The sequence below is a fragment of the Pelodiscus sinensis genome, chromosome 14 (genome assembly GCF_052426305.1).
Source record: "Pelodiscus sinensis isolate ZL-2025 chromosome 14, ASM5242630v1, whole genome shotgun sequence".
Taxonomy (NCBI): Eukaryota; Metazoa; Chordata; order Testudines; family Trionychidae; genus Pelodiscus; species Pelodiscus sinensis.
Window position 1 is genome coordinate 25,804,453 of NC_143065.1, and position 72,089 is coordinate 25,876,541.

The following is a 72,089-nucleotide window of genomic DNA, read 5'->3' on the forward strand; positions in this document are numbered from 1 at the left end:
CATACAGGAGAGCAGCAATGTAGGGGCCATTCTTGATAGGGGTACCAGCAGAGGTAAGGAAACCCCGAGCTTGCCAGAGGGTGCCAAAGTCATGTACAACCCCAAAAGCATATCGAGAATCAGTATAAATGGTGGTGGAGCGTCCCTCAGCCAGAAAGCAAGCGCGAGCTAGGGCAACTAGTTCAGCAACTTGTGCTGAAGTCACAGAAGGTAAAGGCACAGCTTCTAGGGTTTCAGAGAGTGATACCACAGCGTATCCTGCGAGGAGACGACCTTGGCTATCTCTAAAGCAGGAACCGTCAGTGAATAACACAAGGTCGGAGTTAGAGACAGGGACATCAGAAAGGTCGGGGCATGGGACGGTGACAGCAGAGACACTTGCAAGGCAGTCGTGGGGTTCACCGTCATTAGACAGAGGAAGGAGAGTGGCAGGGTTCAACTGAGAACAGCACTTTATGGTGATATGCGAAGCCGAAAGCAGTAAAAGTGAGGCGGGCGGAGGAAAGGTGAGCTGTATTACATTGTAGCAGGAGAGTATCTATAGAGTGAGGGACCATGAGAGAAACAGGAGAGCGGAGGACAAGGGACTCAGACATTTTAATTAGGCGTGCCGCGGCAGCCACAGCACGCAGACAGGGGGGTAGACCTTGGGCAACAGGATCCAAGGTGGCAGAGAAATAAGCTACTGGACGATTTTTTTTGCCACCATGCTCCTGAGTAAAAACCCCAAGTGCACAACCAGATTGCTCGTGGCAGAAAAGGGTAAAGGGCTTACAGTAGACAGGTAACCCTAAGGTGGGGGGGGCAGTGAGAAGCACTAAAGAGTCAGTTTCTGAGGCAGATAATGAAGGGGAACAGAGGAGTAGATCATTTACACATTGGACCAGTGTGGACCCAGAGGGGAAGACCAGGTTAACAAGGTCTTTGGCTAATGCTTGGGAAAAGTAAGACGGGGCTTTCTGTGTACCCCTTGGGAAGCATACTGCTGCTCCTTGTAAGAAAAGGCAAAAAGATACTGGGACTTAGGGTGAACCGGGACAGAAAAGAAAGCAGAACACAGATCAACATCAGTAAAATGAGTTGCATCTGGCAGGATAGAAGCCAGATTAGTTGCTGGGTTAGGGATTACAGGAAAGGTGGGTACAACAATGCAGTTAATAGCTTGAAGATCCTGAACAAACCGCCATGATTTCCCATCAGCCTTTCGAACTGGGAGGAGGATAGGGGTGTTACAGGGGCTGGAACAGGGGACAATAATGCCTTGTTCCCACAGGGTGGATATGACCGGAGCTGAAACCTCTAAATCCCAAAAACCCGGTGCCACGACCCCTTCTGTGACCTTATCCCCATTCTTGGTACCCTCCCCATTCCCAGTACTGTCTGCCCTGCCCTGAATAATGCTGTATTTGCAGAGCTATCAACCTTTGTGAGGACTGCTTCGCTTTCCTTTTAGAGTGCAGTGGCAATGCTCTGCCACTGCTTGCAATTTGTCCATGGTCTTGGCCTCCCATCCAACACTTATTTGCTTTAACATACTGCTAATAGCAGATAAGAGGCTATTAACAAACGCATGCGCCAGGACGCCCTGTCCATTTTTACCTGGTTGCTGTACCCCCAAAAAATCCAAAAAAACCAACCAACCAAACAAAAACCATCAGTCAGTCTGTGTGATAGTTGCCCGGGTTTTTTTCTTTGTTGCTGTTTACGGGGTTATAAGTAGCTTACACAGTTGCAGGAGGTCTGCTTCAGAGGGTTCATAGGCATTGCACACTAGCAAAATTCCTCTGCAAATTTGGTAGGGTTTTCCTGGGGCTTTGGAAAACCTTTTAAAATCGAGTGGAGCTCCGTGTGGGTCCAGGGTTTATAGCTTCAAGTGGAACCGGTCTGAGTTTTCTTGGAGGACGGGGTAAAGGGAAGCGCTTGGTCTGGTGGTGGGAGAGGAGGTTTCCAATAAAGCTTTTTTTCTTATAATTAGAATTTTTAAGGGAGGCGAGCTTCGATTCAGTTCATTTAAGATTTGCCTCGTCCCACCACTGCATGAAGCAATCTACCTCTCCTCTAGCCAATTTAGTTTTTGGGAAGGCCAAGTTTGTCTTTTAAGACATCCACTTGGTCTTTGTTCCAAGATCCTAACAGTGGCCACTGAGTTTTGGGATCCCCCCAGAGTTAATCTAGATCATTTTTCCAGAAATTTACAGGAGTCCGGACCCTTTCTAAAATATATAAACTGAGCCAGGGTCCCTTTAGGGAACTATCCCTGCTTAGACGTCTGCTTACCCATACAGGAGGACTTCATACACCAATCACACCAGGAGGAAATTCGGGTTCGTCAGAGCGGTGCCCGGTGCAACACACAAAAGAAGCCCACAGGCTACTGCCTCAATCGCCCTTGCGTTCACTCCAAGGATTTTATCCAAGGTGCGGTGCGGCTGCGATTGTGCAGATTCCAGTCACACAGACCGCGGGGACAGGAGCCCCTTGGTCGGCCAGTCCCTGGACAGGGATGGCTCCCAGACTCACTCACACCACAGGGAAGACGGATAGACACAGAGACAAGACAGTCCTCAGTCCGGACAAAATAATTACCTGACCAGAGTCCTGATGTTAGATCCCGGGATCCCTACCAGAACAGAGCAGGAACCAACAGGTTCAATGGCGTAGACTTCGCTGTGGCTGTGCACCTTTCCGTTCTGGCGGAGGACCGCTCGGGCTAAATGCCCAGGTGCCGGCTGCCACGGTCATCCTGCAAGACAGTCAGGGATCTCACAGCCTCAGCGAAGACGGTTGCCATCTCGGTAGAACCTCCAAATTGTCAAAGTCAGACAGGACTCACAGATTTGGCAGACTGCTCTGTTTATTTCAGCAAAGCTTTGCTAAAATGCATGGAGAAAATGTGAGTACCCTACAAGGTTCAAACCCCTTGATTTTATACAGTCAAAAGGAAGCCAAAATTAACAGGATTAAAAGGGGGGCAAAACTTCACATAATTAGTGTGAGGCTACTCAAGTACTCTTCATTTCAATATTAAGCACACAGCAATCTCCTGGCTATATCTCCCTGATTATCTGGAATTGTTTCCTAACACTTAATGTTTCTTTTCCTGTTAAACTCAGGCCCAAATTGGCTAGCACCTTGATCTGCATACCTACAATCAACATTAACATACTTTTCTTCTTTCTCTTAAAAGACAAACAGAATTCCTTTAACTTATTCAATTATTACAGCACAATTCATCTTTTTCTTACAGTATAATTCTTTCTACTTTCACACCACAATTGCCTGGGTCTTCTCTTACCCAGGCTGGCCTCCAACTTCCAGCCTGGCTGCAGGGAAGGGTCTCAGGGAGGGTGAGAGGGGTAGGAGGCTGAGGGGTAGGAGCCCCAAAAGTGGGAAGACTGTGGCTTCTTGGCCCCTTGTTTCAGTGCCCCCAATGCTAGAGAAAAGGTAGGCTAGATAATATGTGATATTAGATCAACTTCTGTTGGTAAGAGAGACAATGTTTGAGCTACATAGGACTCTTTATGTTTGGGAAAGTTATTCCTAGTATCACAATAAAATACAGAGTGGAAAGATAATTTAGCATAGTTAGTACATATTGTAAAGCACTATTGAAGGTAGAGTGGCCCATTAATGCCTCTGCAGCCTCTGTCTTTTTTGATTTGGGGTATGCTTTATAGTGTCACCTTCTGGCTGACACATTGAAACAGCACTAATGAGCTCTAGAAAGACAAGCAACTGGCCCTCTCCTCAGAACAAGTGTGAACAAAACATAAAATATTTGAAATTGATGGAGTAAAATAGAATAGAATTCATTGGAGTTGTAAGATAAGTGTGGACTCTGCAGGCAGGAAATGTGCAAGTCTGACTGTGGTGTAGTGGTCTGAGCATAATATACTTAGCCATGACCCTCAAATTCTGTCCCCACATCTGTCAGTAGGAAAACTCACTTATTTTTTCTGTAACATAGTTCCCTATCTGTAAAATGGGGATTTTAAACTGACTTCTTTCACAGAAGCATAGTGGCATTTAATTCATTAATATTTCTGAGGTGATTTCAAATTTTTTGATGATGTTGATAATTTGTACTTTCTGCTGACGTGTGTAAAGCAATTTATAGTACAAAAAAAGGCTGCTTTAAAAAATATTACTTTAAGTCCAATAAAATGATATTTTAACAAAAGAAATCTAATTATTAATGACTACAGAAATAACAAAATTTCATAAAATTACCATTCTGTAGCTGACCTCTCAGACCACTACACTGCAGATCTATATTGGTATAACTGTCAGTTGGGGGTAAGTAAAACCCACATTCCTAAGCAATGTAGGTATACCAACCAAACTCCCTGCTGTGCCAATAGGAGAGCTGCTCCTGTCAACATAATCTGCCTCCCTGAGAGGAGGAAGCTAACTACATTGACAAGAGAAACTCTCCTGTCAGCATAGGAGCATCTTCACTTACGTGCAAGAGGTACAACTGCATCTGTGCGGATGTAGGGTTTTAAGCATAGGCCTACTCTCAGGTACTCATCTTTACAGAAAACTAGGAATGTACAATCCTGTTTGAAAATGTTAACTGGTTAAACTATATGTAGTAAACCCATTGTGTAGTGGACCCATCCATACTGGTTCAGCTGGGTGCCAGTTAACCAGTCACCCCAGAAAGCATGCTGGTAAGGCAGTGCTTACCAGGAAACCAGTTGCCCCTTTACATCCTAAAGGAAATTGACACAAACATCTTCAAATGGTGAGCCTGAGCGTTTAAGTTCATAACTTTTCTGGACAGTGTAAATCAGGGACTTCATAAAGACTTATTACATAGGACAAGAATGGCTTATGAGTGACTACCAAGATTTTAATGTGACACTTCATCTTGAATGGTCTTTTATGTGTTAACTCTTTACACTTAAATATCTGTTCCACCCTTTATTTTGCTGTGACACTGTAAGTGCCTTTGATCCAGAGCTGCGCATTCTGTTTTCTTTCACCAGCAGAAGTTGGTCCAATAAAAATATTACTCACCCCATCTCAAAAAAAGCAACATAAGCGATAGCCTTTCCTGGTGGCTGTGGGGACCAAGAACTGGAGCAACTGTGGTAGCAGGGACTCAAGGCTCTGAGTAGTTGGGGGAGGAAGGCTTGGAACACGTGGGGGAGTGGAAGGCAGGGGATTTGAGTGGGAGCGGCTGGGGCAGCGGTGAAGCGGGCAGAGTCCAGGACAGGAGGGCAGGGCTGCACTGGCTCATTCCGGGGGTGCGAATTTACAGCCAGCCAGAGAGCGAACCCACCCGCACGCAAGGCCCCGCAGCTTGGCTTTGCCGCACAGGGTCAGGGCAAACCCCTCGGGGGGCTCAGCGCCGATTAACAGCTGCTAACCACACGAAGCCCGAACTACCTGCGCCCGGTCGGCGGGGACACGCTGCAGGCTAGCGCCCGGGGCTGGCAGCGCTGACCCCGCCTTCGCAGCTCCGTGGGCGGCGACGCGCTCAGCCCGCCAAGCTCGCAGGGAATCTTCCTGGTGGCCGTGCTTATACGAGGGAGGGGTTTGCTGTCACCGCATGGCGGAGGCCTGCTGAGCCCAAACTGTCACCCAGGACTGCGGCCCCCTCCCCCTACCGGCGGGAAACAACGCAGGCACGGAACATGGCCCCCACCCCCGTCCGCTCGTTCCGATCTCTGCGCATGCGTTGTAGAGTGCACCGAGGCCGTATCCCTCCGCCAAGCCCCCTTTTGTCAGGGATATTTGTGTAATAAGATAATCCCCGCACCCCAATGGTAAGTGTCATGCGCCCCTCAAAGCGCTACCCCCTCGTCAGGCCGGGGTCCCCCTGCTTAAGCGCAGAGGGGGAGCTTTGCGCTGGCCTGAGCCGTCTCTCCCCTCCCGCCCGCTGTGTCCCTCCGCCAGGCGCAGCAGCAGGGACTTTTGTGTGGGGCTTTTGGGCGCCGTTGAGAGGCGGCCTTTGGCGCCCGTGGTTGTTGTTGTGGACGGCGGTGACGGCCGGGCAGGCAGCACGGTAAGGCCCCAGCGCCGTGTCCCGTCTCTCCCGCACCCCCCCGGGCCGGCCAAGCTTTTCCAGGTCAGTCTGTGCCTTTGTAGGGCCCTGTTACCGGATGTGGAAGTTGATCTCTTCGCTGGTAAAAAATAATTCCACTTCCCCCGGAACCCGGCGCCGCGGCTCCCTCCGCAGCGCCCAGCCCAGCCAGGATTTCCTGTTGGGGAGAGCGGGCGGGCCGGCCGGCCTTCCGGGGACCCCGCCGCACGGGGGGGCGCCCGCAGGGCTGGGCGCGGGAAGGGCTTGGCGGGGTGGCTGTACGCCGGAGGGGCGTGGGTGTAGGTGTGGGGAGGCTGCGACGTGCGAATGGATGGGGGAGGGGGTCTCGCTGAGCTCGGGGGGACGGGTCTGTATGGCGGGGTTTGAGGTGCGCTGTGGGGGGCGGGAGGGAGGCTGTGGCGTGGGAGGGCTGAGGCTCTCGCTGAGCTCTGGGGGGGACAGGGCGTGTATGGTGGGGTGCCTGTTGGATGTTTGCGTGAGGGGATGGGCGTGATTGAGCTCTGGGGGGGCAGGCGTCTGTATGATGGGGGGCATGTTGCATATGCTGAGAGGCTCGGGAGGCTGTGGTGGGTGAGGAAATGGGGGTTTGCTGAGCACTGGGCAGGTTGAGGGACTGGTGGGCTGGATGTTGGCTATGGGGTGGGGAGGCCAGTAGGATGAGTGGATGGGAGCTTTCTGAGCACTGAGGGATAACTTGTGTGTGGTGGTATGCAAATTGAATGTGCTGCGTGTGTTCAGGATGCTCTGGTAATGTCAAGAAATGGAGGAGCTTGCTGAGCTCTAGGGGGATGGGTCTGTGTGGTGGGTCAGATGTAAGTTGTGGAATTGTGGTGGGTGAGGCGCTAGGAAGCTTGCAGAAATAAAGCAGTTTCATTGTAGGGGAAAAAGGGTATGTGTAGTGGGGTGCATGATGTATGTGTGGCAAGCGGAGGGGAGGCTGTAGTGTTAGGGTATGTGGGGGTTTGCACAGCACTGTGGGTGCTTGGGAGTTTCCAGGAACTAAAAATATGTAATTGACAAGTATGTCATATGCTGAAACCTCCAGGAATATGTCCGTCCAAAGTTGGCAGCCTTGGGGAATGGGAGGTAAGGGTTCTGTGTGGTGGGATTCAGGTTGTATGCCATGAGAATTGGGAGGCTGTGGTGTGGGGAAGGATGACCAAGCTTTCTGAGTGCAAGGAAGGGAAAGATGTGTGTGGCAGGATGCATGTTATATGTATGTTTAAGTGATGGGGGGTGTCTGCATTACCTTCTTCTCAAACTAGGGCCAGCTTGGTTAATATTCGTGACTTGTGGTCCCAGCAACTGCAGTGCACATAAGTTGTTTCTGAAGCCCAATTGTGTGTGTGCTGCTGAGGCCCTGTCTATTCGTCCTGTCCAGTGTTATAGTGAGAAACAGATTAGTGACTAGATGAGAAGCCTTCTCCAGTATCTCAGCAATGTACTTTCTCAAAGGGATTCTGTCTCCAGGGTCTCAGCATTGCTCCACTCTTGCCTCCACTGTGCCAATCTGACCTTGCATTTCCTGCCTTGCTTTAGCCTGGAGTGCACCTTACTGTTGATATCCATTGTAGCGTCTTTGGAAATATTTTCAGCTCAGAAGGGCTTGTTTTTGACTCAAGATGAATTAGCCCATTTTGGAATTAAATATATAATATACATGTAAAGTTATTCTCATAAGGCACCTTTGTTTGAACAGTTGTATTGTCAGTCGCTTCTAAGAATCTAATTGTTTTACATGCTACTAGACCCCTGAAAGTAGCTCTTTTTAAATATAGGGCTGTTAACTACAAACCCAGAGAAGGATTCTAATAATTTACCTCTTAAATCAGTTTTAAATATTTTTATGCCCTCTGCTAAAGTGTGTTTTGCTTGATCTAATTGGGTGAAATCTGGAGTAAACAGTAAGTATTAGTACTAAATTTGTGTGTAGCCATGTAAAATGAACTTTGAAATAGTTATGTCCTGTATATAAAATTGAATGTATTTATTAGGGATTTCAATTAGGATAAAAGCTGGTTTGAATAAGATATGTGATTAAAAAAAAAATTCATATAAACTGAAACTGCGTTCTTTTCTTCAGAATGTTAAGCATATGTGAAATACAGGTTCAGTACCCAATATACTTCAAGAATCCGGTTTGCCTAATGAACTGTAACAAGCACAAATCCAAAAGTAAGGGGTCAGAAACAATTCTCAATTAGTAGCACAAATAAAGAATGTTCTTTCTGAAAACAGGTTTTGGGCCTATCCAAATAATAACAACTGTCCTCGCTATAGAGGTCTACATTAAGAAACTGTTTTAATCTTTCGTGAGGCCAACATGTATACCCTCAGATCTGTTCCATTCAAAGCTTAGTACAGTTGAGGGGCATAGTTAAAACACAACTGGATCTTGGCTGTCAATACAAGATAGCATTTATTAGGGGAATAACATTTGTAAAATATGTAAGTGTATGCTTTCTGGCTCAATGAAAAGTTTTCTATCATTCTGAATTGTACAGTTGCATTTTACTGATACACAGACATATTTTAAATTATAGGGGTGTGAGAAGAAAATTGTACTGACATAATTGAATATCTTGACCTACCTCTACATGACAGAAAGTTTTTACTATTCATTTTGCCTGTTCTCTGAGAGCAGACTTTTTTTCTGAACATATATCATGTTGAATTTTTGGTTATATTTTCTAGAAACTGGTTAGCAATAGGGATACTTACCAGTTAACCCGTGGGTTCCCCTCCCCATGACAGTGCAGCTGGTATCACCCTGGCCGCAACATACTGCAGGGTCAGAGCAGCAGCAGCCCCTGCAACTATGGAGGGACTGGGCCAGAGCAGCCAGCAGTCCCCAATGCTTAGTGAGCTGGTGCTACAGCAGCCCCCTGTGGCAGGGCAGGGCTGGGTTGGAGCAATGCCTGCAGCCAGTGGTTAACGACTGGTTAAACACAAAATTGCTTCATTGTTAGATTAAACGGTTGGCATGATAAAACAAAAAATTTGAAGCTTTGCTTCTGACAAACTGCATATTAAATAATAAAATTTTAAGTCTGTACTCTAGCTCAGATTTTTAATATCAACCTGCATACTTATGTTGATCCGTGATGATGTGTGGGAGTTACAGAATAAACAACTATGATTATTTACAAGGAAATGATTCAAGAACATGACGAATTTTTATTTCCTTAGACATTATTAGATGCAGCCTGATAGATAATATATATTGTGAAAATAAATTTAATGCATTGGAAGTGGTATTGAGAAGCATTATCATATGGAAACAAATACTTTAGGCTCTATGCAGGTACAGTACTAATAACATCATTTTGAGTTCAAATGAAAGAGGGTTATCTTTTGGTGGTGTGATGGAAAAAGTACCTTGTTCTGAATTCAAACATTGTGGTATTGTGTTAATACTTGGAAAATCAGAAACAAGTTGGTATTCGTGATGATATTTTAACACTGATTCAATCAGTGGTTCTCAAACTGTGGGTCAGGAACTCAAAAGTAGGTCACAACCCCATTTAAATGGGGTCACCAGGGCTGGCTTAGATTTGTTGTGGTGCAGGGCTGAAGCCTGAGCCCGAGCCCCACTGCTTGGGCTAAAATTGAAGCTTATGGAGTTCAGTCTTCAGTCCTGCTTCCCAGCAAATCTGCTTGAGTCTGAAACTCTTGGACCTCTGCTCCCTTCCCAATACCTACACCTCTCTGGGGTAGAGGAGTTTGGGCTTTAGCTTACCCACCTAGGACAATTTTGGGCGGGCGAAGGCCTCGATCCACCCTCTTGGGGTTGTGTAGTAATGTTTATTGTCAGAAAGGGGTTGTAGTTCAGTGATGTTTAACTCCCGTATTAGATAATGAAATATAAAATGAGATGTTTATATTTTATTTCATGAATTAGTTTTTGCTAACACACATATATCAATGTTAGGCATTTTCAGTGTTTTTTCTTTGACGTCTAGGGCATGTATACAAAATCTAATAGAAAGAAAAGTAGGCCGATTTTTTTTCAAAGATTGTGAATAAGTTTCCATTTACTTGAGTGGGAGTTGCAAGTGCTCAGCACCCTGAAAACCAGGTCAGTGACCATGGAGGAAGATTAGCTTGGAAGCAGCAAAAAGAAAAGAACTTTCTGAAGAATAAATACCAAGTGGCTATGAGAAATGACAGGTCTTACCATATTCTAAAGCACAGGTTTCTTAGTCTTGGGTAGCATATTCTTTTTCCCTTGGGCTTTGTTTACCTTGGGTTTTCAGGCATCCATAAAGCTACACTTGTGCAAATCCCTAGCATAGATACTGTGTATTGCTGGCACAGTTTACCCTGCAGTAAACTGCATTGGTGCAGATCACACTGTTCTAGTGTAACTAAGACTTGGTATGTGCTACTAACTTGTGGTATAATTATATTGCGCAGGGGTGTGGAAAATCCACATCCCTGGATAACAGTTATATTGGCCTAATTCCTCTTCACTTTGATACAGCTTCACTAGTGGCTGAAATCTAAGTAATCCTTGAGAAAGTTCTGCTACCAGCTGCCTTCTTTCTTATCTCCCTAACTGGTGTCTTGTACTGTTGCATAGGGGAAGAGAAATGGACTCTCTGATACCTAAGATCCAACCCATTTAGAGCTTTACACATCAAATTTAACAATGTGAAGTGTCAAATTTAACAATTTGAAGTTGTTAAACAACTTCAGAGCAGATGTATTATGTTGATGGAATCTCACAGGTGTGCATTTGAATTTTGTTTCAACTCTGGCGTCTACGTGATTTTCAAGGTAACCATGTGAAGTATATGGAAGTAACTGAGTATAAAATTCCAAAAATCAAGGATTGCTGTGAAGAACCTCAAGTACAAATGAGAGCATCCCAATTGCTTAATTAGTCATAGGCAAAACACTGCTGCTTGCCACTGACATGGTATGTAGGGCAGGAGCTATTAGGGGTGCAAGAGTACCCTCCACTAAGGTCTGGTTTACGCTTAAAAGCTTTGCTCATAGAGCTATGTCAGGAATGTGAGAAAATTCACATCCCTAACTGACATAGCTATGCTGGAAAAAGCTCTAGTGTAGAGACAGTTAAATCCTCATAGTCCCTTTGTCAGTATAACTATTTTATTTTTCTATAAACTATACCAGCAAAATAACTCTTGCGGTATAAGCCGTGTGTTCACTAAGTGTGTACGCTAGGGTTGTAAAATCCCATTTATTTTGCTAACTGATTAAACATATAATTTAATCAGTGAACTGACTAAAGAGAGTCAAATGGGAGGGCTGCTCCAGCTCGATTGGAGTGTCCCCCTGCCTGCTGCTGGACTGGAACACCGCAGGCAGAGGCTATTCCTGCATCCTGCTTGGAGCAGCCCCTGACTGTGGCACACCCTGGCTCGCTGTGGACAGAGGCTGCTCCAGTGGGCCAGGGTACCCTGCAGGCAGGGACTGCTTCGGTGTCCCAGTCGAAGCAGCCCCTGCTTGTGGGGTGACTGGGCCAACTGCAGGCAGGGAGCTGCTCCAGCCCCACCGGTTAAATGGTTAAACTGTCACCCTGCACTGCTGCCTCTGATACAGAGGTGGCAGCAGCCCCTATCCACAGGGAGCTCAGACTACCATGGAGAGGATCTGCTGCTGTGTAGCAGCCTCTGTCCAAAGTGGGTATGGGCTGTCTGGACAGAGGCTGCTTCACAACAAACTCCCTTGCCCCCACGTGGCTGCCTCTAATAGCTGGCTCCCCCAGGACTGGCTCTTGCTTCCTCTCCCTGCCTCTGTAGGAGACAGCAAGGAGGGAGGGACAGAACGGTCTGTGGGGAGTTCTCTGACAACATCCGGTCAGTGTGTAGTGATAGTCAAAGAAGCTAACAGGATCTTAAAAACCATTAGAAAAGTAATAGATAAAACAGAAATTTCAGGTTGGACCTCTCTGGTCCAGCATCAGTGGGACCTGACCAGTCCTGAACAAGAGAATTTTCTGGACCAGGGAATGTCTCCTACCTCTGGCTTGCAAGCCTATCACCTGCTGCTGGCAGGTTGCCACAGCAAGAAACCCTGCCTAGCCCTCTTTCCCACTCCATCTCCAACCTGAGCTGCTTGCCCAGTTACTGCTGGTTCCCTGGGCAGCACAGGCTTTGGCTCCTGCCATGGGGCTCTGTTCCTGTGCAGGTGGGAGCAGATGTGGGGCCTATAACCCCATCCCCGCTCAGCCCTAGTCCTGGCCTTGAACAGCTAGAGGAAGCTGCAGGGCTCTGACCCTGGCCCTGTGTTCCTGGAGACTTCTGGAGAGCTCCGGCTCTGGTCCCATGCTACCCCCAGCTGGGCTGGCGACTCTGATGTCCCACCCGGCTGGCTCTCCTCCTCTTAGGTTCCCAGGCTGTCTGGTTTGGGAGCATCTGTAGTCCAGTGTTACTGGACCAGAGTACCAGATTTTGTAGGTACAACCTGTATCATAATGCTTCTATATAAATCCATTGTATGCTTACATCTTGAATACTGTGTGCGGTTTGCTCAACTCATATATATGCGCACACACACATACACAGGGTTTGCAGCTCTTGCACATGAGCATTGCGGGGCTGGCGAGCAGCTTTCGCTGCCGTTTGTCAAGCCCTCTGTGTGTACGCAGAAACAAGCTACTAAAATTATTAGGGAAATGAAGTCGGAGAGATTAAAATGACTGGGACTTTTCATCTTGAAAAAGACAACTACATGGGGATATGATAGAGGTCTATACAATCTTAACTAGTGTGAAGAAGGTGGATAAGAAAATGTTGTTTAATCCTTCATATAACAGAAGAACTAAGGCAGGGGTGTCCAAACTTTTTTCAAAGAGGGCCAGATTTGATGAAGTGAACATGCGTGAGGGCCGACCATTTTGCCTGACATTCTTTGAACCATTAAAATTAAATGCAAATTAACTATTTTATGCAAAGTTTATTGCAAAAAGCATACTTTTCATTTCGTCACATGGATGACAAATCTAAACAGGTGTTACATCACTCTGCCTTTCATATCTGAAGGCCAGATGAAAAAAAAATCCAGGAAGCTGAAATATATGTCAGGAACATTGTAAAGTACATTACATTGTTGGTAATAAAGGTTGTCTGTCAACTTTTCAGTTCAAAAAATATGAACAGGAACATAACACCAAGTATACATGTAGTGTCCAAATATATTTATAACTGATTTAGACCAACTGACATTAACTGAGATTTTACAATGTATTCATCTCAATTGAAAAAAAAACTTGCCTGCACTAATGTGAAGGGTGAAACTGAGATCTGGACTGCAGCACATAGGCTAGGTCTTTTTCAAAGGCAGTGGTTTTGATGCGCAAAATGTCACGCAGGTGAGAGTCACTTAGTCTTGTCCTTACGCGGTTCTTGTTAAAGTTCATAGCAGAGAATGTCTTCTCACACATATATGTTGAGCCAAACAAGCTCAGCATTTTCTTAGCCAATGTTCGAATCTCTTGAAACCGGCTCTTATCCAGTTGGCGGTAAAAGTTCACAAGAGAGAGCTGTTGGTGCCGACTGCGTAACTTGCTGTCACAATGCAGCTCAATGAGCTCGAGCTGCAGCTGATCTGGAGCATCATCGGGGTCAACAGAGAATGGAGAGGAGAAAAGGCTGATCTCCTTTTCAATAGCTGAAAAATCCTGGAAGCGCCATTTAAACTCCCCAGCCAGAGATGCGATGTCTGCTGCATACCTGCTCGTTTGCGCACTGATATTGTCCTGTGGAAAACTGTTCATTATTTCCTGCAACTCTGAAAAATGTATGGTATTGGGCTGTGTTTGTGACAACAGCCTTATGAAAAGTTGCAGCTTTGTTCCAAAGGCTTTGAGGTGTGAATAAAGCTGGTTCACCGTTGCATCTTTCCCCTTGCCTTTGTGGCTGTGTGTGGTGAAGAGTCTAAGGATGAGCTTGGGCCCGCCAGGAAGCTGACAGCGCGCAGCGCCAATCACAGGTACTGAGACATTTCCCGATCTCTGCAGCTGCGGACCGGGAAAATGTCTCTCTACCTGTGATTAGCGCTGCACGCTGTCAGCTTCCCGGCGGGTTCGGGTACGTGCAGCTGCGAACACGCCCGAGCTCATCCTTAGTCCTGAGCGGCGCTCGGGGATTCATTGGGGGCCATAAAAGATAGATACCGTATTTTCCGGCGTATAAGGCGACTGGGCGTATAAGACGACCCCCTAATTTTCCAGGTAAAACATAGGTTTTGGCCTATACTCGCCGTATAAGACTACCCCCCTATACAGAACGTCCCTGTGCTGATACTGTATGTACCGCGCTGAGCCAATCCCGGCAAGCAGTGTATTCTATTAATGCATACAAAGCCTGCTCAGATTGGCAAAGGTTGTAATAGCCCGCCACCCCCTTTCCCCCCCCAAACCCGTGTGGGGACGGGTCCTCGCGTTGACTGCACGGAGGGCCCACTCCCTAGCTTTGCTCTAGGCTTGCTTGCAAACGGGGGTTTAGGCTGCGGTCTATGCCCATTTATCTGGGAGAGACCAACCTACCGCCCAACAAGCCGTCCGCTTCCCCGGTTGGGGGAGAGTCCCCGTAATCTGGGATGGGGAGGACCCGGCGCCCGTCAGGGGGGCTACTCACGGCCCCTCTGAGTCTGTTGGAAGTGTCGCTCCAAGGGCCAGCGTCTCGGGCCGCCTCGCCTCCGGGTTCAGTGCACGTCCGGGGGTCTGGAACTCTCTTCCCCTCGCGTCACCATCCTCCACCACCTCGTGACCTCTCGGGCCACCTCTGCCGCCTTGGCACCCCGGGTCTCCCTGCCGCGGTGCCTGCCTCTCGTGCCAGCTCCGTGCTCCCCGCTTGCCCCCGCCGCCGCTGCCCAGGGTTTCTGCCGGCCTCCTCCCTCGGCCGGCGTCCGCAGTCGTCCCCGGAGGCCCCCTGGCTGCCTCTCTGCTCCCAGCCGTGCCCGCCGCGATCCTCCTCCAGCCGGCGTCTGCGGTCGCTCCCTGGGACGCCCCGGCTGGCCCCACGCTCTCCGCTGCTTCCGCCCCGATCAGCTGGTCCGGCCACCTTTTAAACGCGGCGGGCAGACTCGGGCGCACGCGCCGCACTGCCGGGGGAGCGAGCCAGCTCCTGCTCTCCTCCCCCCGCTTCCGGGGTTGTCCGCGGGCGCACCCAGGGACCCGGCGTATAAGATGACCCCTGATTTTTGGGGGATGTTTTTTAGTATAAAAAGTCATCTTATACGCCGGAAAATACGGTATTGCCAAATTACCTTTGGGGCCGTATTAAACCGGAACACGGGCCGCAATTGGCCTGCGGGCCGGACTTTGGACATGCCTGAACTAAGGGTAACCCAATGAAATCAATAAGCAGCAGATTTTAAAAAAACTAAATATTTTTCACACAACATACGGTGGAACTCTTTGCTGTGAAGGCTAAAGCTATAACAGGGTTAAAAAAAGAACTAGGGTATGTCTACACTTCATTCCTCTCTCTCTCTCGAGAGGAATGCAAATACAGAAACCTGAAATTGCAAATGGCGCTACTTCAAAATAGTGCTTTTTCGAAAGAAAAAACGTGGTTATTTCGAAATAAATCCCTTCCCTCGAAATAACCCTCTCGAAATAACCTTGTTTTTTCTCTTGAAATAGCACTATTTCGAAATAGCGTCATAATGTGATTACGCAAATGAAGCACGGGATATTTAAATCCCCGCTTCATTTTCAATTTCAGGTGTCTGCATTTGCATTCCTCTCTCTTGAGAGGAATGAAGTGTAGCCATACCCCTAGATTAATTCCTGGAAGACAGGTACATCAGTAGCTATTAATCAGGGATGTAACCCCATGTTCCAAGTGTCCCTAGCCTTTGTGAAAAGTTGAGACTGGAAGACTGGGAATGGATCACTTGATCATTACTAGTTCTTTTAATTCCTTCCTTGAATTGCCTACTATAGGAAAACAGGATACTGGGCTTGATGGACCATTTGTCTGGCCCAGTATGACCATGCTTATGTAAAAATTAATTATTATAATAAAAATGATTAATACAGAAACTCCCCAAGATAATGAGCTCCCAGGATAGCAACGATGTGAGGAGATGACTTTGGCAAATAATGCAGTTAAAAATCTTGGCCTAGTAGGAAACATATTTGTAGGTTTCCCAGTCACAAATCTATCATTCTGGAGCAAAGTCACTAAAACATAGTCAATCAAATATAGTCTATAGTTGCTGTAATGTGCCTTCACTTTTCCTTCCAGCACACCTCACTTATTGTTGTCCTTGATTGGGGGGAAGAGGAGGGGAGAGAATGCAGAAGTCAGAGTTGCTTTCACATGAATTCATCTCCCAGGTGAGGGGGACGGGGAGAGAAGGCACTTCACCTGCTCCTCCAACCACTCACTCTGGCCACTGTGGTTTATTATACCACTGTTGACTCCATCGCTCTTGCTGGTGGCTTTGCACCATCATTTTTTGCTGCCATCTGCCAATGTGACCTTTGCAAGTTGGTCTCTTGAGGTTCCAGTTCACAGCTTTCAGCTCTCAATGAGCTCACTAAGAGTGCAGGATGGGCTGTCTTTGACAAAATCATTGTCTCAGAGCAAATCTAAGCATTTCAGCTCTAAAGTGATCACAACAAATAAAGACTCTTTATGGAACCTAATGAGCTTTGTCTTTAGACTTTGGAGAGGGTCAGGTATTTGTGAATATTACACAGACCATCAAGTAAAAAGCCTGTCCCTTCCCTCTCCACTGGAGGGATAGGCTAAATACAGTTCTGCTGCCTTTTTTACTCATATAACAAGAATTACAACACTTCGTTATTCTCGCATTCAAGTGATTTGTATCCCAACATCACCCAAAATTGGGCAATACAGTGATGTAACTTTTTGACAAGTGGGGGTAGGAAAATTTGGGGGAAGGACACTACTGGGAGGTAATCCCTAGTATAAGAGCATGCACAGTTGCATTAGGAATGAACTTGATGCTGCTGAGAATTGTGCATACATTTTTTAACTCCTAAGGACAGCTCTGAATTCCTAAAGCTACTAATATGCTGAGAAATCTACAATAGCTTTTCCAGAGAAGCTGCAAAATCTTATAATGTAAGGTTCAATGTGGTTATGCACAAATTTATTTTACAAACATATTTTTCTGTGCAGGCCATATTTTGCATGCTATGGGTAAAGACTGCATTTGTTTCTATTGACAAGAAAGTCATCAGCAAGTTAGACGTTTATTTAAAAAAATTGAATTTATGTAAGTAGAGCAAACAAACAGCACTCCAAAAGCAATATTAGATTCATGTTTTCACAGGTCATTCATAAATTAAAAACAAACTTTAGCTGAGTGGTCATGAGACATATCTTTAGTGATACCTTTTGTCTGTTTTTCTAATTACTGTACACAGAACATGTTATAGTGAAAGGACTAGTTGATTCTTAACTGTAGTATAACTGATGTACATTATATAATTTGATATTATTTTGTAACTTGACAATGTCAATTTTGTTAGGGTTATTTTTACTCTTGTCTCCACAAGATGGCTCTCTGAACATTTATTTGGGTACCATAAGAAAAATAAAATTAGCTATTGGTTGGTCACTGACTATTAGATGAGTTTATGAATGTAGAATTTCAGTATGTAAACATCTGCAAAAGAATACTTTAAATCTAACTTTTAACCTGCCTTGTAATAAACATACTACAGATAAATGACATTACAAAAACCTTATTTTCTTTCATTTAATGTTATATAATTTCCTTTGCCTTGGTTTGGACACAACTTAGTAAGTATAGTACAGTTCAGTTAAACATCATGAACATATCAAAATCAAATAAAAAAACAAAATAAAATAAAGTAGTAACATTTGAAAGCCAATCCTACAGCAGTGGTTCAAATGAATAAAACAACCCACTGAGAAAGTGTCTTCAGATATCTTTGAGTGTGTGGACTGAAACAACTAATGAGAGAAACCCCACAAGGCAATATAGCAAAAATTTATTACTTGCTGTAAAAGCAGGTTCCATCAGAGTTCAGACACTCCATGTTCTCTCACACACACGCACACAGACAGACAGACAGACAGTGAGTGAGTGAGTGAGTTGGCCAAAACTTGGAATTTGGTCTGCTTTCAATGTAATTTGAATTCTGACCTTTCCGAATTGTAACATCTGAAATTCTGTGTGAAACTTAACATCTGTGAAACTTAACAAACTTATCAAAGGTTAAACCATTTTATTTCAAGTTTATCTATTAATATAATGGTTCAGTTTTCCTCTTCAAAACTATTTTCACAACTATACTGTAGCTTTCAGTAATATACTCTTTGCTTTTCTCCTGTTCAGACTAGAGATGTTAAATTTCAGTTAATTGAATAGTCAATTAACCCCATAATTCTTATTAGTTACTTGACTATTCTATAGTCCCTGAAGGTGGGGCCAGCAGCCACTGAGCTCTGGCCCCACTCCCAAGGAGCCCCCAACCACTCCACACTGCTGTTTCTGTATCAGAGGCAGCAGCGTGGGGTACCAGGCAGGAGCTGGTCTGTGAGGGGAGCTAGTTTAAAAACCAGCTCCCCTCACGAGCTGGCTGCCTGTTGCCCTGCACTGCTGCCTCTGATACAGAGGTAGTAGCGCAGGGTGGCAACAACCCCTGTCTAGGGAGATGGGGGGAGGGAGAACCGGCAGGGAGCAGGGCTGGCCAGTAGGAGGTTGGAGGGAGAACTGGCTGGTGGGGAGGAGGTCAGGGGGAGCGAGGCTGGCTGAGGGGGAAGAATGGGAGGGAACCGGCTGGCGGGAAACAGGGCTGGCCCAGGCGCACAGTCCTGGCAGACCGCACGGGCGAGTTCAGCCCCAGGGATTCCATCCTGCCCCGCCCTGCCCCCCCTCCCACTGCATAGTTGCATACTGTCTGACTGGTAGATACGCTCACGCAGTGTGAGCATGTCTACCAGCTAGGCAGTATGCAACTACGTACTGATACGCATGATAATAATAAAACTTATTTAATTAGAAAATACCGGACATTTATATGTTCGGTATTTTCTCAATTTGTTTCCCAGACACACAGTTCAAATACCGGACTGTCTGGTTCAAAACCAGACATCTGGCAGCCCTATCCATATTCATCAGGTTTGGACCTGGAAGGTGAGAACAGTTAACATGCAAGGTACTGTAGCCCAGGGCCTGGTTTAAATGTGGGCGAATTGCTGAGTTCCACCCCAAGATAGATAAAGCCGTGATGAAATGCACTCAAAGAGACCAAATCAGAAGAGCAGCTAGACGTGAAATCATGAGCATTGGTAAATTACTCCATACAGAAACATAACCCACATTCCTCATAAACTATGACTAATATAATATGGTCTGAACTCATTATTGAGCATGACTCACAGTTGGTAAAACCCATTCTCATTCTTAGTATCTTTGCAGATAGAAAGCATAGGTAAAAGAATGAAAAGTTAGTTATATATTTTGGCTAGTAGTTTAAACTATATTTTAAATTTTGGACTCTAATTCCTTAATTGTTAATGTTGGGTCAGTGATTTTGCAAAGATGTTGTTCCAGCATAGGGTTCCCAGGTGTCCGGTTTGAACAGGACAGTCCAGTATTTAACCTTTGTGTTCAGGAAACAAGTTGAGAAAATATAAATAGGATGTAATGTAGATTGTGGTGTAATGTCAAGTGTGTCCAGTATTTTTGTTGAAACCATCTGGCAACCCTAGCTTCTGGAGAGTTGTAGAGTAAACATATTTAGAGATATTTTGCCACATAAGTTTACTGTCCGCAACCTGTAAGATCTGCATATTTACAATTGTACAAGTGTCAGTAATTTAACATTTTTCAACTATGAAAAAATTGTTATAGTCATTGTTTTGGGACAGTGATTAGCCAGAGTTATACAAAAAGACCATATGTTGCCTTGAAACCTAAAATAATGAGCTACTTTTAAAAGATACTGATTTTTTTACAGAAGAGAAATATTGAGGGTTTTAAAAAAAAGTTACATAAGCTGTGTGAATTTGGTCAGAATACAAGAAGCACTGACAATTACTAGTTGTAATTTAACATGCCATATCTTATGTAGAATTATTATGGAAGTGTCAACTAAGGCTCTTATTGAGCATCTTTGAAAAATTTTCCTTGTGTAATTTTATCCAAAATGACTTCACGTGTGAAGTTTGTAGGTTATCTGTCTTATTACCTTTTAATTTTCTTAGACAGTTGATGTGTTGAATATACAGTAAACTTCCGATAATCCGGCACCTTTAGGACCCAGGGGGTGCCAGATTATCAGAAGGGGGGGCTATGAGGGGTCTGGAGTGGGGGGGATGCCATCCCAGACCTCTCATAGCCCCCACTTCCGATAGTCCAGCTCTGCCCCAGGCGTCCCCGATTCAGTTGCTGCTGGTCAGTTTCAACAGCGGCTGAATTGGGGACGCCTGCGGCAGAGCAGCTGGGGTGCTGCCGGGTTGGTCCGGTAGCACCGCCCCTCGGCACTGCGAGACCAACCGACAGCACCCCAGCTGCTCTTGGGGACGCCTGAAACAGAGCAGCCGGGGTGCTGCCAGGTTGATCCCGCGGCGCCAAGGGGCAGCGCTATGGGACACACCCAGCAGCACTTCAGCTGCTCTGCCCCGGGCTTTCCGGAGTCAGCTGCTGATCAGTTTCAGCAGCGGCTGAATAGGGGCGCCTGGAGCAGAGCAGCTAGGTTGCTGCTGGGTTGGTCCCGTAACGCTGCCCCTTGGTGTTGCAGGACCAACCCGGCAGCACTCCGGCTGCTCTACTCCAGGCGCCCCCAAAAGCAGCTGGGGTGCTGCCGGGTTGGTCCTGCAGCTCCGAGGGGCAGCGCTACCGGACCAACCCAGCAGCACCCCAGCTGCTCTGCCCCCGGCTTCTCCGATTCAGCTGCTGGTCAGTTTCAGCAGCGGCTGAATCGGGGAAGCCTGGCACAGAGCAGCTCCAATTCTCTGGCTGCCTCCAGCACTTCCGGGTTCCTGATGGTGCCGGACCATCAGGAGTGCTGGAGCATTGGATGCAGGACCAATGGAGTTTTACTGTAGTAAAATGGCTTTTCACTGATTGATTCATTGGTACAAATGTTGCTGCACTTAGTTGCAATCAGCACCAAGTAAGAGAGTATAAATAATTGTTTATTTAGAGCAGTGTTTGTTGAACTGTGTTCCACGGCACACTGGTGTGCCTCAGAGAACTTAATTCAAAATGGCTGCCTTAAAGGGGAAGGTGACCTTTTTTACCCTTTTTTCCTCAATAACTTCCCCCCAATCCTTCCCCCCCCAACCTTTTTTTTTTCTTCCCTCAACAAAAATTGTTTGGTTTCCTCCGTCTTAAAAAGTTTAAGAAACACTGATTTTAGAGAGTGTATATATAGCCAGCTCAGTCCAATTTGATGCTGGAGTAACTTAAAAAAGAATCTTCCACAGCTGTGAACAATAATACAAGAAGGAATATTAAGTATTATTGTAATAAACACTTGACCCCAACTTCAACTCTGTTTGAATGTCCAAAAAAGGTTGCAGGCACAGATTGGCTGTCTGTTAAGCAAGTGAGGAAACTTGTTGTTATGCTTAGAGGACCATCTAATTTTTAAAAGTCTTGGGGGGGGGAAAAAACACACCAAAACGAAATACTATGGAGAGGAGGATACTGAATGTTTTTTAAACTCTGATAGCATTTGTCCATTTCAGTAGTGCCAATTTAAATGTTAAACCTTTAATTAATTTTTCCTACATTATTCCACAAGATGTCCCTGGTAGATTTGGGAAAGAAGCTTTTAGAAGCTGCACGGGCAGGTCAAGATGATGAAGTTCGCATTTTGATGGCAAATGGAGCACCTTTTACCACAGATTGGGTAATAAAATATTTCATTTGTTGAAAATGTTTGTCATCTTTGTTTCTCTGTGATATCTTCCCCAGAAAATAGTGTAAATAAATGATCAGAAATATACAAAATCATAGAAATCTACATTGAGCTTTATATATATATTCCTGTATTGAATCCGGCTAGTTAATAATATTGCCTGACTTCATAAAGAGAGTTCATCCTAATTATGTAACTATGTTTTAGTTTAGGAAGAAGGCTCAATTAATAGCTTTATTCTAATTGCTGATGATCAGCAGAAGTAGGGTCAATGACAAACGCTAAAGCTGGAAGTTGGTAGAGTTGGAACATGTATGTGGCTTTAAAGAGGCAAGACATGGACAGTGGTCTCTTTTCTGGATGATGTTAGCAGAAAATCTCAACTTGGAAATCTTTCTTTTTTTATATTACTTGCTTTCATCCTGTTGTGCCTTCGTTCCATGAGACTGGAAGGGGGAAATGATTATTAAGGGAAACGCAGTGAGATGTGGATTGATTGATACCTAGGTTCTTTACTTTTAGGATAAAAGAGACAATAAGAGAGGGATGGAAGTGAGCACTTCATAATGGTGTGGGAGGGTTGTTTTTTTTTTAATGGTCAACTTTTATACCATGTTACAGCTGGGAACATCACCACTTCATCTAGCAGCACAATATGGGCACTATTCAACTACAGAAGTGTTACTTCGAGCTGGTGTAAGTCGGGATGCCAGAACCAAAGTGGACAGAACTCCATTACATATGGCAGCATCAGAAGGCCATGCAAACATAGTAGAAGTCTTACTTAAGGTAAAAACTTTTTTTTTAATGTTACCTACATTTGAAATAGAACTTGAATCTAGAAGACTAGTTACTCATAAATCTGTGGAGGTGTAACTTTTTAAAATCCTACAATTGGCTGAAAATGACTATTCAATGTATTTTTAAAAAATCCTTAACAGTATCCTCTGTATTAAGGGTGCAGGTGATACATTCTTTTTCCCATTCAGTTTTGGGTTTTATTTGTAATTATTTGTTATAATCACTGTGCTTTCAGGCAAATTGTTCATTGGCATCCAAAAAGAAGACTTCTTCATAATGCAATACTGGATACATAAAATTGTTCTAAAAACTGCATGTCTGGACTTCCAACACTCCTGTCATCTGAAGAAGTGGGCTATGCCCACGAAAGCTCATGATACCATCTACATGTTTTGTTAGTCTTTAAAGTGCTACCAGACTATTTGTTGTTTTTTAAGTTTTTCCTGTTACAGACTAACTCAGCTACCCCTCTGAAACTTTTAATCCTTTTTGTTAATGTGTGTGGTGTTTACTGTAGAGTACTTTTAATAAACTAGTAATTGTAAGACAGCAGGAAGTTCCTTTCAGCAAGCAAGTGAAAGAGAGTAGTTTCATCATTGTTCTGTTTGCAACTTTTTGCAGTTTACACATATCAATACAGCATAGTCTGTTTGATGTTTTTGTTTGCAGCATGGTGCTGATGTTAATGCAAAGGACATGCTAAAGATGACAGCTCTTCACTGGGCTACAGAACACAATCACCAGGAGGTGGTGGAGCTCTTAATAAAATATGGAGCAGATGTCCACACGCAGAGTAAATTTTGCAAAACTGCATTAGATATTGCAATAGACAATGGGAATGAAGATGTAGCGGAAATATTACAGGTAACTTTTTTGATTGATGATACTGGTGAAACTTACAGAAAGATGCTGATTGGTTGTTAATTTAGTAATTGTTGAAGGTTATATGGCAATGAACATATATTTTTCTCCTCTGCAGTCCTAGCATAGCATGAATATCATAGAATACGAGGACTGGAAAGGACCTTAAGAGGTCATCGAGTCCAGTCCCCTGCCCTCATGGCAGGACCAAATACTGTCTAGACCATCCCTGATAGACATTTATCTAACATACTCTTAAATATCTCCAGAGATGGAGGTTCCACAACCTCCCTGGGCAACTTATTCCAATGTTTGACTACCCTGACAGTTAGGAACTTTTTCCTAATGTCCAACCTAAACCTCCCTTGCTGCAGTTTAATCCCATTGCTTCTTGTTCTATCCTCAGAGGCCAAGATGAACAAGTTTTCTCCCTCCTCATGACACCCTTTTAGATACCTGAAAACCGCTATCATGTCCCCCCTCAATCTTCCCTTTTCTAAACTAAACAAACCCAGTTCTTTCAGCCTTCCTTCATAGGTCATGTTCTCTAGATCTTTAATCATTCTTGTTGCTCTTCTCTGGACCCTCTCCAATTTCTCCACATTTTTCTTAAAATGTGGTGCCCAGAACTGGACACAATACTCCAACTGAGGCCTAACCAGCGCAGAGTAGAGCGGAAGAATGACTTCTCGTGTCTTGCTCACAACACACCTGTTAATGCATCCCAGAATCATGTTTGCTTTTTTTGCAACAGCATCACACTGCTGACTCATATTCAGCTTGTGATCCACTATAACCCCTAGATCCCTTTCTGCCATACTCCTTCCTAGACAGTTGCTTTCCATCCTGTATGTGTGAAACTGATTGTTCCTTCCCAAGCGGAGCATTTTGCATTTGTCTTTATTAAACTTCATCCTGTTTACCTCAGACCATTTCTCCAATTTATCGAGATCATTTTGAATTCTGATCCTATCCTCCACAGCAGTCGCAACCCCTCCCAGCTTGGTATCATCTGCAAACTTAATAAGCGTACTTTCTATGCCAATATCTAAATCATTGATGAAGATATTGAACAGAGCCGGTCCCAAAACAGACCCCTGTGGAACCCCACTTGTTATACCTTTCCAGTAGGATTATGAAGCATAAATAACTACTCTCTGAGTACAGTTATCCAGCCAGTTATGCACCCACCTTATAGTAGCCCCATCTAAGTTGTATTTGCCTAGTTTATTGATAAGAATATCATGAGAGACCGTATCAAACGCCTTACTAAAGTCTAGGTATACCACATCCACCACTTCTCCCTTATCAACAATACTCGTTATCCTATCAAAGAAAGCTGTCAGATTGGTTTGACATGATTTGTTCTTTACAAATCCATGCTGGCTGTTCCCTATCACCTTGCCACCTTCCAAGTGTTTACAGATGATTTCCTTAATTACTTGCTCCATTATCTTCCCTGGCACAGAAGTTAAACTAACTGGTCTGTAGTTTCCTGGGTTGTTCTTATTTCCCTTTTTATAGATGGGCACTATATTTGCCCTTTTCCAGTCTTCTGGAATTTCTTCTGTCTCCCATGATTTTCCACAGATGATAGAGGAGGTATTTGAGACTCTAGCTATCAGCTCCTTGAGTACTCCAGGATGCATTTCATCAGGCCCTGGTGACTTGAAGGCATCTAACTTTTCTAGGTGATTTTTAACTTGTTCTTTTTTTATTTTATCTTCTAAACCTACCCCCTTCTCACTAGCATTCACTATATTAGGCATTCCTTCAGACTTCTCAATGAAGACCAAAACAAAGAAGTCATTAAGCATCTCTGCCATTTCCAAGTTTCCTGTTACTGTTTCTCCCTCCTCACTGACCAGTGGCCCTTCCCTGTCCTTGGTCTTCTTCTTGCTTCTAATGTATTTATAAAAAGTCTTATTGTTTCCCTTTATTCCCGTAGCTAGTTTGAGCTCATTTTGTGCCTTTGCCTTTCTAATCTTGCCCCTGCATTCCTGTGTTGTTTACCTATATTCATCCTTTGTAATTTTTTATGACTCCTTTTTTATTTTTAGAGCATGCAAGATCTCATGGTTAAGCTAAAGCAGTCTTTTGCCATATTTTCTGTCTTTCTGACGCAGCAGAATAGCTTGCTTTTGGGTTCTTAATAATGTCCCTTTGGAAAAACTGCCAACTCTTCTCACTTGTTTTTCCCCTCAGTCTTGATTCCCATGGGACCTTATCTATCAGCTGTCTGAGCTTGCCAAATTCTGCCTTCCTGAAATCCATTGTCTCTATTTTGCTGTTCTCCCTTCTACCCTTCCTTATAATTGTGAACTCAATGATTTCATGATCACTTTCACCCATGCTGTCTTCTACTTTCAAATTCTCAACCAGTTCCTCCCTATTTGTTAGGATCAAATCTAGAACAGCTTCCCCCCCCCCCCCCCCCCCCGGTAGCTTTTTCAATCTTCTGAAATAAAAAGTTGTCTCCAATGCAGTCCAAGAACTTATTGGATAGTCTGTGCCCCGCTGTGTTATTTTCCCAACATATATCTGGATAGTTGAAGTCCCCCATCACCACCAAATCTTGGGCTTTGGATGATATTGTTAGTTGTTTTAAAAAAAAAAGCCTCATCCACTTCTTCCACCTGGGTAGTAGACTCCTCGCATGACATCATCCTTATTTTTAACCCCTTTTAGCCTAATCCAGAGACTCTCAACACTTCTGTCTCCTATGTCCATCTCCACCTCACTCCAAGTGTGTTCATTTTTAATATATAAGGCAACACCTCCTCCCTTTTTTCCCTGTTTATCCTTCCTGAGCAAGCTGTACCCTTCCATACAACTATTCCAATCTTGTGTATTATCCCACCAAGTTCTGTGATGCCAACAATGTCATAATTGTACTTATTTATTACCACTTCCAGTTCTTCGTGCTTATTACCCATACTTCTCGCATTTGTATGTAGGCATCTAAGATACTGATTTGACCTTGCCTCCTAGTTTCTCACTTCTGGGAATGTCATCGTGTAGACAATTACACAATTAACCAGTCAACCTGGGCTTATCGGCTAATCTTGTCTATTACACACATTCCCCTCCCTTGCTGCCTCTGTATCAGAGGCAGCAGAGGTGGAGGGAGTGGGAGCTGGTGCCCTGGAGGAGCTAGCTTAAAAGCCAGCTCCCAATGAGCACAGGATCTGCCTGCCCTCCTAAACCCCTGTGCTGCTGCCTCTGATAGAGTTGTAGCAGCACAGAGGTTAAGGGAAGTAGGCTGAAGCCAATACACATAGGGAGACAAATAGGGGCTGCTGCTGCGGAACAGCCTCTGTCCACGGCAGGCCCAATCTCACCGTGGACAGAGGCTGCTCCGTGGGATGTGGAGCAGCCTCTGTCCCCTGGGAGATTGGGCCCACCACGGACAGAGGCTGTTTCACGGCAGCCTCCCCTGCCTTTTGCATCCCCTCTGGCACTGCTGCTGCTGTCTGTGGGAGCTGGGATCCTCGTGGGCAGGGGGCTGCTGCCACCTCACGCTCCTGGAAGCTGGTCTGCATGGGGAGCTGCTGTATATGAGACAGCAGTGTGAGATGGCAGGGGGCTCCCTGGGAGAGGGGTCAGGAGTTCACTGTCTATCAGTCCTACCCCCAGGAACTGTCTAGTAGTCGTGTAACCACTAAAATTTCATGTGGTTACACGACTATTCAATTACACGATAGGTGATATTCCTAACTCATACATATTATTTGTGTAAAATTCTCTGAAGAATGCTTCTAGCCCCTGCCAATCCAAGAAGTGAGGGTCTTAAGTCTTTTTAGACTTGTTCATTGTGAGTTATGGAATAACTGCTAATTTGCAGATGAGGTATGACTACTAAACTCTGACAAGATGTCCTGTCCTTAGTGTTATGTTAGTTGCCTGTATGAGGGCTAAATTAGTTGGTAGGGATAGAAGAGGAAGAAGGTCACCTCTTTTCATTGACTAGGGATCAGAACAACTTTCTTACAGGATCCCCTGGAATGCCCAGATTTACACTGGCAGGGTGGGGTTTTTTTGGGTTTTTTTTTGGTTTACCGGTACATTCATTTTTGTGGTAGCTTCTGACTTTTTCAGGCACTGAGATTATACAGTCATAAATAAATTTCAAGATTAATTGGGGTGGTTTGACCTAGAATAAATGAGGGTATTGAGTATTCAGTATCTAAATGCTAGGGAAATGGATGTTGGTGGCATTCTGAAGTTTTACTTCAGTCAAATCATGTTACCATGAAGATGAAGGCGAAAGCTGAAGCCTCTTGGCCACAGTTTACATAACTTGTTTTGAGTCCTCATCAGCGCTTTGCTTTTTCCAATTCACCTTAAATAGCTCCTAGATCAATGGTGGGCAACCTGCAGCCTAAGGGCTACATGCGGTCCATTAGAGTTCTATGTGTGGCCTATGAGACATTTTGTTTAGTGTTACCCATGTGAAGGGTTGCCAGCTTCCACTGGTTTCTGTCCATGTCGGGTTTTTCCCTGCTGGTATTACTAAAGTGACACACACTTAAAGCAAGGACATTTGAAGTGAGGTGCATGCAGATTGCACAAAACATTGATTGAGAGAGCTGTGTGCTTCTCTGCTTTAAATCAAAGCACTGCTATGGTCCAGTAAGTGCACCTTGCAAATTCTAGGTGTGCAAGTTCGGTTAGCAAAATTATCCTCTCCCGGGAGACCATCTTGGTTATGACAATCTTGTGGCCTACTGAAATGGAGACCCACTCATGCAGCCCACTCACTAGCCTAGGTTACCCATCCTTCTCCTTGATTATTACTTAGTGGTAGACTGTAGATTTACATTTTGATCTAGTCTTATTTACCTTCTCCCGTGGACAAGGCTGTCATTTTTATAATTGTTTTTATAGAAGTATAATGTTTTTAATGTTTATTTGCACTCTGAATAGCGTTGTTGTCTTTTTTTCCCTCCTAGATTGCAATGCAGAATCAAATCAATACAAATCCAGAGAGTCCTGACACTGTGACAATACATGCAGCCACACCACAGTTTATCATTGGACCTGGAGGCGTGGTGAACCTAACAGGTTTGGTATTTTCTGCAGATATATCAAATGCAGCAGATATTTGGATGTTTTTAGGACAGCTGTTGGAATTTTATGGTTTGTTCACCATTTTATGGTGAACAATGATGGTAAGATTGCAGCTGTGCCTTATTCCTCTTTGTTGTCTTTTGCATATTATAAACATCCAGGTACTTAGAATAATAATGTAATAATAATGCCTTAGAACTGTATTAGCCTAACAAACTTGTCTTCAGGATATAATGTTTGGTTTATAACAAGATCATTATATGTCTTTAGCATAAAAAATAGGGACTTCTGTAACAATCTAATACAAGTTTGTGAACTGACTTAATTTTTTCTTCTCTTAGATGAGTCGGGAGTATCTGCTGTACAATTTGGAAATTCATCAACATCTGTATTAGCTACATTAGCAGCTTTAGCAGAAGCGTCTGCTCCACTGTCCAACTCTTCAGAAACACCAGGTTAGAAAGCAAAATAATTTATTTTCCTTCAGTAAACTAACACTAAGAATGTGGAGATAAAGCTTTCAGCAGTACAATTAGTCTGAAGATGGAATGAAACTCATTTTTAAAATGCTGAAAATAAGTTAATATCCATTTTGTTCAAATCAGCAATATAGGAGGATTACATCATGAAAAATACTTATAAGACATAACTATTTAAAGTACTTCTTTTTTTGTTAGATTTGGTATTTCTGAATCTGCTGGAGGCAGCATTTATTTTGGTGAAAGTGTGACATTTATTCAAGAGCCTGTAATCAGATCAGAAACTGATTTCTGACTTACTGTATTACTAGTTAGAAGAAAATCTTTAATATCTGAACACTAAACATTTGATTTAAATTGATATTTTTTTAAACTTGGAGGAGATGGTCATAAAATACAGCATTCCAACAAAACATATGCACCATGTAAAGACAACTAAGTAATCTTAAATATAATGTCTCAGAGGGGTAGCTGTGTGAGTCTGTAACTTTAAATCAATGAATAGCACCTTTTGTTAGATTCTAACAAAAATATATATGTGGTATCATGAGCTTTCATGGGCAAAACCCACTTTTTCAGTTGAGCTGGGTTTTGCCCACAAAAACTCATGATCCCGTATATTTTTGTTAGTCTCTAAGATGCCGCAGGACTACTTGTTCTTAAATATATTGGATTATGTGGTTAACTAATTTGAGTGTGAAGCCTTCAAAATTACATGTTCTCTCCCAAATTCTGAAGCACCCTGCCTACAGATGTAACACAGGTATGTAGAGCTAAATTGTGACTAGACAGTACTATTAGTGTAATCACAGATGTTGGCAAATGTATTCACTTTTCTAGGAATCCTGCCAGTGGGGATAGGATGGGGGAACATGTTTCTGGGCACACATTCCTGCTGCATTGAAAAGGAGGCTGTGCAAGGAGGAAAGAGAATCAGTTGACTGCCAAGATGGTGTAAAGTGCCATTTGCCCCAATTACTTTGAATACCCAACAGCTTACATTTTTATTCCCTTTTAAAAAAAATTAAAATATGGGTGTAGCAAGCTGCTCCATTCTTTGGGGAATTCTTAACAAAGCTTGGGGATGGCCTGATACTTAGCAGAGGTAATTTTTTCCAGAGTGCTAAAAATGTGTTTTACCTGGTAAAAAAAACATCAGTCCCAGTTTAAGGCATTTTCTATTTTTAAAACTGTTTTGTTAGTATACACCATATTATACTTACTTTGTTATATTTTCAAATGTTATCTGTATTAAAAGTAAAATTGCAGTGGCTGTAATATAATATTGAACATTGGAATGCGTTTTGGTTTGGTACTTTCTCAAGTAAGTTATGCATGTGCTGACTCGTATTTCAGTTTTCAGTATAAATGGCAATACAAGTTGAAAACATTTCGTTATATGACAATGACAGTATTGCAGGTTTATAGGCTTGAAGAATTAAGTGATCAGAAGCATGCAGATTTGTGGACTACTAGTCCAGGTTCATTTGGCTGTGCAGCATTCTGTAGTAGTAGATCAACTTTGATATAGTGAGTAGAATGAGCCTATTCCTCAGTTTTGAATGGAAGTGATTAAAGTTTGAAAAAATTCATTCTGTGCTTACAGAACTTAGTATAATAGAATATTAAGGCTGGAAGAGACCTCACAAAGTTATTTAGTCCAACCCCCTGCTTGAAGTGGGACTGAGTCCAACTAAATCATCTCAGCAAGGGCTTTGCTGGATTCTGATGCAGTCTTTTTTGTCATTGTCCTGCTTTAAATCAAGTTTTAGATGGTATTTACCAGCACTCTTTCCTAAACTAGATTTTCCCAGGAAATTGCCAACTCTGTTTCTATGAATGCTTTTTCCCAGTCTTATCCAAAGACTCTGCTGCCTTTCCCCCCCATTCCCTCTTCTGTCTGTTTATGATGCAGAAAGTTAGGCATTCATGAATCTGGTGGCACAGAAGTGGCTTCAAAGACTATGATTATTAGACCTTATGAAGATGTCAGCAGAACCACCTACTGGACCCATCAGGCAGCCAAACCCCTGCCAACAAAAGTTGAAAATCTGACATTTTGAAAGAACCAAGGCAAAAGATCTGAGCTAAACAATCACTCTTTTTCAATTAAATCAGAATACCCTCTGTAATCTTCTACATTTTTAAACTGGTGAACAGAGTTGAAGCAAGAGCAGCGCTAGCTATCATATAAAATAATAGGAGGTGGCGCTATAATTTTTCTGTCCCAACCCTTTCTATTCATCAGAAAAGCTATGGCATACTTTTGATTTCTATACAGTGGTAAACCATATCTAGAAATAAAGCATTCAGAAGGCCAGGCTCCTTATTTGGACTCTGTTGAACGTTGGAGACAAAATTCTTCACAGGCTTTGATACTGAGGTGGATTAGATGGTGTATATTAGAGGCTTATAAAGAAAAAAGCTTGTCTTTCTGCATTGAGATCTTGCATTCTAAGGGTACATTTACACAGCAGCATTATTTGGAATCATGTCTATAATTCTGAAATAACTATATGAGCATCTACACAGCTAGCCCATTATTTTGAAATAATTTTGAAATAACGGGTGGCTTACTTTGGTGTTTGTAAACCTCATTCCATGAGAAATAAAGCCTCTTCCAAAATAATTATTTCAGAATAGCAGTAATGTGGACGTTCCACTGCTGCTATTTTGAAATAGCTCCTTCAGGCCATTTAAAGTAATTACTTCCCAATGCTTGCTGGGGTTCTAAATTGAGGTAGTATGTCCACATTAGGGGAGCCTACTTTGGTCTAATTTTCAGGCTTCCCTGTAGTGAAGATGCGCTATTTCGAAATAAGCTATTTCAGAATATTTCTTCTGGAATAGCTTATTCCGAAATCGTGAAGAGTAGACATAGCCTAACAACCCTAGCAATCTCTTTGATGGAGACACATGCATCTAGAGGAGATCTCAGCAAAATAGTTGCTATAATCTGTGCTTGTTGCATGTTCTGAAAAATACTTCAGAACTGAAATTCTGAAGATCAGCAGGATTAGCTGTGTATTTTGGACTCATTAGCAGGGGAGTAATTTCGGATTTTGGTGGGTGGAGGGCTGACCTTGCGTGCCGTGATTAGGGGGAAAAAGAGTGAGCATGGAAGGGGCAGACCAAGGACTGCGACTTCAACAGTGTTACTGAGCAAGCTCAGTACAAGTCAACCAGCAAGCTGGGAGAGGACAGATTCCAATCACCCATTCCCCACATGAATGTCTCCTCTTTCTGGGACTACTAAGGCACTGGAAAACTCTAGTTTTTTGGCAGATAAATTAACAGCTGACAGGAGCACAGTATCTAATTCCTAGATAAGAGATAAAATTTAAATAAATATTAGATCCACTCAGCTCTGATTTAACATTCTGACATCTTGTGGCAAGTCACTTAAGGGATACTGGTGAGCCTTAAAATTGTAATATATATTCTTACTAACCGCAGAGAGAGAGAGAGAGAGAGAGAGAGAGGCTGACTGTCAGGAGTCCTGGGCTCTATTTCGGCTCTGGAAGTTGAGTGGGGTCTAGTGGCTTACAGCAGGGCGCAGCTACGTTTGGGCTCTATATAAGATCAGAATGGACATACTGGGTCAGACCAATGCTCCATCTAGCCCAGTAGCCTGTCTTCCTATCGTGGCCACAGCCAGGACATGAACAGAGGGGACATTCATCAAATAATCCATTCCTTGTCTCCCGTTGCCAGCTTCTGGCAAACAGAAGCTAGGGACACAATTCTTGCCTATTCTGGCTAATAGCCATTGATGGACCTGTCCTCCTTGAACTTTCTTTGTTCTTAGTGGAACCCTATAATAGTTTGGGCCTATTCATCATCTCCTGGTAAAGAGTTTCATAGTTTGACTGTGAAGAAATAATTTGTTTGAAATCCACTGACTATAAATTTCTTTGGGTGAGCTGCTTAACAGAATCCCACTTGTCATTACCTACAGTCCACAACTCAAACCCCTCCAATGCATTAACCACAATCTACAACCTGTCTTGTAAAATGATCCCTCACTCTCAGAAGTCTTGGGGGACAGGCCTGTTCTTGTTTACAGACAACCCCCCAACCTGAAACAAATTATTTCCAGTAACCATGCTATACAACTACATCATAACCCTCTCCCCCCTCCCTCCTTGGGGGAGGGGAAAAAAAAGAAAAGGAAAAGAAAAGTAAGGGTCAGGCCCATCATGGTGGGCCTGATCCTTGCTTTTAAACTTTCTGCAGAATACCAGTGGTCCACAGACCATAGGTTGGGAACCACTGTGCTAGTGTCCAACATAGTATGATGATTGGTGCATCATACACACATACATGGAGAGCAAGAGAAGGGGCAAGTTGGGCATTCAAATGAAGCAACAATGAATGTCCAGCTCTGAAGGGATGCTAAATTCTTACGGGTGAGGTTTGTCAGTTACATTTAACTAGTGGGAATGAAGCAGCTCCCTGCCCACAGCGTGCAAGTGGCTGCTTCACCCCTGCAGGGCTCACCGTGGATGAGGGATGCTCCAACCCAGCTGAAACAGTCTCTGTCTGCAGCACTGTTAAACATAAAGTTTAACTGGTTAACTAATTAAACAGGCCCCAGGGGCCCTTGGTTGGGCCCCGACTCCTGGCCACTGGTGCTCTTTGGCCTGGGAACATCTGTGGTCCTACCAGACAATGGACGTTGCCAAAACAGAGAGTCCCGGGTGTTTAGGGGGCCATCCTATGGTTCCTTGCATATCTTTATTGTTTAATATAGCTAATACTATTTTATTTTCTTGCATAAGCACTTCCTGAAGAGTGTTTTTATTAGTATTTCGTTAGGATATGAATTTCTACAGAGAAGTCTTCAGAAGGCAATGATTGCAATCATTATGTGAATGGCACAGTCTTTTAAAATTGTGCTGTCATTAATTGCAAAGATGAAAGCTTCATAGTTGTATCTATCTGATCTCTGACATTTCTGAGATGGCATAGGCTATAGTTTTGAATTTTACTCTGATAGAAAGCTTTCTAGTGCCTACTGCTTAAATCAAAGCTTCTGCTTTTACCATAACATAGGTTGAACATAAAAATAGGTTTAATGTGGTTGAAAATGTCCATGATTGCCTAGTGTTTATGTTGCTCTTTGTGCCTTAGTGTGGTTTTTATTTTTGAATAGAGTTTTTCCTCCTGACATTTTCAAAAATAAGGGACCTTGTGACTTGGCCTATAATTTGAAGGACAAATAAAAACAACCTAGATGAATAACACATAGTTTACCAGTGCTCTGAATAATATCTTTTCTGTTTTTTTGCTTGATTCATAAATGTAGCAGAGAAGAAATTGAGTGGGTCATTGTAATTTATGTATTCTGGAATCATGCATTTGAAATGCAAAAGTTTGTTTTTATTACTTTTATCTTGTGAAAATTTTTATACAATATTTAATTTCTTTTAAAAGTTCATCTTCTTCTTTATTTCTGCCTCAAAATAAGTATTTTGTTAGACTCCGAAGCTTTTATTTTTCAAGATTATCTAATACTGTTCACTTAGCCCTGTTTAATACACTCTACCAAGATTATTTAGGTATTGTTTGGCTTTCTGTGGAAGTGGAACAGCCATACAATACAAGTTTAAGATCCTACAGAGATCTTTTTACCTGTTACTGCTTAGGAAGAAGATCTCATAACTGGAAAGTCACAGGCCATATTTTCAACTTGTGTAAAATAGTATAGCTCCTCTGACTTCATTGGGGCTACATGAATTTATAGCACATGAGGACCTAGATCCAGATTTTTCATTGAAAACTTTTGTTACAAGTCACCCTGAGGTTACTATAACTGAAACTAATAAAGAACTGGAAGATTTACCTGGCATTGCCCAGGTCCTTGAGGGCAGGGAGCTGGCAGTGTGAGGGGTACAGGAGTCAGGGCAGGGCCTTGGGGATGTGGGGGTCTCAGTGCAGAAGACCGAGGGTGTGGGAGGTGCACAGGAGAGGGGTACTGGGGGCTCCTCCTCTCTCCCCTCGCCAAGCAGGGGTGGGCTGCCAGGGGCTCTCTAGTTCTCCTTGTCCTCTCCTGGGGCACAGTGGAGTCCACCAGGAGCTTTCTTTCTACCACTTACTGCTTCCTCAGGTGTGGGGGGTCAATGGGAGCTGTCTCCCAGGCAAGGGGGGAGGGCACTTACCTGGTTGTGTGGCAGGCAAGATGGCAAGCCCCATCCCCAGCTGGCTGCTCTCTTGGTGGTATGCTGCCCCTAGTGGTCACTCTACAGTATAGCTCTCCCCTGGCTCACTGCCCCCAGTCGTCACTGAGATTATAGTGTCCCTCCCTTTCCATGTTTTGGAAAACAGTTCTATTCCCCATGCTTCCCATTTTCCTGGCATAACGAAACCCTGACATTGCTTTAAGCTGGGAGAAGAGGAAGCTGCATACCAAATTTGGTGATCCTAGCTCTTACAGTTTGGGAGGAGCTCTTGACCAACCAAACTCATAGAGAGACAGACAGATGCACATTTCTAAAATATATAGATAGACCTAATATTTTTTTAGTTCATTGGCTTCTTTTTGTTTTCCAGGCTATGCAAGGGATCTTTACCAATAGTAGTAGTAGTGCTGCTCTTGGACCCACTCACATGGCTTTCCTAAACATCAGAAGGACAGCAGAAAAAGTGCACTCTGACATTCTAGACTTTAATAGTGGGTGCTATCAAAAATAATGAAACAATTGGTGACTTTAAAAACAGATTGACCTAAATATCTCATGACACTTTTTAGCAGACTACAGAGCCCAGGAAGAGGGAGGTCTGGCAATGGGGCAGTAGCTCCACAAAGGGCACCGATGACTCAGCCAGGAGGCCCAGTGTGTGTGTTTGAGGGGTTGGGGGAGGACAGGCTGCATGGCAGGGAGTTCTGGCCCCAGCGGAGCTCCCTGGCCATTGCTGTAGATCTCCGGCCCTAGCCAGGGAACTCCAATCCTAGTGGCAGCCAGGGAGCTCTGGCCCCATCCCTGGCTGTGGAGTTCCAACCGCATTCTGGTTCCAGTGGCCGGGAAACTCCAGTCCCAGCCCCAGCCAGGGAGTTCTGGCCCGGGCTGCGGAGCTCCAGCTCTGTCCTTCTGCCCTGGCTGCAGAGCTCTGGCCTCAGCCACAGAGCCAGGCAGCTGCAGAGCTCTGCGGAGCCAGGCTGCTGTACAGCTCTGGCGGTGGTGCTCTGGCCCTGGCAGAAGCAGGGCCAGGTAGCACCCTGGGGACTAAGGCAACAGCAGGGGCAGGTTGGAGCCCTAGCCCAGTGGCAGCATGGCCAAGAGGGGAGGGACCTTCCCTGGTCTGGCAAATCCCTAGGGGCGCTAGAGCTGTGAGGTCCAACCTGTAGTACTTATATTTTTTGAAACTTCACGTTTCTTGTCCTTATGAAAGATTACCATTGACTTGAATGGACTTTGGATTAGATCCTGTAAGCATAAAGAATATGTTATTAATGCATTAGATTTATAGCTGTAGAAGAAGCATTGAATCTGAAGTGGCATGTAAAAGGCTTCTAATAGTTACTAACTTCTGACTCCCAGTTTTTAAATTGTAAATACTTTGACCTCCTTTACACTTTATCAACAGTTGTGGCCACAGAAGAAGTAGTGACAGCAGAATCTGTGGATGGTGCAATTCAGCAAGTTGTCAGTTCTGGAGGTCAGCAAGTTATTACTATAGTTACAGATGGCATTCAGCTTGGTAACCTCCATTCAATTCCAACCAGTGGAATAGGTCAACCAATCATTGTGACCATGCCAGATGGACAGCAAGGTGAGTGGAAACAAGATGTGCAATGTGAACATCAAGAATAATTTTAATTTAAAAATCTTGATAGATCAAGAAAATATGTGACTTCTTACATGATATGTTTCTTTGCACAACAGATAGAATTGACATTTGTTGTATGCCATGAATTATTTCTCTAAATCTGCTGTGATTGAGTGAGGTGCCATTTGAATTGCATTTTCCTGTAGATGAATGAATGAAATGAAAATGATGACTTTTAGGAAAAATATAAATTTTAAGAAATTAACTTAACCAGTGAGATTTGAGTATGAAGATAAATTAAGAGTGGAGGAGAAGGAAAAATTTCCAAGGTGTAAGTAGTAGGAGTGTGAATGACTAGTTGACACACTAGTCAACTAGTCACTTCTCCCTCCTCCCCACCCCGCTGCCTCTATAAGAAAGAAGCAGCAAGTGGGAGCGGGGGGGAGGGAGGGAGAGGAGGAGGTGCTTCAAAGTGGCAATGCCACGTGGAGCCCAAGGCCAGACCCTGAGCTCCGTGCGGCGCTTCTGCTTTGAAACGCCACATGCAGCCTGGGGCCAGCTTGAGAGTTCCTGGCTGGCCTGGGCTGCATGTGGCATTTCAAAGCGGCAGCACTGCATGGAGTCCAGGGGTCTGCCACTTTTAAATGACACGTGCAGCCCAGGTCCCCAGCTGGTCCCAGGCTGCATGCAGTGTTTCAAAGCAGCAGAGCTGTGTGGAGCCCGGGGTCAGCTGGGGACTCCCCCACTGACCCCAGGCTCCAGGCAGCACTGCCGCTTTGAAACATCACGGGGAACATGGGATCAGCTGGGGACTGCTTGAGTCTCTCGCTGGCCCCAGGCTCCCCACAGTGCTTTTGCCTTTGAAATGTAGTAACAGCCCTGTGGCTGTTGCTACTCTTCAAAGGTGGAGGTACTCTTATCAACTAATTGAATAGTTGATGCAAATTGAATCTGCTATTCGATTAGCCCATTCATCTAAATTTAACATTCCTAACAAGTAGGTGAGCGAAGGTGTTGAGGGGAAAGGTGGTGATTTTCTGACTCATCTCAAACAACTAGGGTCGTTGTAAATTCAGTTTCATAAGTGGAAAATATAGAACATCAACAGTAACACAAACTGTCACTAATCAGCCTTCTTCAGAGGAACTTTGATAAAATAGTTGAATGCAGATTTGGTATCTAGGAGCAGCCTTTGCATACCATGGGGCTTTGCTCTGTGGGGATCTTCTCTGAACTCCAGGATATACTGGAATTTTAAGGGTGATCTGGTAGGAGAGCAGTGGCATAGCTGGTGGATTCATAAATACAGACTGTACTCAATGGAGCAAGAGTGCATTATTGCGGGAGCTAATGCTGCCTTGAGACTGCAGTAATGGTTATGGACTAAGTATTGTGTAAATATTTCTTGCAACAGTTATTCCTGATGTAAATGAATCTTTTCTTGTTTTCTCATCCTCATATCACCCCTAGCGATTCCCAGTTCAGAGCTTGGCTATATAATGCCATACATTGGAGGCCAGGATTTGGTCCAAAGTCTGTGGACAGATTAGGGATGTTGAATATCGGTTGATTGAATAGTTGATTCACCTCATGAATTCTTATCAGTTACTCGACTATTCTATAGTCTGCAGAAGTGGGGCTGGCAGCCAGCGTGCTCCAGCCCACTCCCGAGAAGCCCCCTGCCACTCCACGTGCGGGGTGCCAGACAGGAGCTGGTCTGTGAGGGGAGCCAGTTTAAAACCCACCTTCCCCTTGTGGGCTGGCTGCCTGTTGCCCCACGCTGCTGTCCCTGATACTGAGGCAGCAGTGCAGGGTGGCAGTAGCCCCTGTCCGGGGGGTGGTCTAAGCTCCCAAATCCAGTGCAAGCTGGAACTCAGACTGGCTGCCTGCCCACCTCGCTCCCAATACATTTTAAATGCAGAGCAACAACAGGGATAGGTCCAGGACCTGACACAAGTTGGGACTGAGCCAGGCTGTTGGCCAACCTGCTAAAAAATGTACTGCAAGTGGTGGAGGAATGCTTGTAGTCTATAGTAATAACTGATAAGATTTTGCTAATCGGTTAATCAATTGCATCATTACATCCCTAGGACATTTATCATACAGACATTTATCATGAATCTATACTGTTACTAATTGAGCAGACCTTTGGAAGAGCACTTATATTTGTTACATAGCCAACCAAATGTATATTTAGGAAAGATTTACAGAACGATGATGTATTATAAATATGACCATAATTTTCTTAGGCTTAGGGAACTGCTAGAATTTTCAGATTGCCTAAATGATTGACCTCAGAAAAAACATAAGCCATTTTACTTTTCATAAATTATTTAAAAGGAGATAGCCTTGTAGCTGAAGCACAGGATTGTGAGTAGGAAGATCTAGTTTCTATTTCCAGCCCTGCCACCCAGATTCTCTCTGACTTTGTGATTGGTCACTTAAAGTATGTGCCTTGTAAATCCATGAGTATAATGGGTTTAATAATATCTGATCAAATTTCTAGGCAGTAAATGTAGTTAATATAACATTTTGAAATTAATGAATGGGTTTTCAGTTTATTCTTGAAAGTAATTTTACATATTAGTTTTATGTAATATAAAATACTGGCCCTTCTATTTATATTTATCTATATACATTTGGTTTTATTGAAGTATTAACAGTACCAGCAACAGACATTGCTGAAGAAACTGTGATCAGTGAAGAACCACCAATCAAGAGGCAGTGCATTGAGATTGTTGAAAATCGCATGGAGTCTGCAGAAATAGAAGTAAGGAGTCTATTACCTGATGTATTTTAACCAGAATTTTCAAAATGGAATGTTTTGTTGTTTCTTGTTTTATAGCAGAGTTTCTGTGCAATCACAGAATGAAGATAACTTGTTTGTATTCCCATATTCCCACTTGTTTGTTTATTATCAGAACTTGTGTTTTACAAAATTGCTATAAGAAGTACATAGCATAGCATATGATCAATCTTCCCATTGCCCATTTGTGCATATATATGTCATTTATTTTTGTACTTGATTATTTTTTTTCTTTTACTATCACCAGTAAATTCTTAAACCTAGATACGGGTATATCATTATCTAATGTAACTTTTCATCAACAATGAATGAGAATAATGTTCTATCATCTCTCTCTTAAAACACATTTGTCTTGATTACTGAAAATATATTATGATTTTTACCATTAATAACATCTAGGTAAGATATTCAGTGAGTGAAAGCACAAAACATAGATTCTATCTTGCTGTTATAAATTTTTACCAGTTTTTTGACTATGTGCAGAAATATTAATAAAGCATCAGGTTGCACCATTTGGTGTATTGAAATTTTAATGCAAAAGTCCTATCTTAAAATAAAAGTGAGATCCACAATTGTGCATTGGCAACCTCTTTCTTTGCTGCATTATTTGATTAAAGGTCTATGAAAACTGCTACCTACCCCGATTAGACTGTAAATGCCAAATTGTTTTGTTTCTTTGAACCTTACAGTATTTTGTTTCACAATGTGTTTATCATTTATCATTGTATAGTTTGTGGAAGGATTCATCATGCATGTCTAATAGCTATAATTAGCATATATCAATGAATTTTTCTCTGTATATTAGATCACACAAAGTACATTCTACTCTTAGGTGTGTGATCATTACATAACGATACAATTAAGATTTTTTTCGCTGCACTTTTTAAATGTATGATTTTTAATAAAAACAAAACTTCTGTTCACACACTTTTAAAAATCTGCCTGCATTTTTCTTAGTAAAGAAAGCTATATCCTTGATTCCAATGAACTACACAGTTTTATTAGTCAAAGTGATAAGAACTAATTTAAGAAATTAATCAGATCATTTCTAAATACAGTAAGTCAGGATGTGGCACCTGCCATTGGCCTAGATGGGCCTTTGGTCTGACCCAGTATGGTCATTCTTATGGTAATATAAATACTTTTTCAAAGAGACACTGTCAGCTTAAGTTTCATATTTTAAACAAACTTTTTAAAACTGTTACTAAAATATACTTAAGTGAAACAATGTATTATGTTGTTTTAAAATATTTAAATATCAAGATTAATTTAGTCCTTGATTATGAAATAAGATATGTACAGGCAGATCTCTGTACCTTCACAGAGTCTATTGACTCTGAGGGACATGACCATCACAGTCTGATTGCATCTGTTTTTATTTCTGGATCCTCATATTTAGTGGTCAGTCACCCCCCTTTAAGCGACTTCATGTTGTTGTCATAGGTAGAAAGCAGAAGATAAATAATTGAAACAAGAAAAAAAACCTTTATTATTTGAAGAGCAAAAATTTCATCTCTTCTTGAATTTAATATTTTAATCATCATTGTTGCCTTTTGTTGTTTGATTTTTAAATAAAAGGGTAATATTTCTTCACCATTTCACGTTCTTAGCACATCTATATTTATTTATGAAATCTTTATGTAAACCAAACTCCTTTTTTACTTCAGTGAGAAATTTTCCTGTTTAGTAGTTGCCGGATAGAGACTTCGGTTAATTTTTTCAGTTTGAATGCTGAACTCTCATAAGATATATTAATCAAAGGTTCAGTTACTAGGAATATGTCTGACTTAATTGAAGTTTTGTGAAGAATATAAAAAATTGTCAGAAGTCCCAGACAATTTTAACATACTTAAATAAGTTGAAAAATTTTACTTATATAGGTTGAAACTCTCTTAACTGGGATGGATGTTGCAGGACCAGAGAGTCCTGGTGGAAGGCCAGCAGTAAGGATCCCTGCAGAGTTGGCAGGGCAGCGGGCTGCCCACAGCGAGTTGATGGCGGGGCCACCCAGCACGTGGCAGCGGGGATGCCCAGTGGCATTGGCTAACCTGACTGCCTAGTGGAGCTGGGAGCTGTGGTAGCTCAGTGGGGCAGGGAGCCGTGGTATGCAGTTGTCCCATATGTTCTGGAGCTCCAGGGCTATGCCCATAACTGCCTGGCAGGTCCCGGAGCTCCAGGGGAGTGCATGTGGCAGTCTTGCAGGTCCCAGAGCCAGGTCAGTGATGGCTGACCAGTGGGGTGGGCAGGGCAGAGCGGCCAGCAGGAAGTAGGGAGCTGGCCAGCAGCCGAGCCGGGGTACCAGTAGCAGCGGTCCAAAATTACCTCCCCTGATCCGGCAAAATCCCTTATCCAGCAAAATCCCTCAGCCGGGACCAGGCAGGTCCTGAGCATACCAGACCAGGGAGGTTCAATCTGTACAAGCATTTATTTTTTGACTGGTCAAGTTCAATATTGACTTCCATCCATAACTCAATATATAATTTACAATGATTCATATTCACCATTGAGATTGACTTCCACTTTTCCTAAGGTGTCTTAGGAAAAGTGTGACACACATTAAAAATACCCAGCAAATAGAATTATCATTGCATGAAACTTTGCAATTTAATTTAGTCATCAGTGAAAGGATCACATTTCTTCTTTTTTATTGACTGTTAAATATTACCTGACATCTTCCATTATTTGTAATTAATTACACACAGAATTATCTGTCCTACCTATAACAACACCTAATATAAGTATAAGTGACCACAATTCTTTCTGTAAAACATAAACATTGGCAATAAGGGTTTGGAGGCATTTTGTAGTTAGCAAAACTACTTTTAACTCACTTCAGTCTTCAGATGAATACGCGTGTAAAATATTGCACAGTAAGACAGTAAAAAAACATTTTTTTTTCTCAGGGAAACTGAGAACAAACTATCTGCTAATTCAAAACCACTACCAGCTATATCTCTGGTAGTGGTTCCTAGAATTGATATGATTCCTTTCAGTCCCCAGTCTTCCTGTTGCTGATGAACTGCATAAAGCTGTCTATCTCTTCTATTTTGCTGGTGAAAATTTCCTTTTCCCACCTCTCTCTGTGTTCTATCTCTTCCCTAGTCTAGCCTGTGAGATCCTGCCATTTAAGGACAGGCTCTGCTTTCTCCCATATATGAGGGAGATAGCAGCAGAGCTCACTACAGCAACTGCTTCTTTTTTTTTTTTGGCATCAGCTTTGGACATCCACAAGCATCTGCTTGCAGCAATTGCCTGATGCTTTCATCTGACTTCACAGATGAAATATAGCTTCACAGCTGATATAGCTAGCTATGGCTAGTTGCCCCATCTTCAGCATCTCAGTAGATTTACGTAGCTGTGGTTTCTGGCTGGAAGAGGTCCTTTCTTAGGGTACATCTACACTAGCCCCCTAGATCGATCTAGGGAGGCTAATGAGGGCAACCAAAATTGCAAATCAAGCCCAGGATTTAAATATCCCACGCTTGATTTGTATGTTCCTGGCCAGTCGCCATTTTAGAAATTGACTAGCCCGAAGTAACTGCCTGTGTCTACACGCAGCAGTGAAACGGGATTCTGATTTAAAGCCCCTAAATCGAATTAGCTGGTAAACCTCATTGCAGGAAGAATACCAGCTAATTCAAGTTAGGGCTTTAAATTGGAATCCCATTTCACTGCCGGGTGTAGACGCGGGCAGTTACTTCGGGCTAGTCAATTTCTAAAATGACGACCGGACGGGAACATGCAAATCAAGCGCGGGATATTTAAATCCCGGGCTTGATTTGCAATTTTGGTCGCCCTCATTAGCCTCCCTAGATCGATCTAGGGGGCTAGTGTAGACGTACCCTTAGATTCTTAGGCTAAGTTAATGTGGCAGTTCTGAGTTTACCAGGATCTACATCCTTTTCAGGAGATTAGACTCCCTTTTTAAGACACCAGGATCAGATTCACACAGGGGATGTGCTTCTGTCTCTCCCAAGACTGTCTCCCTTAGACTTGCTCTTCTCAACTTCCCATTCTGCAGGCTCTTCTACTTATAAATTGTAAGCTTGTTGGCTCTCCCTAAATTAGGTAGATATTTTATAGAGGCACCAACCAGTGCCGGCCTTTTTGCTTTCAGCTTTTGAGACTAGAGGTCTATCTTAAGATCCTTTTTTCTAGGGCTCCACTCTCTAAGTGAGGAATAAGGCTCACTTCCCCTCTAGATTCATCCCAATTCCTCACTGGCCTGTTTCATTCTCCATTACCTTTTTTTCTGCTTTGTAGTTCTGACAACTGCCTAGTGGAAAGCTAAAACAATCTGGAAGTAAAGGTTCAAGTAATCCTTAGTTCATTTCTCAGAGAGGTGATATCTTGTGCTGCTTCATCTTTCTTGTTTTCAGAGTCTGAGGTTTTGTCTATATTTTGATCTGAAGGTTTGGGTAGACATGCATGCTAGCCTTGATTGAGCTAGTGCACTAAACAATAGCAATTTAGACCCAGTAGCATGGACAGCTGGAATAGCTAATTGACCAAAGGACAATCTCACCTGGGACTGTAGGTATTTACTTGGGCAGCAAGCCTGTCATATCTCTATAGATATGTAGACATACCTTGAATCAGATAAGTGGTGTGGGAGAGGACTTTTGACACCAAAATTCTGGACAGCTTTATAAATTAAAGGAAAGGGATTCATATTTTCTTTTCTCCAGTCCTCTTGGGTCCAAGGTATGTATCGTATATTACAGTTAGCAAAGGACCATTTCAACTAAGCTATTATAGTCCTCAATTCCTATAGCTTTGTTCTAAATTTGGAGAAGAGTTCCTGGTTTATTCACAAGATCTAGCTCATCAGACTTGCTCTTTCTTGCATTTTCTGAAAAAAGGTTTCAAGACACAGTCAAGTTCCAACTTCCAGCCTCCTCACATCTTTTGGAATGGGCATGAACATGCTTAGTCTCATAGGCTCAATGGACCATTCTGAATACAAAGCCAGTCAAGACTTCCTTTCCTCTAGGAGCACTAGAACGATTTCTCATTGTTTGATTTCCTTATTTGCCCAGGGCCAGCTGTCCCTGAAACAGGTTATTTCCGAATCTTCTCAGATCAGCCCAGATCACTCTAGAATCACAGCTGCTGTTAGTCTTCAGAGCTGGGATGTCATACAGGTATGAGAGCATGTATAGGGCTTTGTTCCAAGTGAGAAATGAGGAGGAATATCAGCTCCCTAAAGCTGAGGGGAGTGAGCATGACCATTCAACTCTTTCTCCCCTTCCTCTCTACTCCAGCAATACAGAAAGAATGTAACCAATGTACTTGAATTGCATATGTGCAACAAACGGGGTGATATGAGTTCTTCTCTCAGAATCAAGTTCCTCTGTAATCTGTCCCCTGCGGAAGGGGGAGAAGGGAAGGGAAGGCAGCTCTCTTGTTCACTACAGCCATCTACAATTAAGGGAAATAGAACATGCAGATTGATGTTTAACTGTGTATTCTAAAACTGGGTTCTCCATCAGGTGGACTTCTGTGTTGGTATTAAAGATCAACGATTCTCTTTCTGTTGTACTATGTGTTGGGTCTCCTTTGTTTGGAGAGAGAGTACCCTCTCATTCAGCTAGCAGGGAGTCTGGATGGAGGTATTTGATTTCCCCCATTTACAGCAAGAAGGCCAGGAATAGATCAACAGGTTTCAAGCAAAGATTATTCTAAGCCCTCTCTTCTGTATTTGAAAGCCTTGGCTCTCCAGAATGCTTCAAAAATCCATCATCCGCCCATAGTCACTCTCATTCTTTAGGGATCAGCTCATCTGTATCTAGTTTCCACCTGTGTTCCCTTCGGGGCATGGGGCTTGCCAAAGTCCTAAGGTTTCAAACCCTGCAGGTCTTGCCTGAACTCTATGCCAATGAGCCACATCCACAACTTGTGCCTTCAGTGCCTGGGACAATTCCACCAGGTTGACGTGCAAGATCTTCACGGTCTTCAAACCATGTACCAGAAAAGAGTGGGACTTTCGTCTGAAGCAGCTTCTTATGGAATCTGCTCTTCAGCCTCAGCCTCAGGATCCAGCACCCACTTCAGGGTGCAGCGTGCCCCTGTCAGTCCCAGGAGCAGCACCAAAGAAGGGCATCTCACTGCACCAATTCACCCCAAAGGTCTGTCTGGCTTTGCTCTCACTCCTCAGTATGGTCTTCCAAGGTGACCAATCCTTCATTGTCGATGCATGCAGCACCTCCTGCTTCCTCCACACCTTCCTCATCAGCAGGCCCTGATGGACTCGGGCACAGAAGTGCTGAGCTCCTCCTATGCATTGAGCCCTATCCTCTTGGACTCCCCAAAGGGTGAGCCATTGGCGATTGGTTCATCCTCCATGTTGGACACCTTCAAGGCTTTTCAGAGTCTCATCAAAATGATGCAGTCCCCATCCCAGGACATGGCTCTGCCTCCCACCAGTTTTCATGAGGGAAGCTGGCCATGATGGGCCCACTAGTTCCTCCCCAGCATCTCCCTGCCTGGAGTTCCAGGACGGTGACATGGAACACTGCTGGTCCAACTTGTGACACCAGTCACACTCATAGCACCACTCTTGCAGCCAGCCCAGCCCTCTTGGAGCTGTTCCCACTCAAAGGCATCAGTTGTGAGCAGTTCTTGGTCAGGCTCTGTGTAGTTCCAGCACTCCACCCATCCTTGTGATCATCTCTGTGGGACCTCTTGGCACTGGGGGTCCCAGCACCATTCGAGTTCTGCCTCATCCAGACAGCATTGGCACCACAGTTCCCGCTCCCCTCACCTTTGGCATCATTCTTCAGAATAAAGGGGGTGACTTACTTTCACATTGAGATCAAGGCCTTGCACAGATGATTCATCCAGTTACTGGTGAGGCAGTCACATTTCCAGTTCACTGCCCTCCCTTTTGGACTTTCTACAACACCGTGGGTGTTTTACCAAATGCATGGCAGTAATGGCGGTCTTCCTCAAGCGTTGTGGGGTCCAGGTCTACTTAAACGTGGATGACTGACTCCTGTGGGGCTGTTCTTATCTATGAGTTGAGGCACATGTCACCTTTTACCAGGGCGACTCTTGACAGTTGGGTAACGAAGTCCCTTAGGTGAGCTCCCCCAAGCGCTATGGTCTGCAGAAGAGTTGTCCTTTCATATCAACGTATGCAAGCTTTAAGCAGCCCATCTTGCATGTCTTGCATTTAGTCCTCACCTTTTGAAGTCGGTGTGTGCCGGTCATGATGGACAACATGACTGCTATGTACTATATCAACAAACAAGGTGGAGCTTGGTTGTCTCCTCCCCTCCCCCCCCCTTTGTGCTGAAGCCTGCCATCTGTGGGATCTGTGCATAGTCCACTCTATTTAGCTGAAGCATGATACCTTCCAGGGGTCCGGAACCAGCTGGCGGATCTAGTCAGCCACCATTTTCTCACTCGTGAGTGGTTGGTCTGGCTGGATGTTCTTCACACTGTTTTCTGGAACTGGGGGTTTCCCTTGCTCAAAATCTTTGCTATTTGGAACAGCTGGAAATACCCACAATTCTGCTCATCCTGGGGCCTCGGTCCAGGGTCTCTAGTGGATGTATTCCTGATTTTGTGGTGGACCAGCCTCCTGTATCCCTTTCCCCCATTTCTGCTGGTTCACAAAGTGCTCCTGAAGCTCTGGAGAGACAGGGCAAACATTATCCTTATAACCCCAGCTGGGCTTGTTAGCACTAGTACCCTACTCTTCTGGAACTGTTACTACAACCACCCATTCCACTCCCTCTGTTCCCAGATCCCATCACACAAGGCCACAACTGTCTTTGCCACCTGGGCCTAAGCTCTTTCCATCTCTCAGCATTCATGGCTGAACCCCGGTGAGCAGACCTGGTCTGAGCAGGTCCATCAGGTCCTTTGCAGTAAGAAGCCTTCTACTAGGCTCACATACCTGGCTAAGTGGAAGCTCTTTTCCTGTTGATTTCTCTAGCATAACTTGGCATCCTTGTTGGCCTCTGTCCCTCAGGTACTGGTATCCCTGAAGCGCCAGGACCTACCTACTTCTTTGCTGAAGGTTTACCTGACAGCTGTTTTGGCTTTCCACCCAGGGGAGGCCAGTTACTCTGTCTTCATGAACCCCTTGGCTAGGCACTTCCTCAAGGGCATGGTTAGACTCTACCAGCCAGTCTGTCACCTGGTCTCAGCTTGGGATCTCAACCTGGTCCTCTTGGTGCTCATGGGTCCTCTTCTTTGAACCCTTAGCCACATATTCACTGCTTTACCTTTCATGGAAAGTGGCTTTCCTGGTTGCCATCACTTCCGCCAGAATATTGTTGGAGCTCTGTGCTCTTTTGTCGGAACCCCATATACTGTGTTCCACCAGGATAAGGTCCAGCTTCCCCCACACCCGACTTTCCTCCCGAAAGTGGTCTCTAGCTTTCACAATGGTCAGGATATTTTTCTTCCCATTTTTCTAGCCTGAGCCTCATCAGAACTCATGGGAGTAAAGACTGTCCTTCCTTGACATCAGGCTGACTCTCACCTTTTATATCAACAGTACTAGATCCTCTGGTAAATTCTTGCAGTTTTTAGTGCCAGTGCCTGACCAGATGAAGGGGCTGCCAGTCTCGTTGCAGCACATCTCCTCTTGGATTACGGCATGCATCCGCATGTGCTATGATCTTGCTACGGTTTCCCTATTGCCTCTCATGGTACATATACGGAGGCGCATGCCTCTTCAGCTGACTTCCTGGCTCCCATTCCTCTTCAGGAAATCTATAGTGCTGCAACATAGTCCTTGGTGCTTCATGTTGCACCATTGTGCAACAGTCTAGACGCAATGTGGCCTTTGGTGCCACAGTACTTGGATCAGCTACACGTTGACTTCAACCCCTCCTCCTGAGTAAGACTTGCGAATCACCTGACTTGGAATAGATCTGAGCAAGCACTTGAAGAAATACTGCTATTCACCTTTGTAATTGTTCTTTGAGATGTGTTGCTCATATTTATTTCATACTCACCCTCCTTTCCACTGTCAGCTTAGCTGTCAAGAAGGAACTGAGGGGCAGTTGGGTCAGCAGGGTCATATATACTGTGCCGTACTGGAAGCTTGGAATAGATATGAGCAACACATTTCAAAGAACAACATTTACAAATCTGAGTAACCATTTTTTTTCATCTATAAAATATCCATGTGCACCTTCCTGGATAGATACCTTGTAGAATGCAGGCATGTCGTGGAAGAGAAGTATCATGGCAGGGAAGAAAAGATCCTCTGATGAAGACGTGTGAAGATCCTTCCTTTCAGTTTGCTTCAACCTTGTGCTATGGGTTTCTTCAGTCTGTTTGCATTCTTTAAAAATATGTTTTCACATTTATATGTAGTATTGATCTTTTCCAGTATCTCCTCCCCCCTTATGTTGTTTTTTACTTGCTGGTTCCCAGGCTTAGCTGCAGATTGGATGGTGGTGATTTCTAGAGAATAGGGAAATTCTGTCTGTCTTGATTGATTGATTGGTGATTTTATGGAATGGCCAGTCTGAAGCATTATTCCTCTGGAGTTTTCTGTGTCATTGTTCTTGTATTTTTCAATTTGGAAGTAATCCAAGAAGCAGACTTGACTTGAGGCTCAGACAACATTAAAAGAAACCTTACTTAGTTAAAAAGCAAGGAATTTTCATTTATGTGCATCATTTCTTATTAGAGGAAGTTTGGCGTGTACCGTATGTTCTCAAGGTTTCTATATGTAGAGTAGTTACCAGTAAAATATTTAAAATTCTTATCTGCACTTAAAAGTATTGCTGTTTTAATTTAAATAGTACAAAGCTCCAAATAAGATAAAATATCATGAGGTTATCTATATCTGACTTCAGCTCTAACTCCTTTTTGTAAAATAATCTTCCATTTCTCAGACATGTGATTCTATTTATTTATTGTGCAAAAAATCCCTTTCAATATGAGAAAGATGTTCTTTCGCACCAAATTTCTGAACATAACTTTTTAACATTCCTTTATACCAGAAGACTATTGTGCCAGAAAGCTTAACTCTATTTTTTATATTTTCATATTATTTCTTTTTACTGACAGTTTTAATTTAAAATAGCACACACCATCAGATCTTCCATTTACATTAGAGATTGGTGTATCTGCATTATATATCTTATATCAACTCTGTTAGCTGCGTAAAATGTGGTTATTTGGAGACTTTTTAAAAAGGCTATTTTTAACTCAGTGGATTTGCTCCTTTTTCTTTATTTAGTACAGAGGTTCCCAACCTTTTCCAGATGGGGACCCATTTTGACAATTCAGGAAGACTTGGTGACTCAAGGCAATTCAAAAATGGGGAAAGGAAAGGGGACAGAGCCACCTGGGGAGACGCTTGGCGACCCTTTTGAAATGTAATGGCGACCCATATTTGGGTCCTGACCCATAGGTTGGGAAACCCTGATTGAGTCAAGTATGCTTGCTTTAGTTAATCCAGCTGAATAGCAGTATAAGAGCAGCATAATAGCAGTATAAGATTTAGCCCATATATAAGCTTTTACTTCCCCTGTTTTCACTGCAGAAAAATGTAGCTGTGGGAGATGGATGAATTCATATCTCATCTTGCTTCATCAGTTTATTAGGTTTGACTTGCAGAATCTTTTTTTACTGACGATAATTACAAGCCAGAAAGAACACATTTGATTTTTAGTCTCCAAGTGGAATTTTTGGCAGTGGCAGTTAGAAAAGTCACCTTTTCACTAGTAAACTGGGAAAACTTGACCTTGGAATTCCTCAGTCATAAATTGTATCCTGGTGCTAATTGCTTGGTATTTTAGAGTATAATTGAAATTTCATGTCCTATGATATGTGAATTTAAATATTTATTTTGCAAAAGGCAATTATCATTGGCCAATCTGATGACAGCATGGTTTAATTTACTATTTAACCATTCATATGTATCTTACATGGCAGCATTCTGGTGCCAAAAAGGAGAAACTTAAAATTTGAATGCCAAATTATCTTGTTAAGTGAGCGATCCAGATCCTTTTAAGATGGAGCCTTTTATTACTGCATGTTCAAGTGGAGTCAAACCTGTTGATTTTAGCTTCCCTTTCAGCCCAGTGTTCAAAACTATGTAAAACCCCATATAAAGTAGCTACAGTACACGTAGTTTATTTTCTTATCTATTCTGATTACTAACTTTTATGAAACTTAATAAAATCTCCCATTTACCCATTGTTTCTGCTACACAGATGCTAACGTTAGCACTGCTCAATTATTTTTGTAAGTCTGACATATTCAGCACCTCATGTGAATCCTAGGTGTAACTCTAGGACCCTGTAGGAAGTGGCAGTCATACTGTGCATATTAAATGTATTTAACATTTTTAGGTACTTATGCAAACAGGTGAGGAGTAGGGTTACTGAGCTGACAAAAGTGTTTTTTTAAGTAGTATATAAAAGCATTTCAGACTTGCTTGAGGTTTGAAATAGTAATATGGTTTGAGCTGCTAGGATGAAGGAGAAAATGTGAGGGAGTGGGGTGATAATGTCGTCTTATTTAATAGACCAACGTTTTCCTGAGGGTTAGCTCAGCAGCTTAATTTTGAGACTCTTGCTTCCAAACTACCAGTTGGTGATTAAAGTGAAAAGAGTGAGTGTATGAAAAATGGGCTTATCCATAAAAGTATGCTGAACTTATTTTAATAGGAAGGCTTCTGCTTGAGTAAAGATCAAAACAAAGCTATTTTGCAAGGCAGTCATTTTTCAGTAGGATTCAGTATGTCACAATGACTCTTCTCCATCAAACAAGATGGCAGCCTTTACATCATTAATGGCTGAGTACAGCAGAAATACATTCAGCTATGTTCCCTGAGACACAGGAAATGTCTCCTGCTTTGAAATGAAGTGTCTCACTTTGCCTTGAAACTACTCTGTGACATCATGTTTAAATATAGCAGATGCAAGGTATGCCAGGCAATTGGTTGTAGGATGACGAACTGTAATCCACTTTACATAATAAATCAAGCCAAATACTTGTTAGTTCATAATGTACTTTTGAGGGAAAAAACCTTAAAATATTCTTATAGATTATGTAGTGAGTGACTGAAACACAAGTGTATTTTCCAAATGAATGAGAATATAACAGTTAATTTTACAATGAGCAGCCATCACTTTACAGCATAGAGAGCTATTAGTTAAAATTATACCATCCAAATGGCATAATAGAAATAAATAGCATGGTCTTACTCCTATTGAAGTTAGTAAGAATTTTGCCATCAATAGGAAACCAATCAGACTCAAAGTAATTGTAATGGAGCTTGTATGAACAGTAATTCCTCATTTAGCTCGTGCACGCTTAACACATTTTCGCGATAGCACAATTTTTTTTTTAGGGAATGTTTCTTGAATTACACGACTGTCCCCGGAATAACACGATTTCCCCAGCCACCCCCTTGCCGGCGGCTGTGCAGGGCTTCCCCCGCCTCCCTGCAAAGCAGCGGAGGGTTCACTGCTCGCGCGCCGTTGCCCGCTGACTCCCCCTCACCAGACACAGTGCGGATCCCAGCAGACGCCCATCATAGGGGCATACTCCCAACCCAATCCCCCTCCCCTCTTCTCTCTTTCCCTTCCCCAGAACCAAACCCCTCCCCTCCCTGCTGTAACCCAGTTCCCTTTCTCCCCCAACTTTATGTCCCGGTCCCAACAGACACCGCTGCTTGAAAGGCAATCCCCACCTTTTCCATTATTTTCAATGGGGAAATTGACCCCGCATAACACGTTTTCACTTAACACGATCATTTTCTGAAACATATCTATAATGTTAAATAAGGAATTACTGTATTAGAATAGTACTTGATCGGCATGCTTTTGTCTCCTTAGTTTATTTTCCATAAAAGCATGATTGGCATTTATAATAAGCTGTGGCAGGCTGTTAGCTGATGACATTATATTCTGATCAAATAACTAGATAGTAAATGCACAAAGTGGAAGGAGGGAATTAAAATTTTTTTTTCTCTAATTCCTTTTAATTAGAGTAATCTTAAGGGATAATTCCAGGCAATACGTACATGTAACAATTCTAAGTTAAAAAAATTCTAACAAGATTTAAGATGTCCAAGTCTCTCTTAAATTATTTAACAGATTAAAAATGTTATTTTGATGGTCTGAAGCACAGTTACCACATTAGAATGCAGTTTTGTTAGTTATTCAATATACATATACAACCAGCATGTTATTTTACTTGATCACATATTGGAGATTGAAATATGACTCCAGAAGTAATCTTGTGAAGTTCCATGTTTGTTGCATCTTGATTTCTAAATCAGATCGCTTGCTTTGCAATTAAAACTGTTTTTTCACACTAGCCTTGGATTTGAAAGTCAAGCTGTGCCCCTTCAGGTTTCTGTACTCTTGCCAGAAATAAAAATTCTGTAACTGGACTTTAGCCTGTCCTTCAGCTGAACTAAACTAAAAAAGAATTCTGTAGTATAGTAGAACCTCCGAGTTACAAACACCTTGGAAATGGAAGTTCTTCATCATTCTGAAATGTTCTTAACTCTGAAAAAAATGTTATGGTTCTTACAAAAGTTTACAACTGAACACTGACTTGATACAGGTTCGATCTTCCTGGTCCAGCACCATCAGGACCTGATAAGTCCCGAACAAGAAAATTTTCCAGACCAGGAGAGATCCCTTGCCACTGGCCCTCAAATCCATTGCCTGCTGCTGGCAGGCTGCCCCAGCAGGCACCCTGCCTTGTGCGCCTCCCCCCTCAACCTGGCTGGGCTTCTTGCCCAGCTGTTGTCTCCCTGACGAGCCCAGACTCTGGCTCCTGCCGTGGGTCTCTGGCCTCACTTGCCATGAGTTGCCATGAGAGCTGCTGTCAGACTCCAGTCTTGCGCTCCGGGAAACTATTAGGGGATTCTGGCTCTACACTACTGTGGGGCTCCAACTCTGGTCCCAGCACCATGCTTCTGAGGGCTGCTCCGGGGCTCCAGCCCTATGCTGCTGTGCTGCCCCCAGTCAGGCTGCCAACCATGTTAGCCCCAGCTGACCCTCCTTCTTTATCCTCTGTTGCTTTTCTCATTGCATATCCTTTTCATATTGATTTGGGGCAATGGATGTTCCAGAGTGGCTCATCCCCATCATTCATACCCAGGAGTATCCATGGTCCTTCTGGAATATGGATGATGTGGGACCAGAGAGTGCCAGTTTTCAGAGGCGCAACCTGTACAGGTTTGAAGAAGAAAAACGGTTTGTTGTTTTTTTAGTAGTTTAACACAGGACTGAACCCTGTTTGCTCTTTTTGTTTTATTTTGTTTTGTTTCTGCTGCTGCCTGATTTAAAGTTTTTTGGTTCCAAAATGAAGAGTGTGGTTGACTGGTCAGTTATGTAAGTCTGAGGTTCTAGTGTACAAACAGGAGTACAAAGTAATAAAAACCCTGAACTGAATAAGTATGTCTGAGTATACAATTATGTTAGGTGAGAAAGGTATCCTTTTACATTGTATTTTTTGGCAGTAGCTATGATTCAATCATTTGGTATGGTAGAAAATAATTAGAATTCAATGTTACCAGACACATATTACCTTGAGGTGTACTAAATAAAACTAGCCTCAGCGTTGTCCTAGGATCATTACTTGGGGATCCTTCTGTGTGTGTTTTTTGGGGTTTTTTTCCTCTTCAGCAGTGTTGTATGGCAATCTTCAGGATTTTTTTCCTACAAAACAATAGAAGAAAATAAACTGGCATCTCATTCCTTCTCCTGGTGAGGTGAAATAGAGGTTTTCCACCTTAAAACACAGAGATCTCTAGCTGGAGGGAGAAAAGGTTTGACAAATGTGTGTTGCAGGACTGTGGAAACTAAACCACTTAAAAGTACCTGCCAGTAGGATTCTTGGTTAAAATCTTTCTCGTGGGCCAATATTTTATGTTGAGGAATATTGGTGTGTGCGTATTTGTATGAGTATATATTTACGCGGTATATAAACTAGAAGATTTACCCAGCGTTGCTCAGATCCTCAATTTTTGTTTTTGTTTTTTTGGAGAATAAAATGAAAATGTACCGGCTTAATTTAAATAATTTCTCTAGGGTGAGTTTGAGGAATAGGGGTTCAGTATGCAGGCTGCCCCAAGGAAAGAGGACTAACCCAGCCCTCTGTAACAGCAGCTTCTGGTTAGGAGAGAAGCACCTCTCTGTAGTTGCTGCAGTTCCAGAGGGCACGCATGGGGGAAGGGGGTACATGTCACCCAGCTGGGGTAGGTCCAGGTTGCTCTGCCACCCTGTGCTCCCCAGTCAGTGTGTGGAATGCAGCAAACCGTGCACTTCCTCCTTGCTCCCTGATGAAGGAGAACAGCCAAAAATGTCCCTGTACAAATCTGGTGGGGGAACTTCAGCTCCCCCCGCTCTAAAGGGCACCTGGGGGTTGGAGCAGTCCTGGAGAGGGAGGGTGCACCCCCAGCCAACCCCTTTCACCTGCTTGATGATTTTGTCTGTCTTTTCTATATGATTTTATGAGACGCAATTCCATTTATGAGAAGCACATCCCATTTTCCTCGTACAATCAAACCCTTACCATTCTTGAAGTTATGATGATAAAAAAAGCTATACATCGAATTTGGTGGTCCTAGTTCTTACCGTTTAGGAGGAGTTCTTGAACAGACAGACAATCTATCTCAAATATGTAGTAGATATATAATAAGGGGAGGGGGAAAATAATTGAATTAATCAGAGTAGACGTTCTGGACTCTGATTCTTCCACATCAGAATATAAGCAACAATCACTGATCTCCACAGAAGTTATTATCATGATGTAGGGGAACTGGTCCCTAGGAATTTTATTTCTATACTGAAGTTTCTATTTCTAATTACTCATACTCTCTCTCTCTCTTTCTCTCATAATGAAAAACTTGCTTGTCTATGAACTGCATACTAATTTTTTTAGTAAAAAAATTATTCAGATTCTGGAAACTGATTCAGTTCCTGTTCCTGACTATTCAATATAGTCTTCCAAAAGTTGCTGTTTTCTGACAGAAAATATCATAAAAGCATAATCTTAACAAAAGTATTTTTTTATTTGTCATTTTAAATCTTCTGAGTAATTGCTTGCCTCAGACTTTCATTGTTTACTTACACAAAAGTATTTAAATGAGAGTTTTTCCTGAGCAAATTGCAGAGCTGAACATCCTAGCTTATGATACTGTGCATGATACATTACACCTTATCTGTGTAAAAACTGTCATTTGTCTTGCACTTAGTATGCATTTGGCAAAATATTGCTGTTTTTGTTTTCAATAGGAGAGAGAAACTCTACAAAAACAGCTGGATGAAGCAAATAGAGAAGCACAAAAGTATCGCCAGCAACTTCTAAAGAAAGAGCAAGAAGCAGAGGCTTATCGACAGAAATTAGAGGCGATGACCCGTCTCCAGACTAATAAAGAAGCTGTTTAAATATTGAAATGGACATATTGCAAAGTCTGTTACTTTCAGTCAAGAAAACTGCAGTACAATCTTGAACTGTACACTGTATAGGTACAGAAATGGGATTACACAATAGCAAAGATGCTACAGGTTGATAACTGGACTTAAGCCATGAGCTATGATGAATTTCTTGTAACATAAAAGCTGAATTCAGAAATTGTGAAAAGTATTTAAAATGAAATACTGTAAATAGTTGTTTTTTTTACAGTTCCAAAGTGAGTTGATAAATCTTTTTGAAGGGATCCAGAAACACAAGAAGCCAGCATTTTTGTGATATTTTGGATTTTAGTATAAATCTAATTTCTGAAAAACAGAACAGTTTTAAGGGTGATGTTGCTGATTAAGATTTAAAGTTTAAAAATGAATTATGAGACAAAGTGAATTAACAGCTATTCCCACAAAGAACAATTTAGATATCTTTTTGAATATAACATTTCCTGATGGAAATCTTTGTACAACTTTAAGTAGTTGTCTTAGATTTTCTGAAAACTCTTGTTTTAGAAAGTGAAAATTTTATATTTAATTTCAGATATATCCAATTAGATTTACATGTATATGAAGTTAATATTTTTTAAACTTTTTCAGTTTGTACATATGCTGCATGTTTTTATAATTTCTACACTTATTTTGCAAAGATATTTTTCAGCAAAGATGAGGGAAAATTATGAGAAAAAATGTTTAACCTAAATGTCATTTGAATTAACTTAGCAGCCAGTTTTATTGTGAATGGTATATTTCTTGGAGGAATGTAATTTGTAAAAATAAAAAAAAGACATTATTTGAAAATGTTGAGAGTGGGAGCATTGAAACTTCACTTTTCTGTGTGTCTTAACTTCCATGTGCAAACATTTTAAAGTACAAAAATATGAAAACTATCTCCACAGAAGCCCACATACCAATTATTTTAAAATATTCTTAAAACTGTTTCCCCAATAATTTTCAGATTATCTCAAGAGCACATTTTATAAACAAGCTTTTGTATTTAAATTATGCCGTTGGACCTGAAAGTTTGATGTTGTTTGGGGGCTTTTGTTGCCTGGCATCCTTGTGCTTCACTGTGATAAAGTGTCTGTTTGTGCAGTGATTTGTACTTAGCATTTATATAGTGCTTTACATCTTTAAAGAGTTGTATAATCCGTAAATAATTAATCCTTTCTGTGCCCCCTATGGTAGGAACATTATTATCTCCATTTTAGTGTAAGTGAGACACAGAGAAGTTAAGTGAATTGCCCAAGGCCACATAAGTCAGTGGCAGACCTGGGAATAGAACTCAGGAGTTCCTGGCTCCTAGTCCCTTCCTTAGGTCATGCTGCCTTACGACTTTTTGATGCCACGTTACATTAAACTTTCAACTGTGGTGTAGATTCCTTTTTTGTAAAACATAAATTGTCTTTTAATCGTGCTTTGCTTTGTCTTTCCATGTTTCACTGCTTTTATGATATTGTTTATATAAATGTAAACAAAGTCTAGTTTACCTATACTGTATTCAAAGGCATTGCCCTTAAAACTGTACTCTGGCCTACTTTTTCTATTTTACAATTAAATATCTTTTCCACATATTTATGGTGTAGAAGCAAATACTTTCAAATTGTTTTCAATGCACATTAAAAGATCCGAATTTGTATCATGGTTCTGAACAATATGAAAACCCTGAGTTGCACATGAGGTATAGAGAATATCCTTTGGGGGTGGAAAGGGAAGGAGGGAAGAGCAAGAAGAAAATTGATTTGGCAAAATATAAATTCTGTAATCCATTCATCATGAGAAAAAAGCTTTAAATGGTATTTTTGCAAGATTTTTAATATAGCAAAAGGGCTTAAGAAGAATACATAGAAGGCAATTTAGCTGCTTTTTGGAAACACTTTAAGAATTTAGTGGCTAGTGTAAATACTATTTTTAAAATTTCATTATGAAAAGTTCCCTTAGTATACTCTCACATGGTGCTTGACAGAAATGTGTTGTGCACTGTTTCTAAGTACACAGCATAGAGGTTAGAACTAGAAAAAGTAGCCCTACAGTCTTCAGTTAGGTGACTCATGATGCAGGACTGAGCCTGTGTCTTGCAATGTATGAAAACTAATAACTCCTTGTAACTGTAGATACATCCAAACCTTCCACTGTCCCAGAGCTTAGTTGCCAGTACCTAAATATGACAAGGATTGGGGCTATATAAGTACTTAGGCCCTTTCCATGTTAAAAGTATTGTTGTAATATCAATAGATTGTTAGTGCTGCACTGGTGTAACTGTGCAACTTTTTCCACCATGTCCTGGTACATATTCCAGAGTTGTTCTTCAATTAGCATCCCTAATAATGCTCCATTTCAGGTGTGCTTACACCCTGTGCACCTTGACTGGAGCCTTTTGATGGTAGTGCCCATTGTGAATTATACATCCTTATGCCCTACACCTGAGGACATATAGGGCTGCCTGGGCAAACTTTCCTTCAAAGTCTGAGATTGAGTGTAATGTGTTTGCTTTACTATCGAAAGCTTGTCCTTAATTTGATTTTTTCTTTTTTAATTTAATTTTAATTTTATGCTTCATTGATTTTGTAGAGAGATTTGCTCTAGAAGTCCCTTCACTCTAGCAGGGATTTTTCATTTTGAGATCCAATGTCCTGATTTTCAATAATTGCCTGACTTGCCGGGAAACTATTGTGATCAATGACTGGAATTTCTGGTGTATCTACAGCATGAGCGAGACTTAATTCCCTCAGATATGTTATTTGTTCAGCTTTTAAAACCAGGGCCACGAAAATAAAACTTAAACTGTTAATGACAGAGTGTTATCTCCATCTGGCCTTGGATCTAGGCATCAGCCTCTAATAGGCCACAGTGCCCTGTCAACATCTGCACTTACTCAGGAGAGATCCTCAGCAGGCTCATTCTCCTTATAAAGGGTATGTCTAGACTACATCCCTCTGTCGGCAGAGGGATGTAGATTAGGCAGGTCGACATTGCAAATGAGGCAGGGATTTAAATATCCTGTGCCTAATTTGCATAAAAATGGCCACCGGGTTTTGCTGACTCAGCACTTTGTCGGCAAAAAGCAGCAGTCTAGAGGGGGATCTTTGGAGAAAGAAATCGTTTTTTTCGACAGATCCTGTAAACCTCCTTGCAGGAGGCATAAGGGATCTGTCAAAAAAGGCGTTATTTCTCAACAGATCCCCCTGTAGACTGAGTCAGCAAAACTTGGTGGCCATTTTTATGCAAATTAGGCATGGAATATTTAAATCCCTGCCTCGTTTACAATGTCAACCTGCCTAATCTGTATCCCTCTGCCGACAGAGAGATGCAGTCTAGACATACCCAAAGAGTCTACTTTGGGAGAGCCTCAGTCTTCTCAAAGTGAGATGGTTCTGCAGATCTCAAGTCCTACTTTGGGTACCACTGAGACTCCAGACTTTTTCAGTGTTGACTCTGTGCAAGGAGTTCTAAGCTTTTCTAAGGCTAAATGCACCAAACATGCTTCAGTACTGATACAAAACTCCCCCAATACTCTCCATGTCTAAGTCAGCCACCAAAACATCCTCAATACTAGGGCAGACGTCACACCTCTCACACTGTCTCAAATCCTCCAAGCCATCTTCATCAGAGCCTTCTATTTCCATCGTATGAGATCCATCAGAGCATCTCTGCCAGCAATACCAACTTGGAACCTGACTATGCGCCAACACACCCAGTACCACAGGAATTCGGATACTCCACAATATTATTAATTTTGGATGAGCTAGAGTCTCTCACAAGTGACACAGTCATCAAGACTTTTCCCAAGACTGTTCAACTCTCCAACCCTCAGAAGGACAGAGTTCCTCCTTCACATGCAGTGTTGTTCTCTTCAGACTTCCAAATCTCAGTCTAGGATCCCCAGATTCACCAGTGGGACCTCCTCTCCTGACACTTCTGGGGAAAGAGAGGAATTGCATCTAGCACTAACCTGCATTCTTTTTGCACTGCTCAGTCACCATTGACAGCAACTCCCATGTCTCATGAACTCTCTTAGTGGCCATATTGGGATCCTTAGGTTGTATGTCAACACCAATTTTCATGAGATCCTTGTCTTTCATGTGAGGACCACAGAAGGAGACCTATTCCTACTCCATCTATCCCTCCTCCATTAACTCAAATGCAGAACCCTTTGAAGAAAGGGAGGCCAAAGCAGATGAAGTTTTTCTGCAAGATGAGATGGAAATGCCTCCTCCAGCTTCTCTGGCTAATGATTTCAAACAATTTCAGGATTGACTGAAATGTGTGCAATTTCTTTACAGATTCCCTGAGAGGAGATGAGAGAGGTAGCATAAGCTCATGAACATTCTTCAGTGGACTTCCTCTGCTTAAATTGCCTTGCCAATTAATGGGCCCAGTGGGACACTGCAAAGACCATCTTGCAGACCCCAGCAACAATACCACTAATATGCAAGAGTGCCAGTAAAAATATTCAGTCCTACCTAAGGACTCAGAACTTTTATTTTCCTATTCTGCACCTAAATTTTTGGTTGTAGAAGCAATGAATGAACATGGAAAGCAGCACCATGTAAAATCCACACCTGAACAAAAATGTGTGAACCTCTCCTTATTTGGCTGCAAGAACTACTTGTCTGTGGGACTTCAGTTCAGGATCACAAATTACCAGGCTTTTAGAGCAAAACATAACTATACACATTATTCTAAGTTTACCACCTTTATTAAGTTCCTGCTGATGGAACATCATAAGCAACTTCAGTCAATTATTAACAATTGTTAGCTCAGACCTCACAGTGGGCCTCTTTAGATGCAGTTTGATCCTGTGTCTCAGTCCGTTTCTACAGCAGTGGTCATGCATAGAACATCCTTGCTCCAGCTGTCTGAGTTCCCAAGAGAGGTCCAAAACCTTATCGAGGTCCCCCCCGCTTCGATGGATTACATTTTTTTGTGGAAACCACTGACAAATCCTTGTGCACACATTAAAAAATTCCAGGGCCCTCTGGAAATTCCCACCTGCAAGCAAATGAAAGTTTAGCCGATTGCAGCTAGCACAGAGGATCCCATCTTGCTCCATTTTCAGGATTTCAGAGACCCACAGCACTGTCCAGAAAGAAGCCAATGTTTCAAAAGGCCATGTTTATACTTGCTGGGAGATTGGTGCTCTGGGAATTGATCTCACAGGAGTTGATTTAGTGGATCTGATCACACTCAGGTTGACCCCCCCACAGTGGGGGTGCCACAGTAATTCACATAGTTGGAGTTACATACCTTAATTTGAAATTGCCCCTATGTGTTGACCTGAGCAAAGAAATAGAACACCTTCTTTATATACACCACTAAGCCTTATGCTACTCCACCTTTGTCGTCATCAAAACAGCAGGTTTGATAGATTGGTCAAGAGTCTGGAACAACCTCACACCACTGAGCTTCTACCTGCTTCTCCCCCTCTTGTCCCCAGCTTTGGAAGCTCCCTCTCCAACTTTCACCCACATGGGAGCAGTTTGCATCCAACAAATGAGTGTTGGAAGTTACAAGATTTAGTTGCTTCCCTCAATTTTACATCCCCCTCCCAAATTGTCTCTCTTCCCCATCTCTTTTCAGGGACCTCTCTCATAAGCACTTGCTGAAACAGGAAATGGATTCCTTTTTATACTTAGGAGGCACAAAACCAGATCCATCTAAGCACAGAGGCAGGGCTCTTAATCCAAGTATTTTCTAGTTCCCAAAAAATGGGGGAGTGAAGACCAATTCTATATCTTAAGATTACTCAAAATAACTTCACGAAAACAAAAGTTCAGGATGGTGATTCTTGTACCTATAATTCCATCATTGGAACCAGAGTGTTGGTTCTCAGCCTCCAGGTTTCGTATTTTCATGTCATGATTCAGCTTGTGCATAAGAGATTCCTTTGGTTTCTAGGGGTATGTCTACACAGCAAAGTTATTTCGAAATAACAGCTGTTATTTTGAAATAACTTTGCTATCATCTACACAGCCAAACCTCTATTTTGAAATTAATTCAAAATAGCGGAGCACTTATTTTGAATTTGATAAACCTCATTCCACAAGGAATAACGCTAAATTCGAGAGAGCTATTTTGAAATAAGTTCTGTGTAGACACTTATTTCAAAATAGGGCCTCCAGCCTTCCCAGGGTGCACTGGTAGCCACTCCAACCTCAACCAAGAACACTCCTTCCCCTTCCTCCTCCCCAGAGCCCTTAAAGGGGTTGACTCTGGCCACAGTGCCTGTGCCAGCTCCAAGCCTGCCAGCCCAGAGCCAGCAGTCACTGCCCCTGACCCAGTGGCCCCAAAACATGAGCCAGCAAGCCACTGGCAGCCAGCCCTCCACTGCTCCCCAGGAGCAGTCTGCCAGCTCCCAGGAACCTGCCAGGGCCTGGAGAAGGTGGGCGCCTTCCTGGTCCAGGGTGGAGATCATGGACCTTATTCAGGTTTGGGAGGGGATGCCCCCAATGTCCATAAACTCTGCACTAGATGAAGGAACTTGGCCATCTATGGCAGGAGAGTTGCCAGCCTGGCTACCAACGGCCACATGCGAACCCAGGAGCAGGTTTGCATGAAAATCAAGTTAGCCCGGTGAGACCCCCCAACTTTGAGCCCTGAGCTTCCCCTCCCCCTTCTTCCCCTTGCTTCACCCTTCCAGCTCCCTCCTCCCAGGTTCTTCCCTCTCCTCTCCTACCCTCTCTTCTCCCCTCTCCCACCTCCTTTCCCCAGTCTCACCAGAGTTTCATTCCCCCCACCCCCAGTTTTGTTAAATAAAGAGCATTTGTGTTCATGAAAATATGTCTATTTTATTTGACATCAGGAAGGCGGGTTAGGGACGGGTAAGTGGAATGAGGCACAAGCCCCCAGTGGGACAGAGCAGGGAGGCTTTTAGTGCTCCTCAGGGTGAAAGCTCTCCCGCAGGGCCTCCTGGATACAGACAGCCCCCCGATGGACCTCCCAGAATGCAGCCTGCAGAAAGTGCAGCCAGGCTCGCAGCAATGCATCCACGAGATGCACCAGAGCCCAGAGGCAGCTCTGGCTCCATATTGCTGAATGCTGTGGTGTCCTGAGTGAGAGCAGCCAGAGCACACAGAGACAAAATGCTTTGCTGTCCCTCATCAAGGTAGGCAAGCAAGCAGGGAAAGCTGAGAACCAGCTGTCCGGAGGGCTCTCTTTAAGCACAGGGCTCAATAGCTTCAGGCAGCAGCCCCACATAGTAAGTCCAGACCTGATGCCCTGCCGGACCTGGTTCCAACTAGCCTTAAATGCGATTCAGTGTCCGCTCAGTGTGGATGCACTATTTCGAAATAGCAAAACACTATTTCAAAATGCATTTTGTGTAGATGCGTTATTTCGAAATAAGCTATTTCAAAATAATGCTGTAGTGTAGACATACTGGATGTGATCTTGATCACCTAGGCTATCATAAGCTTCCTTTTGGTCTTTCTTTTCCATGCAGATGTTCTCCAAAATACAAGAAGTAGTTGCTGCTTATTTTTGACATCTTGGGATAATTCTTTTCCCAGACGTTGACAATGGATTATTCAAGGGCTGGTCTTAAACAAGGTTCTCTCCAAAATTAAGGCAGCAGGATTTGTGTACTGCAGGCGAGGCATGCAGCTCAACCTCAAGACATCCACTTTCATCCCAGGACAAAGGACACAGTTCCTACAGGTCTCCTTAGATGCCCTGTCAGCCAGAGCTTACCTCCTACTTTGAGTGATTGCTCACTTCCAATTAGGTGTGTGCATGCTGCATGCACTGCAGCCAGAAAGACTTTCCCCTTAGCAGTACCTATGGGGTTGACTCAGGTGTCCCCTGGAGTCATGCCTTCATAGCACAGAATATAGGGCTTTGTGTGCCGTCCCACCGCCATCTCAGTTCCTTTTTACTGCTTGTGACAGTTAGCTGGAATACTCGTTATCCCTTGCTTTGCAAGCCTTCTCTGTCTCCTAGCAGAATTCTCCTGTCAATATTTAGTTTAATATAGTTAGTTAATCTTTCCATAGATGTTCATCTAGGATACTCCCCATCCCCCTGCCCAGGAGTGACCCCCACACTTCTTGCTTGAAATGTTTGGGGGAACCCCAACAAAAAAGGAACGCTGCAAAGTTTGCAGAGGATTTCATCCTAGGACTCAGAAGGAAAGGGAATAGTGCCTCAAGCGTCTTCTGATGGAAGCTGCTTTCCATCCCCTCTCAGACCTGGGGTCAGCCAAGGCAATGTGCAGTACTCCTGCATTCTCACAGCATGGGTCTGCATGAACTAGAGACTCTAGCAATGGCCCTCAGCACTGGGTAGGGGAACTATACTGGTTTCCACGTTCTTGCCACTGTTCCCCAGCACCTCAGTGGTCGTTCTACAGTGAGCCCTCCCAGGTGGAATCCTGCAGATCAAGAAGAAAGCAGGCAGTCCAGGTCGAATAGACACAGGCAACAGTTGCACACAGTACTGTGGCCTGGAGCATGGCAGACTTCAGCCCAGTGGCTTTTCTGGACCCCCAGCTGGGTCAGGACCAAAGGCTCCTATTTGTGAAGGTCAGCATTGGCGGCCTTGGAATCATGTGGCACCCCACTGGGGCAGGACCAACTGCACCATAATGCACTGGTGCCACTGGCATTGGTATCGATGGTACCAACTGCACCAGCCCCAACTGCACTGGCAGACCAGGCACTGCATTATTCCCTTGGTGCCAAGGGCAGAGAACAGGACCTACTCCTGGTTACAGCCTTGTCCTCATTCTTGCCTGGTGAAGTGGTCATCGGCACTTCAATGGCTTGTGCTCTGGAGGACAGCAGCTGCTGAGAAGAGTGCCATAGAACCCGAGGGTGCAGGTTGAGGGGGTCACTGAAATATCAGATCTGATGGTGGATATCCTTGCTCCCTCTGGTGCCTCCTATTGCCCTGCCACTTATAAAAATTATCCAGGACACCACTAAGAGGACTGAATGAAAGTACTTTGTTCTCTCTAAGGAGTTTGACGAGTTTTATACTCCTCCTCCACCAAACTCCCTAGGGTAGCAGCAGCATATGAACAGGAGTGCCAAGGATATCAGGGCCCAGTTCCTAAAAGCTAGAAGGCTAAGAAGCTGGACTTCTTTGGGAAGAAAATTTATTCCCAGGAGCGAGGTCTCTTGTTCCGAATTTCCAACCACCAGGCTGTCCTCAGCAAATGCAACTACAACTTATGCAGCACTATGACAAAGTTCTGCCTGAGGACTCCAGGGCACAGTTCTCCTCCATAGGTAAGGAGGGTAAGCTGATTGCTGGGGTTTCATTCCAGGCAGCTCTTGATGTGGCTGATTTGACCATCTGCACTGGGTAGCCATGAGGAGCTCCTGGCAGCAGGTATCAGGGCTCCTATTTGAGGTCCAGCAGACCATACGAGATCTTCCCTTTGAAGGCTCCACCGTCTTTACAAATAAAACTTCTTGCACCAGAAGGAGCTGTCTACACTGCCCCTTCTTGCGCAAGAAAAACCCTCTTGTGCAATGCCTCTACGCTGATTATTTTCAGGAATAACAGCATTGCACAAGAGGGTTTTTCTTGCACAAGAAGGGGCAGTGTAGACAGCTCCTTTTGGTGCAGAGCCTCTTCTGCAAAAATGGCAGTTCATTAGGTATGCAAATGAGGTTTGACGATACTCCACGCTTAGCCTCATTTGCATATTTTCCATGCAAGAAGCCACGAGTGTAGACATAGCCCCAGAGTCTCATTCTTTAAACTGAAAGTTTGTGCCAGGTTAAATCACAGACTTTCTGCTTTTGAATTCCCCCAATAATTAGAAACTTGCAATTAGTATTAACAGAATCTGTGACCAAACACCAGCCAAGTGTATTACAGTGGTAATAGCTGAATATCTAACATATCTAAGCAAAGCAGGGGCAAACTATATTTATATAAACACACCCAGGATTTCTTTCCTGTTCCAGCTGTCTGTAATGGAAACATTGATTCAGACCCATGTATCACTAAAATCTGGTTGGCTGCTGCTGGGCCAGTTTCAGCACAGTTGTTCTCAAATACAGTATGTAATGAATCAAGAGGGTGATCAGCAAGTTCAGAGTCATTGTTTGGGATCTATTTTTCCAAACTTGGAAGTTCTAGAGAACTCAGAAGAATCCCCTTCCCTGATAAAACTCTCTCTCTCAATGGTTTGATAATCTTTGTCCTCCACTTTTGGGCATCCTCTTTTCTTGCTTCATTCTCACAGCTCAGCCTGAATTTTGGGTGATCTGTGTCAATTGAAGCAAGAGTGAAGACCAATAGACGTCTAGGCTGAGTCTGACAGGTTGCAACATGTAGATTTTTAAAAAAAATCTCCTGTGGCTGATTTTGAGGTAAAGAAAGTTATTTTCCTCTAACACAGTATCCACAAACTCAGACAGCAGGTATCAGCATTGTGGATAATCTGGTAATCCAGGATCAACCACACTTGTCGTGAGAAAATTCTTTATATTTTGTGTGAATAAGATAGATCAGACGAGGGACGAGCTGACTGCTGCTGTGGTGCCCAGGCAAAGCCTTGAGACTATCTTCTCTGCTAGAGTTTCCTTTAACGGTGCTCGTAGAAATACTGAAGGTGCTGAGACGATTTTTTACTCCTCATCCCCCTCCCATCCATTGAAGGCTACTGGGGAAGTAACATGGTGTTTTGCTGGTGGAGATTGTCAACATAATGTTAGAGAGAGCAAGACTCCCTTTTGTTTTGAAGGAAGTGTTAGGACAGCCTCTGTTCAAGAAATCATCACTGAACATGAAGAGTCTGGCTAATTCTCATTTGAATGTCTTCTGCATATTCCCATTCATGGGATGCACCACCTTAGACAGTGGATCTTTCTCATAGCATTCCCCTTTTGAGTCCTTATATGACTTTCCTACCTCTCCCTTCACTGTTTCAAATATTTGGAGGGTGAAGCTAGAATAGGGGGCATGGTGTTATTTGCTGATTCAGTTCCTTCCTATCATAGCAGCAGATGGACACAAACCTCTCTGGGTCCCTTGCTTAGCAGTATCTTAGCTTAGTATAGTCACACCTTATAAAGTAGTTTAGCCTAAGGAGAGGTGAGCATGGTAGTTTAGAAAAGCTACGGAGAGATCATCAGCTTCATTTACCAGTTCCAAGGTGGAGCCAAAGTTAAGAAGACTTGTTTTTGAGAGCCGTGCATCTTGCCCAGAGATTTTTGCGGCATGCTCATACTAGATGCATAGTTTGTCTTGGTGAAAGCCACTCTCCTTTGAGATGCTCTGACTGCAGCACATTCACCTTGCAAGCACACAAGGAATAGTAGAACAGGCTATACTCTTTATTCCTTCTAGAAGGTTGGGGAGCAAAGCTTCTTGGATCCTGCACCACTAAAGGTCTAACCTTAAGGAAGAAAAAACAGTGTTGACTTCAGATACTTCTGGGTCTGCTAAAAAGATTGTATTGCTAAAGGTCTGAGTGTTGGCTCCAGGATCCATTTCCAATGTGGTTCCCAAGTCACTGGATCAGACTTTGAAGCAGTTATAGGCTTTGGTGGTGTCAGCATCTGATGTTAGAGCCAAACCATGATAAAGATCATTAGGTCCAACTCTCTCAGTTCTGAAGAAGATAAGATGGCTCTGGTTTCTAAAATAAAATCATAAATGGGAGACTACTTGGATCTGTCAGAAGAGGAGCCAAGCCAGTTTAGGATCCTGAACTGAAAACTAAAGTTTTGGAGTGGGATTCATCTCACAAGGTCACCTTGTTCCAAGAACCAACATATGTTGGTGAATGCTTTAATAACTGAAAGCCAGATAGTGTCAAATGCACACTCAGAGCTTCCTCCATTGTTTCAGATTTGGCAAGGAGGGTATAACATCTGTTACGCTACTCTATAGATAGGCATCCCTGAAATCTTCTACTCTTCTGAAACTAACTCAAGAACACAGGATCTTCCTGTTGAAAGCCAATGGGCTGTTCAATAACAAAATGGGTGAAATATTGGAAAATTAAATGTGATCCAGAGCAAGATCTTTGGGTCTCTTTCAATCTTATGAAAGAGGAATCCCTGAATCATTTTCAGCTATTGTTGAGAGTTTTTTCCTCCAGCTTCATTGTCTTACTATATCTCCTCCCAAAAAATCGACAACAGCAATCATCTTCCTCCTTTCAAACTTAGCCTCAATGAAAGCAAAGCATTATTCAGCTTCCATTTCTTTTCTAAATGTTACGACTCAAGTATGAAATAAGATCTTCAGACTAATAGGGAGAAAAGTTTATTGCCAATCATTTGGAAATTGCCTTTCCTGTTTCATCAGCACATTGGACAAATGGATTTTAGAGGTGATAGGAAAAAAAGCAATCCCGTTCAGTTCAAAATCCTTCTTTCTCTCAATCACTTACTGTCTTTCCTATTCAGAGATCAGAAATCCAGTCTCTGTTACAGGTAGGAGAGAAGTAGAGGTATTTTGGGAGTTCAGGAATTTTAGAGCTTTTATTTCAGGTATTTCATGATATCAAAGAAAGATGGAGGTCTTTGTACTATATTGGAATTGAGCAAGCTTCTATCGCTGAAGTTCCAGTTCCATACATTGACTTTAGTATTTAGTAATTGCCTATCTTTCAGCCCTAGATTGGTTTGAAGTTCTCAATCTAAAGGATGCATATTTCAACAGGACTGTATCATTGCTAATATCTCTGGGTATGTCTACACTACCACCCTAGTTCGAACTAGGGTGGTAATGTAGGCAACCGGAGTTGCAAATGAAGCCCGGGATTTGAATTTCCCGGGCTTCATTTGCATAAAGCCGGGCGCTGCCATTTTTAAATGTCCACTAGTGCAGACTCCGTGCCGCGCGGCTACACGTGGCACAGCCTAGGTAATTCGGACTAGGACTACCTAGTAGGAGTAACGGTAGTTCGGACTAGAAAGCCTAGTCCGAACTACCTAGTCCGTGCCGCGTGTAGCCGCGTGGCACGGAGTCCGCATTAGCGGACATTTAAAAATGGCGGCGCCCGGCTTTATGCAAATGAAGCCCGGGAAATTCAAATCCCGGGCTTCATTTGCAACTCTGGTTGCCTACATTACCACCCTAGTTCGAACTAGGGTGGTAGTGTAGACATACCCTCTAAGCACAGTGGGGTAAGATCACTTCCCTTCTAACGACCACATCATTTTAAAATGTGACAGCAACATATTTTTATCTACTCTTATCAAGATTATTGATTTCTCAAAGACTCATTGAAGAGCACTTTAGCTTACTATCTTAACAGGACTAAAGAATTTTGAAAGTCTGTTTGTTAAACTCTTTTTTTTTCCCCCAGTAAATGGACAACTACAAGTCATGCCATTTCTTTACAGTCACTATGTGGGTTAGACAACATACAGGAGAGGGATCTAGGATTGCCTTTAACACACTCAACTGGAGCAATGGCCACTTCTTTTGTGTGTCTTCAACATGTTCTGATTGTTGAGATGTGTAAGGCTGCCCATGGAGTTCAATTCATATTTTTATAAACCGTTACTCCAAGAACTCCCATCACCAGGGGACCTGACAGCCTGTGTGGGCCTCTGGGCAAAGTGGGGGTGAGGCTCCGTGCTCCCAGAAGAGTTGAGCTTCAGGTTGAAGGGGAAGGGCTGGGAGCAGCCATCCATCTACACCATCCAGAGCATGGTGCACCATCCCCAGGCATCCCTCTGAGCTGCTCAGAGTGCACAGCACTGCCCTTCGATGGCAATTTAAAGGGCCTAAGGAATGTGGCAGCAGCCGGGAGCCCTGGGCCCCTTTGAATCACTAGGTCCTGGGCAATTGCTCCTTTTACTCCTCCCTGTCGCTGGCCTGGCCATCACTGTTAAATGAGGACTCCCACTATCTGTTCATGCAGTACTGTTTGCCAGACTTTGCTGAGTCGGAACATGCAGAGGACTAACAAAAAAGAACTGCAGTTCTGCAAGATGGACTCTGCATAAACACACTCCCTGCTTACCCTTCCCTCCTCTTTGCAGATCTTTAATCCTCTGAGGAAGCAAAGGAACCATCTGAGAAGTTGGAAGAAAGGGAAAGAAGGGCCATACGGGCTCTCTAGCAGGGTGGTTTCTATCATTCAAACTACATGTGAAGAACTCCAGTGACAAGTAAGTAACTTCCATTTTCATGCTTTATTGCATGTTCCATTTTTGAGTCAGACGGCTGGAGCCAAGAAAACGCTCAATATCTCTATTCCTTCAGGCCTGCCAATAGAGGGGCAAGGGTTGGGGAGGGTGTGTGCTAAGGGGACACGATTCAAAAGGGCCTGGGGTTCCTGGCTGCTGCCCTTGCCCCTTTAAATTGTTGCTGGAGCCCCAGACTGTGTGCTTGAGGGTAGCTGCTCCCAGCTCCGCCCCTTCCACTTAAGGCCTCACCCTTTCCAGGAGCACAGAGCCAGAATCCTCCCACACTTTGCCCAGGGGCCGGGTGAATCTGTCGGCCTCCCTGGATTCCTTTGATCTCCTGGAATTTTGTCAATTTGATTATAGACTTGCCTTCAGCAACATGGATTACTTTAGTCACATTGGTCTTATCTCTCCTGGTCAGGACACAGAAACAGCTTGCATGTGCCTATATGGTGTACTCGCACTTTTTCTAAGCCTGACATCACCATGTCCCATTCCACCGTCAGCTCCCCTAGCCCATCAGAGCGGCTCTAGGTGCTGATGGACAGCTTATGTTTTCCATTTAAATATTGTGGGTTTTTTTAAAATGGAATATTTTAGCCACCTCTGTGGTGTTGGTGGAATTAGTCCCCCACTCTGGGGTCACTCTCCTCAACAGAACGTTTACACATGTATAAGGGAGGGAGGAAAATGACCCTGTTCTTTGTGGTGATGTATAAAATAAGGAATCCAGCTTCCTCTTGAGATCCTTGTTTGAGTTTGTAGAACTAGCAGTTAGAAACATAATGTTGCACACTCAGCAAATTAGACCTGAAAATCATCCTGAGACCGTAAACATGGATTGCCAGGGTTCTGTTTTTACTAAAGTTATTTTCTGGAGCAGAAGCAAATTTTAATAGGTGCTTAATTAGCACATAGAACCATATGTGGAGCCTGTGCACTTGGTAAAAACAATTTATAACACGTAATTAGAAAGTACATGACATTTTTGAGACTCACTGGAGTTTGTGAAGAATATAGAAACCAAGCAATAGAGTGAAATGCTAACTGTTGTTTAAGCATCGCTACAATTTAATGTTATTTTGATTGTGGAACACTTCATCTCCTTGCATCTTGAAAAACTTAAATACAGTTTAATCATTGTAAATGCCTAGAAATGATAATAAATGTAGCTCTCGCCTGTAAAGTGATACTGGAAACATTCATGTGCACATGGAAAATTTCCCAAGGCTTTGGCAACACAGAACAAATAAAAAAAATAGCTTTCTATTCATACTGCTTCCTGTGAACAAATATTCCATCCTTCTTGGTCTATAACCCAATCAGTTTTGAGTGCAGTGTAACTATAATATAGAATTGTTATTTATTTCAGGTAATATTTGCCATACGTGTATTTCATTATCGTCTATCTAATTTATACCTGTTCTGAACAAGATATACTATTTGTTCTCTCCTACACTGAATGAAAAATGCCTGCTCACACGATGTCATTTGGAAGGGAGAGACGTAAGATAAATGTCATGGGAAATATTTATTACGTGTAGCTTAGGTCTGAAAACATGTTTGAGTAAAATTTTGTTCTGTGTTTGTTGTTCCACACTGAAATCATAAATGTAATTAGCAGTCTACTTTATTAAAGAAACTTACTGAAGGCTCATAATCAGATCTGGAATTACATAAAATCAATACACTTCCTTTTAAAAATAGTTTTAACCTTTTAAACTATTTAGGAAAGTTTTATGAGTGTGTGTTTGGATCTGAATAGGGTTTTATAGAAATGCCTAGCTCTTATATGGTAGTTATCATCTGCAGGTCTCAAAGCACTTCATATTCTTAATGTGTTTAGCCATTCAGTACCCCATTTTACAGATGAGGAACTGAGAGGATGCTAAGTAACA

At 43.1% G+C, this 72,089-nt stretch overlaps 1 protein-coding gene across 3 annotated transcripts; it reads left to right on the forward strand.

Moving 5' to 3' along the window:
• Positions 1 to 5,145: 5,145 nt before the first annotated feature.
• Positions 5,146 to 57,663, forward strand: GABPB1 (GA binding protein transcription factor subunit beta 1). Of its 3 annotated transcripts, none has more exons than XM_006139236.5 (9): positions 5,146 to 5,774; positions 21,783 to 21,890; positions 22,521 to 22,688; positions 23,370 to 23,564; positions 28,514 to 28,625; positions 28,973 to 29,086; positions 36,698 to 36,883; positions 39,535 to 39,650; positions 55,922 to 57,663. In XM_006139236.5, the coding sequence occupies exons 1-9, from the start codon at positions 5,772 to 5,774 to the stop codon at positions 56,072 to 56,074; spliced, it is 1,155 nt and encodes a 384-aa protein (XP_006139298.1). In that variant the 5' UTR covers positions 5,146 to 5,771; the 3' UTR covers positions 56,075 to 57,663. The 3 variants fall into 3 exon arrangements, with proteins under 3 accessions (XP_006139298.1, XP_014437140.1, XP_014437139.1); XM_014581654.4 differs by lacking the exon at positions 5,146 to 5,774 and adding an exon at positions 5,828 to 6,076; XM_014581653.4 differs by lacking the exon at positions 5,146 to 5,774 and adding an exon at positions 5,829 to 6,013.
• Positions 57,664 to 72,089: the final 14,426 nt, after the last annotated feature.

Bases quoted from the DNA above. Each gene is read 5' to 3' on its own strand.
- GABPB1 (XM_006139236.5), top strand. The intron at 21,891-22,520 runs GTAATAAAATAT...ACCATGTTACAG, and splicing joins CACCTTTTACCACAGATTGG to CTGGGAACATCACCACTTCA. The intron at 36,884-39,534 runs GTGAGTGGAAAC...GTTTTATTGAAG, and splicing joins CATGCCAGATGGACAGCAAG to TATTAACAGTACCAGCAACA.